This window comes from Ipomoea nil, unplaced genomic scaffold, assembly GCF_001879475.1.
Source record: "Ipomoea nil cultivar Tokyo-kokei standard unplaced genomic scaffold, Asagao_1.1 scaffold2701, whole genome shotgun sequence".
NCBI classification, from domain to species: Eukaryota; Viridiplantae; Streptophyta; class Magnoliopsida; order Solanales; family Convolvulaceae; genus Ipomoea; species Ipomoea nil.
Window position 1 is genome coordinate 1122667 of NW_017619129.1, and position 55378 is coordinate 1178044.

At 34.6% G+C, this 55378-nt stretch overlaps 2 protein-coding genes and 2 non-coding genes across 4 annotated transcripts; 1 reads left to right on the top strand and 3 right to left on the bottom strand.

The window, feature by feature from the left end:
- Positions 1-33276: 33276 nt before the first annotated feature.
- Positions 33277-34978, bottom strand: LOC109155423 (60S ribosomal protein L18-2). The gene is made up of 5 exons (XM_019303128.1): positions 34853-34978; positions 34690-34779; positions 34424-34552; positions 34140-34322; positions 33277-33594 (listed from the first exon to the last, which is right to left on the bottom strand). Exons 1-5 carry the CDS (start codon positions 34853-34855, stop codon positions 33436-33438), a joined length of 564 nt encoding a protein of 187 aa, XP_019158673.1. The 5' UTR covers positions 34856-34978; the 3' UTR covers positions 33277-33435.
- Positions 34979-45159: 10181 nt separating this feature from the next.
- TRNAI-UAU lies at positions 45160-45233 on the bottom strand. The gene has a single exon. It is a non-coding gene; the product is annotated as a tRNA-Ile (tRNA).
- A 198-nt stretch (positions 45234-45431) lies between these two features.
- Positions 45432-45505, bottom strand: TRNAI-UAU. The gene has a single exon. It is a non-coding gene; the product is annotated as a tRNA-Ile (tRNA).
- A 6160-nt stretch (positions 45506-51665) lies between these two features.
- On the top strand, positions 51666-55019 carry LOC109155402 (serine/threonine-protein phosphatase PP1). Its single transcript, XM_019303101.1, has 4 exons — positions 51666-52125; positions 52963-53522; positions 53990-54166; positions 54598-55019. The coding sequence occupies exons 1-4, from the start codon at positions 51930-51932 to the stop codon at positions 54619-54621; spliced, it is 957 nt and encodes a 318-aa protein (XP_019158646.1). The 5' UTR covers positions 51666-51929; the 3' UTR covers positions 54622-55019.
- The last annotated feature ends 359 nt before the right edge of the window (positions 55020-55378 follow it).

The following is a 55378-nucleotide window of genomic DNA, read 5'->3' on the forward strand; positions in this document are numbered from 1 at the left end:
ATTCAGAAACACATTAGCAAGTGATAAAAAAATAAAGAACCAACCAAGTACAATATATATACACACACACACACACACACACACACACACACACACACACATATATATATATATATATATATATATATATATATATATATAGAGAGAGAGAGAGAGAGAGAGAGTAAGGTTCAAGCTAAGTGTGACAATGTCCTTAGGTGCGGCGGTGCGACGTCATCAATAATTCAACAAATATACACCATCAACGTTAGGAAAATGCACCACAAAAACACACTCATTAGGTACGTGTCACTAAAAACACACCATTAGGTGTGAGTAAAAATACCATACAGTGTTTGAAAATACACCATTGGAGTGTAGTGAGTTATATGGTATATTTTTTTGTGTCTATTGTGAATTTTTTGATTTTTTTTTTTTTTTTACATTTCATTGTGGTGTGTTTCCCTTACATTATTAGTGTATTCTGAAATTCCGCCGCACCTAAGAATATCGCCGCATTTGAACTCTTTACTATATATATATATATATATATATATATATATATATATATATATATATATATATATATAGGGAAGCATTCACATGCAAACCCCCTTAAATACAAACTTGATGACAAAATATAGCCTTAGGATGTGTTTAGATGGATGGATAAGATGCAATGAGACTAATTAATTGAAGATTCTGAATTAGTGAATACAAGGGCAATAATGGGAAACCGTATACAATGTAATTAAGGAAAAGAGATATGATCGGCATATAATGCAAGAAATTAGGAGAGCAAGTACAGTACTAATAGAATACACATTAGTAACGCATCTCTAGTGTTCGAAAGTTCCCGGCCGTGCAATCATCCGATCGAAAGTCCTCCGGTCGTGCAATTATCCGCAGCAATCCCAGACACCATGGACGAGACTAACCCAAGAAATTGCGACCAAAACCCAGACTACATTGATGGTGAAAACCCAGGTACGTAAGTATTGTAAGTCTTTAATTTTGTTGACTTGTATGTAACCAATATTGCCGCATCCCCTTTTTGTGATTTGTATGTTCATAACTGTTTTTCGGGGGCAAAAGGAATGCGAATTACTGGGAGTCGAGTATTGTGAATCGAGTTAACACAAATCCGCATAAACCAGAACCGTAGGAGAAAGTTTTGAAAAGATTGTGCACACGGCTTGCGGCGTCTGTGCACCCAGCAATGTCTATGTACATTCTAGTAACAACAATTACTTGTTTAAACATCTGGTAATGGACCTCTGCCATTCATCATCTGACACCAAACTGTGCTAAGGCTATGCAAGTTAGATGCAATTAACGCGCGCTGAATGTGCTAAGGCTAAGGAAATTTGATTTAGATTTAATTACGCTTCATGCAATTTAGATCTCATTAACGCTACATGCACCTCCGTAGCTCCACCTGTGCACACACAGTAGGGTGACTGTACACACTCTTTCCGACCTGTCACGTGGGGATATTTGGAAGGGAATGTGTGCATTATTTTCATTTGTTTCTGATTACATTTTCTGTAATACTATCTGAAACACCAGTGACTTACGGAACAAATATCGTTAACGCAATAACCCTTTTGTTTGTATAGCTGAAGACCATAACGTAGAAGGACTAACAGAGTGTGACATGGTTGTATTACCAAAGGGAAAAAAACGGTGGTTCCCTATTTGTCACGATGAAAGCACACCCTATGTCGGCCAACAATTTCAAACAGTAGAAGAAGGAATAGAATTCTACCATGCATACGCAACCATTGCAGGGTTTGATATCAGACACACCACGGTGAGAAGGAACAGGGAAGGGAAAGTGACAATAAAACACATTGTATGTTCCCGAGAAGGATTCAATCCCAACACAAAGGATAAAACCGCAAGCACCGACATGGGAAGCAACACAGGAGTTAAAAAAAGACGACGGGTGTCTAACAGAGTCGGATGTAAAGCCAAGATCGTGATAACCAAGGGCAAAACCAAAGGTTACAAAGTCCATGCCATAGAGCTTCAACACACACACTGCCTATGTTCAGACATCGCAAGACCATTCTTGAAAATAAATAGAAAGCTCGACATTGGACACAAAATCAATAATCACACACGCCTACATGAAATTACTGGAAACCACGATTTTGGAAATTACGCAATGGTATTTAGATATGCATGCATACATATGAACAACTGTGTGCACATGGATTTTTATTTTTTCCCCAATTTCTGCAATCCCTTGGTTCTTATTCTTAGTTCGGTAGTAAATGTTTATGCCGTAATAAAATCACAAGATGAAGATAGAAACAAAATCATTACATAGGAATCCAAAGATGAAGAGAGAAAAAAAATTTTACCACTGTGAACACTAACACGTACATACCTACCCGAATAAGAATATATATTATAGTACCCGTGCACACATAAGAACACGTACATGCACCCAGCACCTGCTACATCTAGAGACAAAACTGAAAATAGTGCCACTTAGTTTGGATCACAGTACTAACCAACATACAGTGGGGCTAACTGACTAATAAAACAAAAAAATGGAAGCTATTTAAAGATCCCACAAGTCAAGGGTACACCGAGTATAGCTACCACAAAAACAAAAAAAATAGAACCTTAGAAAACCAAACACATGAAGGACGCCTATGAACAACTCGGGGTAGATGCCGCAAACTGATACGCCCGAGATATGTTCCTACCCTTGTGCAAGTTGAAATCAGAAGTTGCAATCTCCTTGATGTACTGTAACCTCAACTTCTGGAGCATTGAAGTGTCACCTTTAGAAAGGCCACATCTCCAACCCGACACACCCTGCCCCAAGTAAGTCTCCATGTGGCGCATCAGAAACACCCCACAGTCAACCTTATTCTGGCCATCACGCTACCCCATTTGCATACGCTTCGATTCTACTCGCCCACACATCACAGACCTCATAGGAGACATAGTTTTAAAGAATTCGGACAGCATGTCCATCTATAACACAAACCAACAAAAGAAAGGGAAAAACCAACTATAATTGGTAAAAGTGATAACATACCAAAAAAAAAAACCAAAGGAAAAACACAATAGTTGGTAAAAGTGAAAACATACCAAATCATCAGGACAGTCACCATATTTGAGATTCTTCTTAGACTGTAGGGTGGAATTATCAATGATCTCATATCGAAATTTCCGAAAATCCATGCATAGAAGGAAGTAATGATCATGTCGTAAAATGGGGAACATAAACTACAAGAAACAAAGAAATCATAACCCCATAAGTAACGGTACACCCATATGAAACACAAAACGTAAATATAACAAATCATAAAACATCAGCCACACACACAGGTTAACACGTGTGCACAAAAGAGACTAAACATGTGCACATAAATAAACTGCAGCACAAGATGATAGGAAAACAAGAGCATAACCTACATACCAAGTCAACTTTAGTAATGTCATCGTAGGGTGTCATCTCAAAGTCTAACATCAGTCTCTCCGCAAACCAAGCAATACGTTTGTCCCGATCGTCAGAGGTATCCACAACAGTATTAAGCTGCACACACAAAGTAATTGAATTTTAAAAAGCAACAAAGCGATTACACAAAACAATAAAATGTACAGACGTAAAGACTAACCGTGGCGAGTGTGGATACAAAAAAGCGGGAAGGCGCAGCTGAGTCCTTAAACCGCTCTCGTTTATTTAACAGGCAAGCCCACGCATCTACAACAGCAACAGAAACCAACGACCCAGGAACCAACGACAACAAGTCTGCCCACCGCGCAGACCTACCACTAACATCAAACAATATATCTTCCCTAAAACAAATAAGTGACAAAATGCAGACAAATCAGCAAACCATAACGACCTAACAAGGAGTGAAATAAAAGCCAACGAAACTCACAAGTTCCCATCAGCGGCACCCAACAACCACTTGCAAATTACAGCCTCTTCAGGAGTGTCCATGATGGGTAACACCAGAGTCGGTTCAGCTTCTCTCGCATCCACATCCAACCGCGACACCCCGCATGGAAAATGTATTGGCTGTCGAACAACTCGCGCAGAAGGTTTCAACGGGGCAGCACAAATAGGACCTTCAGACGGACAAGTAGTGGACTTCCCCACAGGTATATGTAGCTGCAAATAAACCCAGTTAGAAATGTAACACAGTTGATGTGCACACAGTGCCCCACCACAGTGCACACGGTGCACTCCTACTGTGAACAAGGTGCACTCCTACTGTGAACACGTGTGTGAATTAAACACACGGGTGCACATAACAGTAACACTGGGTGCACATAACAGTCACACCAGGTGCACGAATAACAAATCAACGTACAAAACACGAACTAAACCCACCTTGCACGGTGTAGCATATAAGACATCTTCACATAGGGGCTCCTCCGAATCCCCAAGGACAACACCACAAACAGGACCACCAACATGGCAATCCAAAACATTGGCATTAGCACCAGTAGCATCATGAGGACCACCCTAGGAAACACAAAATAAAACCATCCTCAATGGAACCCATCATGGAGACTAGGCACAGAATTGCAAAACAACTTCCAAGCAAACAAGTCAAACAGAACCATCAATGTAACCAATATCAAACCCCTCAATAATAATAAACAAAAACAAATCTGGACCACACAAACAACACATAGTGGGTGCACGGGGTACGAAGATTGACTTATAAAAAGCAAAGTAATCAACAAAACTGACCTCCACCTCAAACAAATGCCGGCAGTTGTCAACTGGACTCATATCTCGCACCACATTCTCAATATCAGGCCACCCATGATCACGGTAATCTTGTGAAATTCCAAGACTAAATGACAGCATATCATTTAATTCAGAGCGCTGTTGAACGGCACGAACAATCTCGTCTACCACTTGCAAACGACCAGGAACAGACCAAAAATCATCATCGAGTTGGGAAAATATCGGCTCACCAGGCACCCCACCATCGCGAGTAGAAGAGGACGAAGGGGTCGGCCTCATCCCAACAAGAAACTTTACGGCCTCAAAGACCTCTAGAAGCACCTGTCCATTGAAAGCACCCTCCGGTCCTTGCTTCACCAACTGGTGCAGACACGAAACTGACCTCGACAAATCCCGGGCATTTTCCAATACAACGTCTTCAAATGACTATTAAAACCACAAAAGAGGCAGTATTAAATACCATAGAAACACATATCCAAAAACAACCACCATAACAAAGAGTGAGAGCACACTAGGTACAATATGTGTGCACATCAAACAGCACAAACAGAAAAAACCAGCAGAAACAAAAAGAAATTTACCTTGGGACCATATTCAAGAAGGGGCGATGAACAATGATGTTCACCATCATCATCATTAGGCTCCGACGCATTCCCACCAACATCATCCTCCTGAGACACCCGTACCGGGGGCTCGATAACACCCAACCCAAACCCACCGCCACGAATCTCTGAGAACTCCCGTCGAAGGAGTAGTGGTGATGACCAACCAAGAAAAGCAGGAATACAACGAGGAACTTCCCTAGCAACATGCATAACCCGATCCACATATAATAACTGAAAAAGAAACGACATAAAATCAGACTACAATTTCTTAGATAAAAACCAGAAAACTAAAACAAATAACCCACACAACGAGTAACAAATAACAGGTATACCGTAATGAACTCGGCAGGACCAATAAAAAACTTATGTCGACCATCACGCCAAGCAACCTGTGTCTCAACCAGCATGTCAACCACAAGCTTGCACCAATTCAAGTCGCGTACGGATGACAAATCCTCAAAGTGGTGAAAATACATCTGATTGGCATATCCATTACACATACAAGAAACTAATGTGGTCAAGACCAAAACCAGAAAATGGCGCTTAAACCAAAGGCCACCATTTACTTTTTCAACCATCAACGCACTAATCTCCGAAGCAGTGACCATGTGCCTACCCTTTTTAAAGAAACTCCTCCATTTTTTCAATGTGTTGCTAATCTTGAGCCTATCCCGTCTAACCATATCATCAGGCCCGCGCGGAAAACCCAATACCAACTCCACATCCCCCTCATCCACCACCAACGTCCTTCCACCACCGAGATCAAACGCCCTTGCCTGGGGATCAAAATTATATAGCAACCACCGCAAAAGGCGCGATGGAACCTCTGCAACATTAAAATCCAGCAAAGCCCCAAAGCCAAGATCCCGAATGTCATCCTTCTGAAGACTACTTAAATCCTTTAATGCATTTACCAAAATTACAGACTGCGCCCTCATCCTTGCCCGAGGATACATAGCATCCTCCTCCGCAGTGAGTTCATACTCGGGGGCATCCCACAGAGGTTCTTGTTGCAACCTAGAAAGGAATGCGCGAGGAGGCGACACAAAGTCACTATCCTCATCAGAAATCCCAGAAGGCCCAGCATCTGAATGGGTGGCCTTTGATTTCTTAGCTGCACCAACAAAATAAAACAAAAATTACAACTAACCACTAGGCAAAACCATTCAAGAAACAAGACAAATAGAACAAAGTGAAAAGAAAATAAATACAATACCAATTATACACGAAATACACACATCGGCGCAAACCCTATGCACACCCCAATAATATAGTAGATGCACTTCCCAATAATATACTAGATGCACACCCCAAAACTGCAACAATGTAGGAATATGCCTATACAGACTAAGATGATTGGACATGACACTAAAAATATCTATCATATTAAATAGCGAGAAATACTATTTCACTTCACATATTAAATGCACCAAGCAAAACATATATCAAGTTATTCCCATCAATAAATCACTTGGCTTGTACAGAGTATTAACTAGTGCTTTAATTTTACACTTACATGTATTATGTATCCCTTACGTATGATATCACTTTTCTGATGTGATTATACTTTGACTCCAAATAATTGACAATTAAACAAACCTAATTTACAAGTGCACTACAAGATTTTTACAAAAAAATCTACACACCAAGTTTAAGAATGATGCTACAGTCTCATTATAATTTCACTCTTTAATATTTGCCTCTTTATGCAATAATATGATTGTTTTTATGATATTTGATTAATAACAATATCCATTTTTTTAGGGGGACAATTAATGGAGGCAATTTTCACAGTATTACTGCCATATTATATGCAATGACCATCTCTTCCATAGTATTAGGGGGATAATCATCACACAACCCATGAACAAACAAAAGGGAAATGCATTATTGCAGATGGCACACTGTGTTTACTATTAAAAAGAGAGCTTAGCCTGTAAATGTAACATCCAAATCAAAAACAACTTCTGGATTTAATTCAAATTAGCTCCTTAACATGCTTCATATTTTTGGTGATTTACATCCATGGAGTAAATGAAACACACACAAACCAAACCACCACTTCCCACCGCCCACCTCCCCCCCCCCCCCCCCCCCCCCCAACCGCACCACGTACTGCCAGCGTACAGAAAACCAAAAAAAAAAAAAAAAAAAAAAAAAAAAAAAAAGAACAAAACTCACACAGAAAATGAAAGACCAGAGGGCAAAACACCCACAAACCCATCAACCTAAGCAATTCCACATCAAAAAAATGGAGAAACAAAACCCTAGACCTAGAAATTGAGCCCAAATTGGGCATCCTATAAACTCCCAAACAAATGAAATGGACGACAATAGCTACGCAAATGCATACCAAGAGGTAAAAAAAACAAAGGCAAACAACGACACACAACAACTACGACAAATAAACAACAAAAACGAACGGAGATTAGAAAATTACCTCTTCCGAGTTGGCGGTCTTGTGGTCCCCGGCGCTTTCGCCCACTGCGGTCCCCACCCGAAATCATTCCACAAGGAGAAGACGAAGGAGAGTCGATGCCACGCGTTGCGAGAAGGAGACAGCGTCGGCAGCGCAAAAGAAGAAGAAGACAACGTGGGATACGGAGAAGGTGTTTGTTTAGAATAGAACACCCAATAGCGCGTCAGATCGTGAAGGAGTAGGACTTCTCATGCGAACAAAAATACTAAATTACCCCAACTTACTAATAAAAACCAGTCAGCCGAAATAAAAAAACCCCATGACAAGGATTAAAGCAAATATAAATCTCATCCATCTGTTACACATATCTAATGATCAACATTAGTCCTCAAGTTTTTATTTTAAGCACTGTTTTTATTTGAATAGATTCCTATATATATATATATATATATATATATATATATATATATATATATATATATATATATATATATATATATATTACAATTGGGCCTCAAATTTGACGGCACAATTGTAAAAAATAAAAATAAAAATTATTTACTTATATACATATACTAGTTTTTTACGCGCATTACGCGATTGAGATAATGCCCAATATTTTTTTAAATAAGTATTTTAAAGTATATCAATGCAAGATTATATTGGAATTGTTCATGCATAGATAATTGAATGTTAAATTTGTGTATTTAAATAGACAATTCTAAGTTTACAAATGCAAGATAATATAGTCAAGATTGATTATAGTTGTCAATAAAATAATTGTATAGGTATGGTTGAAACCAAATACAGGACATAAGGGAGAGAAAATAAAATTTTGGGCATAAATTATTAAATACTCCGTATATACTAATATTGAAGAGCTAACTACTGGTTGCCAAACAAAGACATTGCGAGATAGTTTCTCACTTCAATTTGTTGTGTGATTTGGATACTCTTTTTGTCAATAAATCTCCCAAGTAGTTAATATGATTGACTTAATTATATTTTTTATTTTTTTATTTTTTTAAAACAATTATTATTATTATTATTATTATTATTATTATTATTATTATTATTATTATTATTATTATTATTATTATTATTATTATTATTATTATTATTATTATTATTATTATTATTATTATTATTATTATTATATCATACCATTAGGTCATTTTACATGTTAATCTAAACAACTAATTTTTTCAAATATCTTTTTACCAACCATTGATATAATTCGCTGGTCAAATTCGCTAATATAATCCGCTAACGCTAACCGCTAACTGCTGATTGTCAAACAAGGATATTGCGAAGTTGTTCTCACTTCAATTTGTTGTGTGATTTGAATAGTCTCTTTGTCAACAAATCCTTCAAGTAATTAATATGATTAGCTTTATTAATTATATTTTTTTTTAATTTTTTCATGGTATTAATAAAATACTTGGTAAATAAATATATAGCATTATTTTGTATTATAACTTTGATATTTAATTAAAAAAAATAGTGCACAAAAAAAGGTAATAGACAATGTGTGAATATAATCAATTGATGAATTTGAATGTAAAGAATTTTTACAATGGAGAAATATAAAGACAATATAACTAATAAAATTATTTCTCTTAATTAATTTATTAATAATGAATTATTTTTTTAATAAAGACATTGTAGGGGCAATGTAGCAAATATAATCAATTGATGAATTTGAATATAAAGAATTTTTATATTGGAGAAAAATAAATACAATATAATTAATGAAATTATTTCTCTTATTTAATTTATTGATAATGAATAATTTTTTTTGAATAAAGGCATTGTAGACACATAATTCTAAATTAAAAAATGATATGTATTATTTTTTGTTGTAGCTACTAAATTATTATTTTTAATTATAATTTAATAAGAGTAAAATAGAGTACTAATTATGCCAACTTTGATTGGGATGAGGTTCGAACCTAAGACCTTTAAATTCTTATTAAAATCAATGAGTAAGTTAACGATGAACTAATAGAAATTAACGGAAAAGATAATATTTAACGGAAAAGTTAACGGAAAATCACATTCATTAAGGATAAATTAGGAAATCTTAAGGAAAAATTAAAATCTGATCAATCTGAGATATTCGTTTGATTAAAATATTTGACCGCCATTTTTTCTACCCATTATAGGCCTAACTCTCTTGGGCTCTTATTAGTATAGTAGATTATAGGCCTAACTCTCTTGGGCTCTTATTAGGATTGTAGATTATATGAGGATTTGCATACAACCTCACTAGCAATATTACAATAACAACGTAGCATGCATCATAATTATCTATTACTTTCTATTTTTCCTAATCCTTTTTAATTTTCTGTTCGGTAATCGGTATTTCTCTAATCTTATTTTTCCTAATTCATATTTCCTAATCTCTAATTTTCTAATCTCTTTTCTTGTAAAGTGATCGAGTTGCAGACACACTAGAGGGTCTGAAGGAGTGGTTCGAGTGGAGGTCGCCGGTTGGCTATATACTGTATACACAAGTTTTGAATTTTGAAGATTAAAGTTCTTCATCAGGTAATTATTAATTAAAACTTATGAACTTAATTGTACATATTATTCGGTTTATTTCACAATTATTATCTTGATAAATTATTTATTGATAGAGGTTGTAAATATTTATTTTTTTTTTAGAATTTTGTAATTATGTTTTCTAGAAAATATTCATATCGTTATACAATGGATTCCTTTGGAGTAGTGCAACGTATTTATACAATTAAACAACTATTATTTGTATATATGAAATACTTGAAAGGGGTCCTGTAAAAAGATGTTCATGGGTAATATATTTTGTTTATTTAATTCAGTAATTCAAAGTATATAAATGCAAGATAATATATGAGAGATTGATTATAATTGTCACTAAAATAAATGTTTACAATTTTGTAATAACGTTAGTCTAAATACTTAGTCATGATACACATACACATAAATATGATATAATGAACATGAATTATGTGCATTATGAATTCTGTGTATTATGTTAAGTGTTTATGTGTCATCAGCTATATAATACACAAAATTTATGTTCATAATGCACATTATTTATATTCATAATGTACAAAATTCATATTCATTATGTCGTGTGTTTATGTGTCTTCAGCTATATAATACACAGAATTCATGTTCATAATGCACTGAATTCATGTTTATTATATCGTGTTTATGTGTATGTGTATTATGTGTATTATGAACATGAATTCTGTGAATTATAAACATGAATTCTGTGTATTGGATCAGTGTCTACAGTGTACTATGGATCCTGGTCCACAATATAACGATTATAGTAGTTCCAAGACTGACCCAGTGTAGGTAAATTATTATATGGACCATGAATATTAGATACATTTTTAATATATTAAAAATATATTATTTTTATACTGAAGGTACATTATATAAAATAATGTGCTCTTAATATAATAAAAATGTACTTTACGTACATAAATAATGTATCCTTAGTATATTAAAAATATAATTTTTATTTATGGTCCAAACAATTGTGTAAACCATAGTCCATACAATAATAATTGATGTGGGTAATGGTAGGCCCAGACCCAGACCCATGCTTAGAGGGGCCTACCCTACTCCACCCCGCAAATTATGCCCTGGAAACGTGTTCACCGTGAATGGTGAACACAAGTCCAAACGACGTCGTTTTTATGCGAAAAAAAAAAAAAAATTTGCGGATGTGGAGTTAACGGCGTGCGTCTGATCAAATTATGAATTTTCTGTTATGAGATTATGAATGTAATGTAAATTCATAATCTCATAACAGAAAATTCATAATCGCATAAAAGTAAAATATTTATTAAATTATGAATTTTTTGTTATGAGATTATGAATGTATAAATGTAAATTCATAATCTCATAACAGAAAATTCATAATTTCATAACAGAAAATTCATAATTTCATAACAGAAAATTCATAATTTCATAACAGAAAATTCATAATCTCATAACAGAAAATTTATAATCTTATAACAGAAAATTCATAATCTCATGGTTCCAAAGTGAATGTGTAGGCATGGTTCCAAAGTGAATGTGCAGGCATGAATTCATAATTTATGAATGTCCGTGATTTCGGACAGGAATGTGTAGGCATGGTTCCAAAGTGAATGTGCAGGCATGAATTCATAATTTATGAATGTCCGAAATCATTGCTCACCTCAAATTAAAGTGAAACCGCGAAATGTGAAAATGAAGAAGAAAAGTCACGCAGTTAATTAAGAAAAAAAAATAAGAAAAAGATAACGGTGTACTAACACCGTTGGAACCATGGTGAACACGGTTCCATGGCATAACAATTGACTCCACCCAATTCTTTTTATATATATAGTATATACATATCAGTATATGTAAATAAAATACATATATATAGTTAGAAAGAATGAAGTGGCTTAGCTGGTATCAGTGCCGTTTTTTAGTTTTTTGTGGTCCCGTGCTCCTAAATAAATAAGGCCCTACGGTCTCTATCAAAAGTATAAGCGCAATATTTAAAATCAATATCGTTAAATATATGATTTTTATTTATATATGATTTTCAATATAAAGAAGAAAAATTCAAACAACTTTATTTATTATAAATAAAATTCTAATATAATGCAAATTAGAGATCTTTTATTTAAAAACAGATGTTCTTCTAGCATTCTTTGATGCAAATTCATCGATCAACTCTTCATAATCTACTTTATTCAAAAGATCATTTTCAATAGATATCATTGCTAATCCGTTAAGCCGTTCTTGTGACATTGTAGAGCGTAAGTAGGACTTCAACAATTTCAACTTGGAAAAACTTCTTTCTGCAGATGCAACAGTAACATGAATAGTTAATAAAATTCTTTATGCAATAACTGCATTATGATAACAATCAAACAATTTCAAATCTTTCAAAATTTCAATGGGTCCTAGTTTTTCATTAACATACAACTCTCTTCTTAGTTTTAACTCCACATACAACTCATCTCCATTAATATCTGAATGTCCATTATGCTTAAGAGAATTTTTAAGACGACTACAGGAAGACTTCAAACTCATATCATCTAAAGAACTTAACCTGTCAGAATTAAACAAGAAACCAAATATTTTCTCATACTCTTGAAATTGCTCAAACCTACTTTTAAGAGAAACAACAGCTTGATCAACAATGAAAAAAAAAAATTAGCTCTAAATGAATCTTCTGCAGATAATGAAACTTCTAATGATGCATTTGAATTTTCATCGAATTGTTTTTTTCTACGGATTTCATCTCTTAGGAAAAACGGGGTCTATATCCATTCTAATGCTCTTCTTTGTAATCATTGTAACTCTTCATTTTTTTTTTTTGTTTCTTACGTTTTTCATAGCCAGATTCATGTTTTCTAATGCCGGAAGCCATAATATGCAAATATGCAATTCACAGATTCAGCAATTGAAATCAAAGTTATTAAACAACAATATTCTAACAAAGAGGCAAGGAGCAATCACATTACACATATAACATATAAAATTAAAAATTTAAAGTTAAAAAGGATTGAAACAACCTGATTGAAAAGTCCTTATTTTTTGTTTATTGTCTTGGTCTGTTACTTGCCTTACTGCTTACTGTCGTCACGCCGACCAGCACAGTAGCACTCCCGCCTCTCCCCGTCTCTCGGTGGCCGGTGCGACCGGTAACACGCCAACACCGAGTACACCGCAACAGAATCTATAATATCTACAACAAGGCCTGCAAAAAGTGCCAAAACGCATACTAAATTTGATTAAATTTGATTACCAGTGACCAGAAGGGGCAGAAGGAAGAAGGCAAGAAGCCAGAACTCCAAAGTCCAGAGTCCAGAAAAGCGCAGAAGGCTCAACTTCTCAAATCTCACATAATTAAGATGATGAAGTGAGTGTATGTATGTGTAGCTTGCTGGCTTGCCGGCGTGATAACTGATAATGATATATATGATTCAAAAACAAAGATGCAAATAAGGAGGAAACGGGCAGGTTCAAAATTGAAGACTTCACCGCTACCAGTCTTCCCGATTCCGTATTTCCATGAATCCGTGCAGAATTGAGGACGTTGAAGAAGACTAGAAGAATAAGAAGAGTAGAAGACTAAGATGAAGTTCGTGGAGTGTGCAGCCTTTGCAGGAAACGCAGAAGTGTGGACGTCGAAGAAGACTAGAAGAGTAGAAGACTAAGATGAATTGAACTCTGATCTTATTCCTCTCAATCCTCTGCGGCCCTGCCAATCTTGAATAGGCAAAGAAGACAAAGAAACATCGGGAAACAACATTATTGATTGCTCAATTAATTCTTTCATAAATTTTAATTAACTTTGGAGAAAACTGATCGGTTTAATTGTAAAAAAAAAAATTCGTTTAATTAACGGAGAAAACTGATAGGTTTAATCCTCAGATTTTTTATTTTTTATTTTTAAACTTGTGAGGTATATATTAGGTATACTACTATACTGGGCCTCTAAAATTTGGGGGCCCTGTGCGGTAGCCCAACTTGCACAGCCCCAAATTCGGCCCTGGCTGGTATAATGCATGTGTCTTATAACAAATGTTATGGGGTTGATACCCATTGGTGGAAATTTTAAAATACTTTTCCCCATCACTCTATTAAATAAAAATTTCTTATAATTTTGAAATCTATTTATTGTTGAGTAATTTAATACATGTATTCATAACAAGTGTTATTTTGTGACCTTTTATAATGCCCCAACACTATTAAATAAAAATTGATTTGTGAAATTTATTTATAATTTTTAAATCTATTTATAATTGGGTAATTTAATATTTGTATTTATAACTAGTTTTATTTTGTGAACTTTTATAATGAGTTATGAATTGAAAACATTATTTAACATCATTAATTAATTTATATGAAATATATTTTGTGATTTAAATATTAATAAAAATATAAATGATAGTTTGTTATTATTATTATTATTATTATTATTATTATTATTATTATTATTATTATTATTATTATTATTATTATTATTATTATTATTAGGTCAATGCAGTATGAAGTTTCTATTATGTTTCATCTTATTCAAATTATTTTACTTTTCAAAAAAAAAAATATTTTAGAAAAACTTGAAATTGGTCTAACTAAAAGAAAATACTATTTATAAATATCATATCAACTAGTTTTTCACGTGCGTTGCGCGAATGGAATAATACTTAATGATTATTTTTAAATAAATATTTCAAAGTATATCAATGCAAGATTATAAAGAGATTTAAGTGTTTGAGCGGGAAGTTAAAGATGGAGATTTTATTTTTAATAATAGTATTGATTGATTGATTTAAATTTTAGGCATAAAAATACATGTTAAGTTCATATAGGGCCTTTTTTTTTTTTTTTTTTTTTGACATGCCTCAAGTCAATAAAATGATAGAACCAGGCCTGAGGCCTATTCCGTAAACAAAACGTGTTGTTATTGTTAAACATTAGGTTTGGGCGAGGTGATTAGTGCTTAATTATTGGGACCCTGAATCTACAACCCAACAAAGGGGCAAATAAAAAATTTCTTAGTCATTCCTAGATAAATTTTTGTTAAAATAAGTTGACTTTAAATTTCTATCATAGATGACATATTTTTGTCTACACAAAGCTTTTTGCCAATTCCTTAATTTTAAGATATAATTTTAAAGTTGTTAAGTAATAAGTGTAATGCGAGTCAAGTGGTATTCGTCTTAATTGTTTATTTGAAATTTGATTTGAAATGTGATATGAGGTTCATTGTTCAATTCCCTTACAGCATGTTTGGTTCACGGAATGAATTTGGATGGAATAGAAATACTATTCCACAAGGAATAGAATAGGTAAGGAATAGAATAAGAATTGTATTCTGTTGTTTGGTTGGCTGAAGGAATAGACTTGAGTAATTGTATTTCAGTGTTTGGTTGGTTAAAGGAATAGAAATGGAATAGGTTTTAAAGACATAAATACCCTTATACATAATAATAATAATAATAATAATAATAATAATAATAATAATGAATATGATTATGATATACTGAATGTTATATATATATATATATATATATATATATATATATATATATATATATATATATATATATATATATATATATATATATATATATATACATGTATATGCATGTGTGTGTGAGAGAGAGAATAACAACAACAACAATAATAATAATAATAATAATAATAATTATTATTATTATTATTATACAAATACATATTTATATTTATATTTATATTTTCACTTATCCTACATTGGTTGGAGAAGTAAGGAATGGAGCCTTGAGGCTCCTATAAAAGGAGCATTAAAGCTCCATAATTTCAATTGCAATGCTCATCCACTAAGCAAGCTTGCAATGCCCATCCGCTAAGCATGCAGATGGGCAGACTACTTAATTTAGGAGCCAAGGCTCCATAATTAAGGAGTCTTATACAGTTAATTTTTTTTATTTACATATATATATATATATATATATATATATATATATATATATATATATATATATATATATATATATATATATATACACACACACCCACACAAATAATTTATTTAAATATATATATTTATTGATAGATTGATAGATAAAAATTATAATTAATTAAATATATACATTTATATAATACATTATATTTATTAAATAAATATAAATATTATATAATGTGCAAAGGGTATTTTTGGTATTTCTGATATAAAAGCTATTCCCAAGGGCATGAGAATAGCTAATACCAAGGCCCCCCCTAGGAATGACTATTCCCCTTGCAAAGGTAATAGCTCATTCCTAGGCATGCTATTTCCATGACAAAATGATCCAACCAAACGATGGAATAGGTCTATTCCAAAGAATGTTATTCCATTCCTGACCTATTCCATGAACCAAACATGCCATTAAGGAACACTAAAACAGAACTTTTATAGTTTCCTTGCTCTTTGCGACTTTGCCTCTTCTCCTCCTTCATCGTTCCACCACCTTCTTTCGCCCTCAGTCCGCTCTTCTACTCCTTCGTCGTTTCGCAACTTGCTTTCGCCTTCAGTCAGCAGGTAAAACCCTCCTCCTGTTAAAAATCATCATTCAACACAGATTTGATTTTGGCATGTGTATTGGGTTATTTCGAACAGACGGGGTTTTTTGGAAAAAAATGTCTAGAGTTCAAAGACTAATTATCTGCAATAAACCAAATAAAACACTTGGTAATAAACCACCCATTGAACATAACTCACATTTCATTAGTTGTCTTCTCATTATTTTTTGTTTCAGCTACTGGAAGATGCTCTTTATCATTAAGATCAGCATCTTTAGAATGCATAGTGCTCTCTAGTCCATTTTCTTGTCATTTTTCTTTTGCTTTAATATAAAATTTGAAAATGTCAATTTTTAAAAATTACATATAAAAATAAATTTAAATGTTAAGATTTTACTTATCACTATTAGCTTTTTATAAGCATAAATACACAATTTTTTTTTTTTATATTTCTGTGCATTTTGATTTGTATGAAACCTTTCTTTATTTTAAATACAAATGAAAATTTCTACCGTTCTCTTTATGAGTTATTTTAAATTTAAATGAAAATTTCTACCGTTCTTTATTATAAGCATTCACTTTGTTGTTAACGTACCAATATGAATTATTTGTAATAGATGCACAGCCTTTAACAAACAAATGTGATAGAAAATCATATAATTATTAAATATTGCTTAGTAGATCGCATTGCTAACTTTTAAAGTATTCAATAAAACAAAACATGATTTTTACTTGAAATTGGACATAGAACCGAAAACATACATGGAGCATGCACTGGATAATGTTAAAGGTGATTAGATGGATGTATCTGCTAAAAATAAGGCGTTCTATATAAAGACCTTCTGCATAAAAAAGTTGATTTATTCATTTCTTGCCTTTAGTATTTATATTTTTTCTTTTCTGTAGATATTTCAATAACTTTGATGCTAACCATTGTAGATTAGGAATGACATTTGTAGTTATTTTCCCAAGAGGTCCTGCTTTACTCTTGTGCAACCTTGGACTGAATAGAAAGACCTGAGGTTGAGCTTGAGGGCGGTTATATGTATTCTGATATCATGCTACTTTTTATTAGATAATACTTTTTTTCATCTATTTAGTTTATTATTATTTTTAATTGTGTAGATCGTTGTTAGGGAGCATAGCAAGTGTCTTCCAGTACCAGGGAGATTTTAATCTAACAGGATCTAATATCTTTGTGGTGAAAATAAGAAATTGCATTCAATTAAAGATAGGAATGATTGTGAAAGAAAACCCAAAAAAGTGGATTAAGATAAACATTTTCTGTGTTTGTGTGATTCATCAAAAATTATAGAAAACTGGTTGATTAATCATTAGCATCAACTTCATAGTTTTAATGATTTGAAATTATTACTTAAACGTATGAAGACTATGCCTAAGAAAGCATTCTTGATTGATGGGTGAGAAATCAAAATCCTTATTTATTTATTTATTTATTTTTTAAATTTTTGACTTAAAAGTTTAATTGTTATTGTTATTATTATTTTTTTCATGTATGATTCAATGTAAATACCGAAGATGCACCCTATTTTCTATGCAGAAGAGAAAAGATATTTTCTATTTGACTTTGTATCCAAAAACATGTTACGTAATGAAGTTGTTAGGCATTATAAATGGTAGAAATATATTTACCATGGTGTCAGAGCTCCAAGTTTGAAAGAAAAATATGGAGTCCTTCAATTAACATGGTATCAGAGCATAATGGAATTCTTCATTTAACATGGTATCAGAGCATATCTGAATCACTGTGCATTATAGCACAGTTGAGTAACCCGAGCTCAATCTTAGAAAATCAAATGTGATAAAAAATCATATAATTATTGAATATTACTTGGTAGATCGCATTGCTAACTTTTAAAGTCTTCAATAAAACAAAACATGACTTCTACTTGAAATTGGACATAGAACCGAAAACATACATGGAGTGTGCACTGGATAATGTTAAATGTAATAAAGATTGATGTATCTTCTAAAAATAAGGCATTCTAAAGACATTCTGAATAAAAAGTTAATTTCTTCATCTATTGCCTTTAGTATTTAGATTCTTTATTTTCCGTAGATTTTTCAACAACTTTGATGCTAACTATTACAGAATAGGAATGACATTTGTGGTTATTTTCCCAAGAGGTCCTGCTTTACTCTTGTGCGACCTTGGACTGAAGAGAAAGACGTGCAAGAGGTTGAACTTGAGAACTGGTTATATGTATGCTGATATAATGTTACTTTTTATAAGATAATACTTGTTTTTCATATATTTTGTTTATTATTATTTTTTTTAATTGTGTATATCGTTGTTAGGGAACATAGCAAGTTTTTTCCGGTAACAAGGAGATTTTAATCTAACAGGATCTAATATCTTTGTGGTGAAAATAATAAATTGCATTTAATTGAAGATAGAAATACTTTGTGATAGAAAACCCAAAAAAAAATAGTTTAAGATAAACATTTTCTGTGTTTGTGTGATGCATAAAAAAGTATTGAAAACTGGTTGATTAATCATAAGCATCAACTTCATAGTTCTAATGATTTGAAATTATTGCTTAAAAGTATGAAGACTGTGCCCAAGAAATCGTTCTTGACTAATGGGTGAGAAATCAAAATCCTTATTCATTTATTTTTTTAAAAAATTTTTTGACTTAAAAGTTTAATTGTTGTTATTGTTATTATTATTCTTTTTCCGGTATGATTCAATGTAAATACCGAAGATGCACTCTATTTTATATTCGAAAGAGAAAAGATGTTTTATATTTGACTTTGTATCCAAAAATATGTTTATTCTCTAATTATTGTTCGCTTGAAACTAATTATATAATGAAGTTGTTAGGCATTATAAATGGTAGAAATATATTTACCATGCTGTCAGAGCTACAGGTTTGAAAGAAAAATATGGAGTCCTTCATATAACATGGTATCAGAGCATAATGGAGTTCTTCATTTAACATGATATCAGAACATATTTGTCGTTATCATATCAATATGACTTATTTGTATTAGATGCACAGCCTTTGAAAAAAAATATATGATATAAAACTATATAATTATTTAATATTGTTTGGTAGATCCCATTGCTACTTCTAAAGTCTTTCATAAAACAAAACAAGGATTTTCTAAAGACATATATTGAGCATGCACTGGATAATGTTTAAGGTTATAAGATGGATGTATCTGCTAAAAATAAGACATTCTATATAAGGACCTTCTGCATAAATAGTTGATTTTTTCATTTCTTCCCTTTAGTTTTTACATTCTTTTTTTTTTCGTAGATGTTTCAACAACTTTGATGCTAACCATTGCAGATTAGGAATAACATTTTGTGGTTATTTTCCTAAGAGGTCCTCCTTTACTCTGCAACCTTGGACTAAAGAGAATGACGTGCAAGGGGTTGAGCTTGAGGGCAGGTTATATTTGTGCTGATATAATGCTACTTTTTATAAGATAATACTTGTTTTTCATCTATTTAGTTTATTGTTTTTTTTTTAATTGTGTAGATCGTTGTTAGGGAGCATTGCAAGTGTCTTCCGGTACCAGGGAGTTTTTAATCTAACAGGATCTAATATCTTTGTGGTGGAAAATGTGTAATTGCATTCAATTGAAGATAGGAATGCCTGTGATAAAAAATTCAAAAAAAAGTTGATGAAGATAAACATTTTCTATATTTGTGTGATGCATCAAAAATTATTGAAAACTGGTTGATTAATCATAAGCATCAACTTTAAAGTTCTAATGATTTGAAATTATTGCTTAAAAGTATGAAGACTGTACCCAAGAAAACGTTCTTGCTTGATGGGTGAGTAATCAAAATCCTTATTTATTTATTTTAAATGTTTGACTTAAAAGTTTAATCGTTGTTATTGTTATTATTATTCTTTTTCAAATATGATTAAATACCGACGATGCACCTTATTTTCTATTCGCATTGAAAAATGTTTTTTATTTAACTTTGTATTCAAAAACATGTTTTTTTCTCTAATTATGTAATTAAGTTGTTAGGCATTATAAATGGTAGAAATATATTTACCATGGTGTCAGAGCTCCATGTTTGAAAGAAAAATATGGAGTCCTTCATTTAACATGGTATCAGAGCATAATGGAGTTCTTCATTTAACATGGTATCAGAGCATATCTGATTCACTGTGCATTATAGCCCCCAATTGAGTGACCTGAGCTCAATTCTAGTTTATAACATAAGCATTTGATTTGTTGTTATCATACCAATATGACTTATTTGTAATAGATGCATAGCCTTTGACAAACAAATGTGATATACAACCCTATAATTTTTTAAGATATTCTTTATAGCATTTGCAGTGAAACCAGCCACCCTCATGTTATTTTGCAGTGTCTGACACAAAATCTATGCCTAATTCTTTGTAAGGTACTTTCACAAGCTTGTATGAGACCCTTTTGCTTGTTTGACATTAGTGTGTACTCACTCTGTACTAAGGGACCAAGCTTCAAGTCTTTCTTTAGAAACTGTAGAAACCAAGTCCAAGAGTCTTTGTTCTCACCTTCTACAACTGCATAAGCAATTGGGAATAAACTTTCATTTGCATCTATTTCAACTGCTGTCAACAATTGTCCTCCAGTTTTACACTTCAAGTGACACCCATCTAGGCCAATGATTTTCCTACCGTGCTTAAATTCTTCCCTTATATCTTCCCAACAGATATACATCCTTAAAAATCTCTCTTTTCCATTTTCTAACAGGTCACTCACCTTCACTTCACAAGTACCGTTTGGATTAGTTCTTTTTATTTCCAAACAATAGCTCCAAATCTTATTGAAGTAATCTTCTGCTTCATGTTTAATTTCACCTTTTGCTTTCACTAAAGCCCTCCATGCTTGCTTCTTACTCAGAATGTAATGGTCATCAGTTAGGACTTTTTCTAAAAAGAAATTAGTTTTCCATTCCAAATTTCCTCTAATTTGCTGTTTCCATCTCTTAGCAACAACAGAGGAATTGACCATTGAATTATTCTGAGTCCTTACACAGCCATCATGTTTGTCCTTCACCACAGTTACCCTCCAACATTTATCATCTTTATTAAACCTAAGGGTAACCTGCCAAGGACAGCTTTCATGCTTGCACTTCACCACACCTCTAACTTTGTCATTTTTGTGATATTTCATTTCCTTCCCCTCCTTGATTGCATAATTTGTTATAGCTTCTCTAAACTCCCCTTTATCTTTAAAGGCCAGTCCCAATTCAAATTTAGGACAAGTATGTTCAGATTCTTTCAAAAACATTTGACATTTGATCCCTAAACCCTCACCATCACTGCCTACCATGTACCCTTCATCAGAGTAGTTGACAATATCATCTACTGGTGGCGGTTGTATGGGTTGTGGGAGTTGGGGTCGTACATGACCTAAGCCTCCAAACTCTGCAGTAATATCTATATTTTTGACAAATTCTTCATCATCATACACACTTATATCCTTTAACTCATCTGAATTGTATTCCCCATCAGTACCATCCCATTCATCTCCACTGCCACCCCACTCAGACCCACTGCCATCATACTCCTCTTCATTTGCACTGCCAACATCTACATCATCACCAAACCCTCCTTTTACCATCAAGATTTTTAAGACCTTAGGACTACAACATTGGTTAAGTAAATTCCAAACATCAAAGTCTTTAACCAATTCTTGCAACCGCATTTCTGTGACCATGAAGTACCTCAAACTATCATCCATTGCATAACCAATCTCCCCTACCTTCTCCTTTAAACAAATTAACCCCCACTCATCTTCTACCATATCATTAAATACACTAACACTGCCTCCTAAATATTTAGCTGGTAAATCTTGACGTATCATTCCTCTATTTCTTAGTTTAAGAGTAAAAATCCCTGAAATCAATGATTCAAATTTCCAATGCACTTTAGACAACATATAATGGTCCACTGTAATGCATACAACATGGAAGTCCATTTTACACTACTTTACAGTAAATGCTTTAGGAAAAAAAAAAAAACAACAACAACAACAATGGTCCCCAACATATGCATAATCAGACAAACATTGGTCCACACACCATTTTCAACCACAAAAAGGTCCCCACATGTACCTATACTAAGCACAATATACAACAGACAACACAGAAATTATATACTAAACAACACAACACAGACATTCAGACCCCACATGTACCATTTCGTTCTCCTACACCATAAAAACAAGTCAGGGAACCAAACTTACCTGCTGGAGCAGAGTTGCGACCAATGCTAGCTTGCTTCCCTCTCGATTCCATCAATGTTCTTCGTTCGTTCTCTCCCAAGCTTCTCAGCGACTGCGATTATGATTTAAGATGGGGAAATTTGGGGATTTTCATTACCTAGCTTGTTTCCTTCCCTCGAGATTCTTCTTTCTCTGCGATTAGGGTTGGGCAAATGTGGGGATTTTAGAGAATAAAATGGGTATTTGAGTATTTCTCGTATAAGATGGGTATTTTTTTATTTTATTTCACGTATTAAAGAGTACAAATACGCATAGTAAGTAAAAGTACCAATATGCCCTTGAAATTGACGCTGACTTAACCACCCATTGACGGAAGGACCTCAATTGGAAAAAATTTAATAGACGGGTGGTTAAATTGTCCAAATTAAAAGACGGGGACCAAATCTGGAAAATCATCATACTCGGGGGACCATTGCTGGAATTAACTTAATTTTTTAATATTGCTTGGTAGATTGCATTGCTACTTCTAAAGTCTTCGATAAAACAAAACATGGCATTTACTTGAAATTGGAAATAGAACCAAAAATATACATGGAGCGTGCACTGGTAATGTTAAAGGTAATAAGATGGATGTATCTGCTAAAAATAAGGCATTCTATATAAAGATCTTCTACATAAAGTTTATTTCTTCATTTCTTGCCTTTAGTATTTAGATTATTTCTTTTTTCGCAGATATTTCAATAACTTTGATGCTAACCATTGCAGATTAGGAATGACATGTTGTGATTATTTTCCTAAAAGGTCCTGCTTTACTCTTGTGCGACCTTGGACTCAAGAGGAAGACGTCCAAAAGGTTGAGCTTGAGGGCATGTTATATGTATGTTGATATAATGCTACTTTTTATAAGATAATACTTGTTTTTCATATATTTAGTTTAATGTTTTTTTAAAAAAATTGTGTAGATCGTTGTTAGGGAGTATAGCAAGTGTCTTCTATTACCAGGGAGATTTTAATCTAACAGGATCTAATATCTTTATGGTGGAAAGAAGTAATTACATTCAATTGAAGAAAGGAATGCCTGTGATAGAGAATCCCAAAAAAAAAAAAAAAAAAAATGGATGAACATAAACATTTTCTATGCTTGTGTGATGCATCAAAAGTTAATGAAAACTGGTTGATTAATCATAAACATCAACTTCATAGTTCTAATGATTTAAAATTATTGCTTAAAAGTATGAACACTGTGCCCAAGAAAACGTTCTTGATTGATTGGTGAGTAATCAAAATTATTATTTATTTATTTGTTTATTTTTTAAATGTTTGACTTAAAAGTTTAACTGTTGTTATTGTTATTATTATTCTTTTTCAGGTATGATTCAATGGAAATGCTGAGGATGCAACATATTTTCTATTCGGAAGAGAAAAGATGTTTTCTATTTGACTTTGTATCCAAAAACATGTTTGTTCTCTAATAATTGTTTGCTTGAAACTAGTTACGTAATAAAGTTGTTAGGCATTATAAATGGAAGGAATATATTACCATGGTATCAGAGCTCCAGGTTTGAAGGAAAAATATGGAGTTTTTCATTTAACATGGTATCAGAGCATTATAGAGTTTTTCATTTCACATGGTATCAAAGCATATTTGATTCACTGTGCATTATACCCCAATTGAGTGACCCGAGCTCAATTTTAATTTATAACATAAGCATTCGCTTTGTTGCTTCCGATCATTTTCCTTGTTTTGAAAGGGTAAGTGGTGTTTGAATCCAACGAATTCTTTAATTTGATAATTTATAAATTCTAATATTTAGGTAATTGCTGGCTACAAAAAAAATTCAGGAATTAACGTATAAATTTAATGGTCGTACAATTCAAGTAATATATGCGAAGCATTTTCAGCAATTTATTGAAAGGGAATTGGAGGTAGTCTACTAGTCTTTGACTATTACATTTTTGTTTCCTGTTTTCACGTGAATACATATTTGATTTTTAAACTGTTATGTTTTATATATATATATATATATATATATATATATATATATATATATATATATATATATATATATATATTATATTTAGTTCTTGTCATGGTTGTGGTTCAATTTGTCCAAATTTTCATAAATATTGAACTATAAAAATGATTTTAAAATTGTTGATAAAAGGGCATGTTGAAATTGAAACTTGCCAAACATGTACTCCGTAATTATTAATTGCAGTTTGCGTTGTTTATTTATTTTTTTAAAGATCATTTTTTAACTTCTGTTGGGTATTACTAAAGATACGTGTCAAATTACATATTTTTCAACTATTGAGGCTTACAAGTCTGCCGTTAATAATTTGATAACTTATGGTAAAGCTTTTACAAGTTCAAAAGATAAATTTGAAAATGCTGCTAAAATTTCAAAGTATGCATTTAAAGAAGCAACTAGAAATATGGAGGTAGCAAAGTATAATTCAAATATAAAAAGGGAAAATATTATAAGGATATGATATTTTTTATTTCAAATTCATTTGAGGTAGTCCTATATTTTATTTTTATTAGCTAGCTAGGCAATCACATATACTTATAAAATATTTATTTTTTAACAACATTTTATTTATCATTTTCATCAAATTGGGATGGTTGGCAGAGGCATAGAAGAGAAAACTTTCCGTTATGATAAAAAAAATTAAAAAAAAAAATGTATACTATGTGATGGTTGTTGGAAAAAGATAAAGTCGGCATAATGAGACTAGAGTCTGTACGCCTCTCTTTAGCACAATATTATTATAAAACGACTAATAGTTTATTATTAAAAGTATATGACGTGAGCAATATACTTAATGGATATATATATATAGACACACTAGATCTCTGGATGAAGAATAAAGATTTGTTCGATAACAAATTGAACTCCAATAGATTTTCAAAGAAAAAGATTGAACTCCAACAAATTTCTTTAACCATTCAAGTATTACCCATATATGTAATATATTTTATAAGATGATATTGTTTTTCATCTATTTAGTCTATTGTTTTTTTTTAATTGTGTAGATCATTTTTAGTGAGCATAGCAAGTGTCCTCCGTTAAACTAGTTACGTAATGAAGTTATTAGGCATTATAAATGATAAGAATATATTTACCATGGTATCAGAGCTCGAGGTTTGAAAGAAAAATATGGAGTTCTTCATTTAATATGATATCAGAGCATATTTGATTCACTGTGCATTATAACCCAATTAAGTGACTCGAGCCTAATCTTAATTTATAACATAAGCATTCGGTTTATTGTTATCATACCAATATGACTTATTTGTAATAGATTCACAGCTTTTGACAAACAAATGTAATATAAAATCATATAATTATTGAATATTGTTTGGTAGATCGCATTGCTAACTTCTAAAGTCTTCCATAAATGATAAAATAAAATATGACTTTTATTTGAAATTGGACATAGAACCAAAAACATACATGGAGTGTGCATTGGATAATGCTAAAGGTGATAAGATGGATATATCTGCTAAAAATAAGGTATTCTATATAAAGACATTATGCATAAAAAGTTGATTTCTTCATTTCTTGCATTTAGTATTTAGATTCTTTCTTTTCTGTTGATATTTCAACAACTTTAATGCTAACCATTGCAGATTAGGAATGACATTTGTGGTTATTTTTCCAAGAGGTCTTGCTTTACTCTTGTGCCACCTTGGACTGTAGAGAAAGACATGCGAGAGGTTGAGCTTGAGGGCGGGTTATATGTATGATGATATAATACTACTTTTTGTGTGCAATTGAATTATGGCAGTATATAATATTATTTTTATTTCTTTTTTCTCTCTCCCATGCATGCAGGAGGAACCCCGGCCAGAATTTAAGAAAGGTCTTGAATCTCTAAAAAAATTTGTGCTAAAACACGTTGAGGATCAAGTTCTTCTAACGACAATTAAAGAATCTGATTTTGTTAGAGCATTTCAATGTTTTCTTGACAGTATCAATGATGATAATGTTGTTCTCATAATTAAGTCTTCATGGGAGGTTAGTGTCACTTTACATGTTAGACCCCTAATCCGAGTAGATCTTGTTAGAAAATAATATTTTTATGTCTCAAATCTATGAAGAATTGGTCTCTCGCAATTGCCCTAGTCGTTTGCAACCTTGCGTCATGCTCCTACACGTTCCTCCGGGTTTTGCTCTTATTGTTTGCTTGCCGTTTTTGTCTCTTAGTTCTAGTGTATAAATATGTTCAATATTTGCCTTGTAATTTGTACTAATCAATATCAATTCACTTTGAATTCATTTCATTCCTTCATTATCTTACACGTAGCATATATATTATATTCATTATTCTAATACTCCTTGATTTATAATATATATATATATATATATATATATATATATATATATATATATATATATATATATATATATATATATACATTCTCTTTATTCCTATTTAATTTGTCATTTATATATTTTTCCTATTATTTAACTTCTATAATTCTCAATTTTCGATTATTCGCTTCCGCATTATTCCGATATATTCCTAACAAGTGGTATTAAAGCCAAGTTTAATTGGGAGTTATTTTCAAAGATGTCGACTGTTACCAAGTTCGATATCGAGAAGTTCGACGGAAAAATTAGCTTTTCTATCTGGAAGATTCAGATGGAAGACGTTCTAACCCAGAACGGTTTGAAGAAAGCGCTAGCTGGGAAGAAGAAGAAACCGGCTGCAATGACAGATGAAGATTCGGACAACAAGGCACGTTCAACCATTCAACTGTATCTGTCTAAAGAGGTTCTACGTGATGTGGTAAGTGAGAAAACTACGTCAGATTTATGGTCCGAGCTGGAGTCGCTTTATATGGCCAAATCTCTGGCAAACAAGCTGCGCATGTACACAATCCGTATGACAGAAGGTAATAGTAGTGATGTTCGTGCTGTTTTATTACTTGTCTCACTCGCTAAATCGTACAAGCATTTCAAAGAAATTATGTTGTATGGTAATAGTAGTGATACCCTTACTTTTGACAATGTTAAGTCAAACCTATTGTCCAAAGAAAAGTTTGACTTTGAAATTAAGTCTGAGGACAAAGGTGAAGGCTTGACTGTAAGGGGTCGTTCACTTGAAACAGAGAGTAGCAATAAAAAATCTAGATCCAAGTCCAAAGGACGTAAGTCCAACAAATCCTGTAAGTACTGCAAGAAGCAGGGTCACGATGTGACTGAATGCTTCAAGTTGAAAAACAAGCAAGACAGAGAAAAGAAGTCTGCTGAAGCTAGTGTTGTTGAAAGTGATTTAGAAGGTGATGTTATGTTATCTGTTAGCTCCGCTGACAAACGGAGCAAAACTGAGTGGATTCTGGACTCTGGTTGTACATTCCACATGTGTCCTCACAAAGACTGGTTCGTCTCTCTGGAACCGGTTGATGGTGGAGTTGTCTTGATGGGTAATGATACCCAATGCAAGGTTAGTGGAATTGGAAGTGTTCAGATTTAAACTCATGATAATGTTGTCAGGACTCTTACCAATGTTCGGTATATTCTTGATTTGAAACGCAATCTGATATCCTTGGGCACCTTGGAATCTCTGGGGTGCAAGTACATAGCTGAAGGTGGAGTTCTGAAAGTCATAAAAGGCTCTCTTGTTCTCATGAGAGCTTCTCGATCTGGAAGCTTGTACGTGTTGCATGGCAGTACTGTGACAGGTTCAGTAGCGGTATCCTCATCGATGTCTGATGCAGATCTCACTCAACTATGGCATATGCGTCTGGGGCATATGAGTGTGAAAGGCATGCATCTCCTGAGCAAGAAAGATCTCCTTGGTGATTCAGGTACGGGTAAATTACAATTTTGTGAGCATTGTGTTTTTGGGAAACAAAAGAGGGTTAGTTTCTCTACTGCTACACACTGTACCAAAGATGTATTGGAATATATACATTCCGATTTATGGGGACCGACTAAATTCCAGTCTATGGGAGGCTGTAGATATTTCATGTCTATTATTGATGACTTTTCTCGTAAGGTCTGGGTCTATTTCTTGAAACACAAAAATCAAGCTTTTCCTTTTTTCAAAAAGTGGAAAATACTTGTTGAGACTCAGACAGGGAAAAAGGTCAAGAAGCTCAGGACAGACAATGGCCTGGAATTCTGTGAGTCAGATTTCAATGACTTCTGTGCCGGCAAATGGAATCGCCAGGCACAAGACCTTGCCTGGTAAATCCCAGCAAAATGGTGTTGCCGAACGTCTAAATGGGACATTATTGGAAAGAGCTCGTTGTATGCTCTCTAATGCTGGGTTATGGAAACGGCGTGATTTTTGGGCCGAGGCCGTTTCTACTGCTTGCTATTTGGTGAATAGATCTCCACACTCATCCCTTGATTTCAAAATTCCAGAGGAAGTTTGGTCAGGTAATCCTGTTGACTACTCTATCTTAAGAGTTTTTGGATGTCCTGCTTATGCTCATTCCAGTACGGGTAAATTAAACCCGAGAGCTGTCAAATGCATTTTCCTTGGTTATGCCTCTGAGTCAAAAGGGTATCGTCTATGGTCTCCTGATTCTCAGAAAATCATTCTGAGTCGAGATATCACTTTTGACGAAAATGCACTACTTTCTTCTGGAAAAGATTCCAGTACAGGTGAGACGCATAGTACTGATGATAAGGTGGAGTTTGAGTTCAGGCCTAATGATAATATTACTACCACTAATGGTAATACTAAAGATGATGCATCTACAAGTACCGCACCTCTCGTCGAGCCACAGCGAGAGTACTCTATTGCCCAAGATCGGCCTAGGAGGACAATTAAAAAACCTGCTAGGTACGCTAGTAACGATGAAACCCACTTGGTTGCTTATGCTCTTTCAGTTGCACAGGAGGTTGATGGTGATCCATCATGCTATTCTGAAGCTATTTCCTGTGCCAACTCATCCAAGTGGTTGGTTGCTATGCAAGAAGAGATGGAAAGTCTCCATAAGAATGAGACTTGGGAGCTGGTAGAATTGCCGAAAGGTAAACGCCTATTGAGTTGTAAATGGATTTACAAAAAGAAAGAAGGCATTCCTGGAGTTGAGAAAGCACGGTGGAAGGCACGGTTAGTTGTTCGAGGTTTTGATCAACGTGAAGGTATTGACTTTAATGAGATATTTTCTCCAGTTGTTCGTCATACTTCTATACGTGTTCTACTTGCTTTTGTTGCTCTTTTTGATATCGAGTTGGAGCAACTTGATGTAAAGACTGCTTTCCTACATGGAGAGCTTGATGAAGAACTTTACATGTACCAACCTGAGGGATTTGAAGTTCCTGGGAAGGAACATTGTGTCTGCCGTCTATAAAAGTCTCTTTATGGGCTAAAGCAAGCTCCAAGGCAATGGTATAAGCGGTTTGATGCGTGTATGTTGGGGCAAGGATTATCAAGAAGCCAGTATGATAGCTGTGTCTATTTTAAAGAATTTTCTAATGGATCTTTTGTCTATTTGCTTCTTTATGTTGATGATATGCTCATTGCTTCCCCTGATATGTCTCTGGTTTTGACTTGAAGTCTCAACTAAGCAATGAGTTTGAGATGAAAGACCTTGGTACAGCAAAGAAGATTCTTGGCATGGAGATACACAGGGATCGTCAAGCGGGTAAACTTTATCTATCCCAGAAAAAGTATGTTGAGAAGGTGCTTGATCGATTCAATATGTCCAATTGTAAACCTGTGTGTACTCCACTTGGTGCACATTTTAAGGTATCCTCTGTTTCATGCCCAAAGTCTGATGCTGATGTGGCTTATATGTCAAAAGTTCCTTACTCTAGTGTTGTTGGAAGTCTTATGTATACTATGGTATGCACTAGACCTGATTTGGCTCATGCTGTAAGTGTTGTGAGTCGTTACATGCATAACCCTGGTAAGGAACATTGGAACGCCGCTAAATGGATTCTACGGTACCTAAAGGGTACTTTGTCTTTGGTCTTGGTTTTTGATCGAAATTCTTCTGCATCTACTGACATTGTGGGCTTTGTAGATTCTGATTATGGTGGTGATCTTGACAGATGTCGATCGCTTTCCATTTATATTTTCACTCTTTGTAATTGTGCTATCAGTTGGAAAGCTACGCTTCAGTCTATTGCTGCGTTATCTACGACTGAGGCGGAATATATTGCAGCCACAGAGGGTGTCAAAGAAGCTACTTGGCTACGAGGTTTGGTTATGGAACTTGGTGTTTCGCAAGGTCAGGCCGTTGTGTTCTCAGATAGTCAAAGTGCTATCCATCTCACCAAGAATGATACATACCATGCCAAAACCAAACACATTGATGTCAGATATCATTTTATTCGAGATGTTATAATTGCAAGAGATATCACCGTTCAGAAGATTCATACATTGGAGAATCCAGCAGATATGCTCACCAAGCCTCTACCTATTACTAAGTTCAAACAATGCTTGAATTTAGTTGGTTGTTCCAGTTGTTAATTCTCACATTGAATTTGATCCAAGGTGGAGATTGTTAGAAAATAATATTTTTATGTCTCAAATCTATGAAGAATTGGTCTCTCGCAATTGCCCGCGTCGTTTGCAACCTTGCGTCATGCTCCTACACGTTCCTCCGGGTTTTGCTCTCATTGTTTGCTTGCCGTTTTTGTCTCTTAGTTCTAGTGTATAAATATGTTCAATATTTGCCTTGTAATTTGTACTAATCAATATCAATTCACTTTGAATTCATTTCATTCCTTCATTATCTTACACGTAGCATATATATTATATTCATTATTCTAATACTCCTTGATTTAATATATATATATATATATATATATATATATATATATATATATATATTCTCTTTATTCCTATTTAATTTGTTATTTATATATTTTTCTTATTATTTAACTTCTATAATTCTCAATTTTCGATTATTCGTTTCCGCATTATTTCGATATATTCCTAACAGATCTAATTCTCGTTATTGGCCTATGAGAGGATGGATCTAATTCTCGTTATTGGCCTATGAGAGACTGACTGGATCTAATTCTCGTTATTGGCCTATGAGAGACTAAATTTGAATGAGTGGTTTTGTTCTTTCCAACGGTGAGGAGAAGCAGGACATGAGATGAGAGAGAGCGTTTGGTAAAAGAGATTTTATATCAATTCCAGTGTGCTCAATCATTTAAAGTGTTCGCTTAAACATTTAAAACCTTAGTTTAAATGTTGGGTTATTTCCTTTAATTTCCAGTGTACATCCTTGGCTTTTTTATTTGAGACTTTGGCTCTTTTATTAAAATACTTTGGCTTAAACGTTATCATCAGCTCACGTAGACTTTGATTGATTAATTCCTTAGGTTAAAATTTATTTGTTATCATCAGCTCACGTATACTTATTGATTAATTCCTTAGCTTATTGAAATTTATTTGTCCTCAATGAGATGCGAAGTTGTCAGCGTATCTAATTTGATTCCTTAACTTAAAATTGAAACTTTAGCTCAATTTTTAATCCCTAGCTTAATTGAAACCTTAGCTAATTGTTGCAATCCTTAGCTCATCTTGACTTCATTTGCTCACAGTTTCAAACCTTAACTCATTTTTAACTCCTTAGCTTGGTTTTTCAACGAATTTCCTTCAACAGCTTGAACTTTATTTGCTTCAAATTTCTTCCCTTGCCTGACTGAAAATATTTTTCTTCGACTAATTTTCTTGAATTCGTAAAATAAAAGTTATACGAAACAAAATAAAATAGGGGTCTATAATTTACACTTTTGACTCATCAAAATCTATATACAATTATTCCTTAAAGATTAGATCCCTTGTGCACACATGAAAACTAAAAATCATTCCTATCAACTTAATTTACCAAACATATTTTTATAAACTAGTCGACTCCACTAACTCAATCAGCTAACAACTACAGCATATTTACCAAATACCTATGTATATTTTCAAATTCTACTCCCATACATTGAACGGTAAATAATTAATGACATACAAAAGGTAAGAAAAAAATCCCCTATAAAACATTAATTTTTCTTTTTGCAACTAGGGAAAACACCAACACATACTCTATTGACATAAATTATCATTCTAAATTAATTATCTATAATAATATGTAAAGATGTTTGATGATTTATATCAACATTTGAATCTGATGCAACTTAGAGTTGCATCTTATCATGTTTCAAGAATTGTAATACTATTAACTATTTAAGTTATTTGTTCCTTTGTTGTAGGGGAATGTAACATTATTCCTATTATCACCCATACACTTAACACTACTACTTGGGTGCAAATGTTCAATGGTCATTTGTCATAAACAATAGCATAAAGATAAAGCAAACTCCAAAACGCAAATGGTGTTAACTAAGACATTAATGGAGAAACCTTCCATTTAAAGTTAAAAGTACCAGCGGCAAAACCAAAACAGTACTGAAACTCGTAACTGCATACTACAGTCTTGCAAAATTTGAATACCACAACACAAATGATACTTCCCATTGTCAAGTATGAAAATGAACTTAAACCTTGTATCCTCTGCTATTTCTCTTGCCTCTTGCCCTCTCAAACTTTCTTCCCTTGGCGCGCACATATGGCTTGGTGTGACTGTGTGGAACACCAGGAGCTGGACCAAAGTGCTTAACTGCTTCACGCGAATTCTTTGGACCTCTGAGCAGAACCTGTCAATGTCCAACAAAAAAGGCACCCAAATCAGACCATGATCTTAGTAGATGCAACCAAAAAAAAAAAAACGAGAAGATGTTTCACTCGTTAAAATCTAAAATCAGTGAAAATCGAACATGATTCACAAGACACATTTAGACATTAATCACACCCTTGTCTGATTATTTAGAAGGAATAGAGCATGTAAGTGTATTTTGGGATACAGCCATAAAAGATAGTGGGCATTAATGGGATGGTAAGGGTCTTTGCCAAAGATCTTAAATGTTAATTAGAAGACATTATAATTCTAAAGGCATTAAAAAAAACAAATTTTGACAAGAATACTTATATTAATCACCATAAACTCAAATTCTAATCACTCCATCTCACTCTAATTTACTGCAGAAACTATCAAACCCAGTGAATCTAGATATTTCCTCAATATAAAATTATCACAACATTAAACAAGCATTTTCAATAATTCAACAATGCTACAGATGTTAATGTCAAAGAGAAAATTACAATAACATAAGCCGACAGTTACAGGTATCAAATTATTTACCGTGTTCTGTCCCAAAGGAGCCCGAAGAGCAAGCTGATCAAACGTCAAGCATTCACCACCAGCCTTCTCAATCCTAGCCCTTGCGGTTTTGGTGAACCTCAGAGCACAGACCTTCAATGCTGGGACCTCGTAGGCTCTCACATCATCCGTGATAGTACCCACCAGGACAGCAATCTTGTCCTCCTATAGACACAAACCAAAACATAACAAAATCAATAAACCTGAAAGCCAACCACCAATTGCGTACATTGGCACACCCAAATATGAGCACACAAAGGGAATACCTTTCCAGACGTGAAAGAGATCAGCCTTGAGAGAGACAGTGGAGGCTTGTTGGTCTTGCTCATAAACAGACGCTTCAGAATCACAGCGTTGAACTTGCTTCCGGTCCTCCTCACCAAAAATCGGTAAAGCTGTGCCAAATAAACCAATACTTCAGGCACAAATACAAAAACACAAACAAATACACAAATATGCGTGTGCGTTTGAGATACACATAAACATAAGACAAAAATGCATAGATATATGAGAAAGAGAGGTCGAATAGGACCTTCACGAGAAGCTTCAAGTAAACATCGTCGGACTTGGGAGCTGTGCGCTTCGTCTGCTTGCTCTTACCTCCGGCTTTCAGATCGATACCCTACAGCGATGAAAATCAATGTCAGAACACAGCTTAAAGGGGAGAAATAGAGGCGACTGAGATGAAGGATTACCATGGTGGAGCGCCGCTGGAGTGGTGGCTTCGGGGAAAGGGGGAGGGGGAATGGGGAGAGCGACTGGGGATGATCGGCTCTGCTATACTTACACCGAAAATGAGACGAAACTAGGGTTTTTAGAGTGTGATTTTAATAGGTTTTTTATCCCATAGTGGACCGGCCCATCAGCCCATATAAAATAAAACGTACGAGTCCTAATACGCACAAGGAGAGGGAAAACTCGCAGACGTTATGCCATGGAACCGTGTTCACCATTCATGGCGAACACGGTTCCAACGGTGTTAGTGCATCGTTATCTTCTTTTTTTTTTTTAATTAATTACGTGACTGCCTACACATTCACTTTGGAATCATGCCTACACATTCACTTTGGAACCATGAGATTATGAATTTTCTGTTATGAGATTATGAATTTTCAATTATGAGATTATGAATTTTCTGTTATGCGATTATGAATTTTCTGTTATGAGATTATGAATTTTCATTACATTCATAATTTCGGAGTTTCGGACATTCATAAATTATGAATTCATGCATGCACATTCACTTTGGAACCATGCCTACATATTCCCGTCCGAAATCACGGACATTCATAAATTATGAATCCATGCCTGCACATTCACTTTGGAACCATGAGATTATGAATTTTCTGTTATAAGATTATGAATTTTCTGTTATGAGATTATGAATTTTCAGTTGTGAGATTATGAATTTTCTGTTATGCGATTATGAATTTTCTGTTATGCGATTATGAATTTTCATAAAATTCATAATCTCATAACAGAAAATTCATAATTTGATCAGTAACGCGCCGTTAACTCCACATCCGCGATTTTTTTTTTTGGCCTAAAAACGACGTCGTTTTGACTTGTGTTCACCATTCTCGGTGAACACGATTCCACGGCATAATTTGCAGAAAACTCGAAAGACCAATAGTTATCCTGTGCAACCCCCATGCATGGTGCATACGATTGCAAAAGGACATCGTTTTGACTAAAAATGTGCGTTCAATTTTTTAAAAAAATATCAGTTTTGATTTCTCTCAACAGTATTATTGTGGATATATAGTTATAAATTTGTGGATATATAGATATAAATTTATGGATATTTAGTTCATTCATTGTGGATATTTAATTCATTCATTCTGGATTTTGTGTTATTCATTCACTGTGGATATATAGTTATGAATTTGTGGATATATAATTTAAATTATGCACAAAAAAAATGCTATTACTGGGAATCGAACCTGAATTTTTTTTTAAAAGTGAGACGCGCGTTTTTAGTCAAAACGACGTCGTTTTTGCAACCGTGTGCACCATGCATGGTACACACGGTTGCACAGCATAATTTGCGTCGAAAGACCTAAACAGGACTGTTATGTCATGGACCTATGTCCACTTTGGATACGAGTCCAATACGATGCCATTTTGCAATTCGAGAATAATGGTGTCGCCAGGGACGGAGTCAAAGGGGGGCAGGGACACTTTCCCCCATCACCCCACCCTCACCCCATATATAATCTTTGTATGTATATATGTATATATGTATATATAATATAGGTTTTAGTATTAGTAAAAAAAAAAAAGAAAATTATTAAATGTTAATAAGAAATGAGTTAGATTAGTTGGTAGAGCACATATTTAGTAATAGGATAAGTCTTGGGTTGGAATCCTTCCTTATTGCGACATGTGTATATATATAACATTTTTTTATATTAATAGTGAGATGCGTAATTTATAATGTGTTTTCTATTTAAAGTATTTTATCAAATTAATTATGTTTCATATTTTGTTATGAATATTGTTAAATAATTTTTTGATGTGTTTTATTTTTTGCACATATCCAACAATATTTACAACTATATTTCTTAGGTAATGATTATTAAAAAAAAAAAAAGACTTAGGTAATTTTTTTATTTTTTTATTATCTCTTTTGTTTTAATGTTTCGCTTTTACTGGAAAAAATTTCTGAATCCGTCTCTACTTCTTCGCCCCCCTCAACCGAATTTCGGGCTCCGTCCCTGGGTGTCGTTAATAGCATCGTTTTCCCTCCACCAATCGAATTTTTTAAAATAAAATTTGTCAAAAGAATTCAGTGACGTAAAAAATTGTGAATATAGAGTTCTGCAGTTGTGAATATGGAGTTTAAGAATTATGAATATAGAGTTCAAAAATTATGAATATAGAATTCTATAATTATGAACATAGAGTTCAATAATTATGAATATAGAGTACAAAAATTATGAACATAGAGTTCAGTAATTATGAACATAGATTTCTAGGGTTCAAAAATTATGAACATAAAGTTCTATAATTATGAATATAGAGTTCTGTAATTGTGAATATAGTGCTCAATAATTGTGAATATGGAGTTCAAAAATTATGAACATAGAGTTCTATAATTATGAACATATAATTCAGTAATAATGAACATAGACTTCCTGAAGACAAACGTCATTAACGGTGAAAGAAGGTAATTTTTTAATTGATACGGTATCATTTTTCACCAAAATGACGTTGTTTTGAAACTGTATCCGCAACATAGTTTGCCAGCATAACGATTAACGAAATAGTTGGGCTTGTAGACTTGTTTCAATTGTTAGGTACGTTGGAATTGTATATAGAGATGATTTTTTTTTTTTTTTGAGTTAATTCTATTTTTTTGTTTTAGATTTATTGGTGGTAATTCATTTTTAGTTCTTTTTTAAAAAATATTCTTTTTTGGTCTTAGTATTATTGCTTGGCACGGGTTTTAACTCAATGGTTTAGTAGGTAGTATTTGGGAGAAGAAACTAAGGTTTGAACCTCAGTGGCAGCAGTGTGAGAATTATGCTCAAAGTGGACAGATCCCTTGTGAGTACCAGCATCTAACCCTATCTGCTGAGCCATTGAGTCTCCGTGATTTACGTCCTTCTAAATGCTTTGTCGGGCCGGAGTATAAGGGGTCCTTGGGTTTGGGAGTAGTTATGTTGTGCAACCGTGTCAGTTGCAAAAACGACGTCGTTTTGACGTCCAACTTTAAAAAAAAAAAAAAAAAAAACAGTTTCGATTGACGTTAACGGCGTTATGTTGTGTATAATTTGAACTATACATCCATAACTTCATAACTATACATCCAGAATTGCATAACAACTACACATCTATAACTTCATAACTATACATTCATAATGTGAAATTATAAAATTATGAACATATGTTTATGTAACTATCGGCAATCGAAAATGATTTTTTTAAAAGTAAAACGACGCCGTTTTTGCATCCGTGTGCACCATGCATGATGCACAGCATAATTTGCCTGGGTTTGGGAATTCGATCAACCTTTTGGGAGAAGTATTATTGTGGCATGACCACTTGTTTATCCTCAATCAACAAAACTGTTTATAAATTCAATAAAATATAAGGACATTTGAGTCTTCAATTATGATATATTTCAAAAAAAAAAATATATATATATATAGCGGACAATCCACTTTGCATAAAAACATATCGACTTTGTTGACGGCGAACCAAAAAATAATCATGCCACAATAATACTAAAATCAAAAAGAAATATTATAAAATAGAAATACTAAAAATAAACTGTGACCTATAAATTTATTACCCAAAATGAAATTAACTCTTTTTTTTAGATTAATAGGAGGAACCAGAGATCCAAATTAGCATTTTGCTCAAAACTCAAAAGGACATTCCTCAATCTAGCCGCGCCCAATTTATCCTCTGCTATATCTTGGGCAACTGGACACACCAAACACCCCTCTATTTGGATAGCCAACTTTGTCAATGAGTCCTCACGATATGATTCTGTTCGCGGTAAACATGATTAATCATAATCTCCTTTGATTTGATTAATCATAATCTCCTAATTCTTCTTAAAAGGTTAAATCTCCAATCTCAATGGAGCAAATTATGCTATGCAACTGTGTGCACTATGTGCACTATGCACACGGTTACAAAAATGACGTCGTTTTGAGAGGTTGCTCCCACATTACTACCGATGAGACTTGATCTCTGATCATTCTTTTCAAACTTAACCCCTGTAACCAATTATGCTGCTCATGCGAGCATAATCTCCTAATTCATATTCAGCCATTCCTTGCAGCATCTAATAATGTTTTAAATATGAATGACAATTTCGATCCGCTCCATGGATGTCCATCTCGCATGGATCAGATTTTTTTGAGTGATGATGGTGATGAGTTGCGCAAATTATGCCCTGGAAACGTGTTCACCGTGAATGGTGAACACAAGTCCAAACGACGTCGTTTTTACGTAAAAAAAAAATAAAAATCGCGAATGTGGAGTTAACGGCGCGCGTTTGATCAAATTATGAATTTTCTGTTATGAGATTATGAATGTAATGAAAATTCATAATCTCATAACAGAAAATTCATAATCGCATAAAAGTAAAATATTTATTAAATTATGAATATTCTGTTATGAGATTATGAATGTAATGTAGATTCATAATCTCATAACAGAAAATTCATAATTTCATAACAGAAAATTCATAATTTCATAACAGAAAATTCATAATTTCATAACAGAAAATTCATAATCTCATAACAGAAAATTCATAATCTCATAACTGAAAATTCATAATCTTATAACAGAAAATTCATAATCTCATGGTTCCAAAGTGAATGTGTAGGCATGGTTCCAAAGTGAATGTGCAGGCATGGATTCATAATTTATGAATGTCCGTGATTTCGGACGGGCATGGTTCCAAAGTGAATGTGCAGGCATGAATTCATAATTTATGAATGTCCAAAATCATTGCTCACCTCAAATTAGAGTGAAACCGCGAAATGTGAAAATGAATAAGAAAAGTCACGCAATTAATTAAGAAAAAAAAAAGAAAAAAAAAAAAAAGATAACGGTTTACTAACACCGTTGGAACCGTGTTCACCATGAATGGTGAACACGGTTCCATGGCATAACGATTGGATGAGTTGAGAGTGGGTCTTAAAAATTTAAACTTACAGCGAATCAAGTTGAATTTGGATCCATATATATATATATATATATATATATATATATATATATATATATATATATATATATAATAGTAAAATAAGTACTAATATGTAGTTTATTATAAAAATTTCTATAATTTTTTTGAACTTTTTACTATTTATATTTATAAACTGCTAAGTTTATTTATATAAAATTACAATTTAGTTATAATATTTGAATATTTATATTATTTTATGTTTTAGTATAACTAATGAATTTTATTATTTTTTATTGTGTGACATAATTTAAATATTATTTTTAAATATTTAATAAGATAATAATTGGTAGATACTCATACTTTCATAGTAAACCCGGTGAGACGAGCTGAGGTGCGTTTTGAAAAGCCCACTGGATACGGGGTAAAGAGCGAAACAAACCAATGAAAGCATATTTGAGTCCAACAGGAATTTGGATGTTCTAAAGTTTATTTATTTTCGAGTGTACCCAGAATTTCTATCGTCGTACATAGTGATTAATTTCTTCATTGAATTGTAAGCACTTCTTTTGAATATGACAGCTAACCTGAAGATTTAAGGCTAACCCTTGACTTTTGGTTAAGGATGGATGAGTTCCTTCAATTCCATTCAATCACACCCCAGGTTAAGATACTTTAGAGTTTATAAATGCAAGTATTCCAGTCCATTCTCTACCGAAGGTTGAAAGTGTCAAATCTAATCATGTTACAAGTATCATGGTGGTTAAGGTGAATAGTGTCTAAGACGTTAGTTAAATTCTTGGAGTAATGTAGTATCATCTCATGGAACATCATGTTGGGTTCATATATTATAAATGGTGTTGAATGATACAAAGGGACACTTAAGAACATGGTGAAGAGTACGATTCTTCGTTATACCTATCTATAGTTATTCTAGGGAAGAGCATTCAAAATTGCAGCTTATAAGCTTAATAGAATTCCAAAGTTCGACCCGCACGGGCTTAGCTCAATGGTTTGGAGATGGATTATCATAATTTATATCTTTACGGATGGGATTGGGGATGGATTATCATAATTTACATCTTGACGGATGGGATTGGGGATGGATTATCATAATTTACATCTTGACGGATGGGATTGGGGATTCAAACTTTGGGGAAAGAGTTTTGAATATGCTGGAAACCTACTCTTTTAGTTGGAAGATGTCTAGTCAAATTAAAGGCCTTATAACTTATAAGCCAAAGGAAATAATTGGACTCAATAAAGATAAGTTATTACTTCGTATTTTGATGAATATTCGATATGGTTCAAGAGCTACAAGTTTTATAGTCTCACAACTAAGTCCCAATCGACTAAAGAATTGAGAAGTGTAGTTTCAGTTGATTACACTGTACTTCGATTAGTGATCATTGATAGAGGGACATTAATGTGTGAAACATGATTCGAATTATAAATAAAAAGTATATTATTTGTATATATATTTTTGGATCAGAGGGAAGGGGAACACCCGAAAAGAAACAATTACATGTCAACTTGGTGCCACATGGGATGCCAAACTTGTCTTCTTCAACTAAGTGCATGATTCCATCTGGGGCTTGGTCTAATATAATGGTGCCTCTTTGCTCGTTTGGAGTTTTGGCCAAAGAGTCAGCTGCACAAATTTGGTCCCTGGCGATGAACGCTATGTGCCATGCGTCGATGCCCTCAAGTTCTCGTCTGCATTTATTCATAATGTAGTCGGAGATATTGCCCATGGTAGAACCTCGAGTGATTGCCTCAACAATTCTCTTGGAATCACTCTCAAAACAAGTCTGTGTGCTACCTAACGTTTTGGCCAATTGTATGCCAAACAAAAGAGCCCATGCTTCTACAGTTTTAGCTGTGCAGTCCCCTATTCAATGTACAAAGCCTTTTAACTAGGTTCCCTGGTCGTTCCTGCGATCTCGTCGCATTTAGCAAATCTGGTGATGGGTTGTGGCTGCCATCTACGTTTATTTTGATCCATCCTAGGGGAGGTCTTGACCATCTGATTAGTTTCCATCTTCTGCCAATGTTTTGAACAACTGCCTTATTTGCCATTCTCAAAGGCTTCATTTATCTCAAAAGCTTGTATGTGAATCCAGTAGATCTTCTGGCCTATATCCGTTACCTTACCATTAAACACCCTTTCATTCCTCCACTTCCAAAGCCACCAGGTTGCCACAGCAAAGAGTGCTCCCTAATTGGGCTGCTGGTTGCCTTTGGAGAACCCACATACTCCTTCATCAAACCATGACTCAAAAGTTCTATGTTGGGTCTTTTAGATCATACTTGGGAGGACGACTTCCCATACCATTTTGGCTTCCGGGCAGGTTTGAAGACTGTGCTCAGTAGTTTTTTCCTCGTAATCACATGTTTTACATTTGCTGCAGTTAGTAAACCCACATTTCTTTCTATTTATGTTTGACATTAAACGATCACGTCTGGCCAACCAGAGGAAAGTATGGATTCTGCTAGGCACCTTTAGCTTCCATATATTGCTCCATGTTCTTGGCCCGTTCACCTCTGGTGTGTTCGTTATCAACTCGTAGGCTGAGTTTACTGTGAAAGGGCCGACATTGTTTCTGCCCCAACTGATGGCATCCTCACAATCGCAGTTAAATCTAGTTGGTTTTGTGGAAGTAGATGATCAAATTTAGCCCACTTCCAACCTACTGATGCATCCCCCCAATAATCTGCTACCTTTTGCATAGAGATCTGGCAGATGAAGATTGACTGAGATACATTCGACTAAAGGGCAATGCCCTACCCAAGCATCTAACTAGAAAAGTGTGATTTTTCCATTTCTAACCAATTTCTTGGTGCCCATCGCAAGGATTGATACGGTTTTGAGAACTCCCTTCCAAGCATTTGACATGCCATGCTTTGGTTGCCATGAGGAAGGGTCTGGGCTCTGAATTGAGTATTTGGTTTTCATTATCCTAATCCATTGACTATCTTCACCCGTTAGTAGCCTCCAGCCAAGTTTGGCTAGAAGGGCAGAGTTCATGTCTTCTAATCTGCGAATTCCAAGAGCACCTTGTTCCTTGCCTTTTGTGACAGAATTCCACGCTACTAGGTTACACTTCCTTTCCCCTTCCACACTACCCCATAGGAAGTCCCGAATCAGTCTCTCAATATGGTTAATGACCCCTACTGGGAGGATGGTTATCTGTATGGTATAAAGTGGAATGGACATAAGTACGGACTGAGCCAAAGTTCTTCTCCCAACAAAAGACAATGTCTTCATTTTCCATCCCGATAATCTGCCTTGAATCCTGTTGATTAGGCCATCAAAAGTTTCTTTCTTCATTCTGTCGTGTTGGGAGGGCACGCCTAGATATTTTCCCAGGTCGGTTGTTCTAGGGATTCCGAGTAGATCTGATATGGCCTTTTGGTTGGCTTCTTGTGTATTTTTAGAGAAGAAAAGGGAAGACTTATGATAGTTTACCCGTTGTCCTGACTATCCACAGAAGCTCTCTAAGCATTGTTTGATGATATTAGCTTGTTGTATTAAAGCATCCCCAAACAGGATCATATCATCTGCAAAACAGTAGGTGTGATAAGACAGGGTTATTCCTAGTGATCTTGATTCCTTTCCAAACCCTGGAAGAAAGTTTGCTATTAATTAAATGACTTAGATGCATACACGAGACATCCAACAGAGGATAGATTGGCTTAGACGCTCTAGACACAAGACAAACAACAGAGGATAGATTGGTTTAAACGCACAATAGAGGAGATATTGGATCTCCCTGCCGAATGCCTTTGCTAGGCTTGAACCAACTGGATTGTTGGCTATCGACAAAATTTAACAAATTATTGTGTGGACCATGAATATCAGGTACATTTTTAATATATTAAAAGTACATTATTTTTGTACTGAAGGTACATTATATAAAGTAATGTACCCTTAGTATATTAAAAATGTACTTTCAAAAAATGTACCATACGTACATAAATAATGTACCCTTAGTATATTAAAAATGTACTTTTTATTTATGGTCCACACAATTGTGTGGACCATGGTCCATGCAATAATGATTGCAAAATTCCAAGACAACCTGTCATATGCCTTTTCAAGGTCCACTTTTAGGATCATCCATCCCATTAAGCCTCTTTTAATTGAGCTCAAAACTTCTCATTAAGCCTCTTTTAATTGAGCTCAAAATTTCTTGGAAAGCCAACATGTTAATTCCAAGGCAACCTCATATGCTTTTTCAAGGTCCACTTTTAGGATCATCTAGCCCATTAAGCCTTGGAAAGAAAGCCAACCTATCATATGCCTTTTCAAGGTCCACTTTTAGGATCATCTAGCCCATTAAGCCTCGGAAAGAAAGCCAGTCTGTCATATGCCTTTTTAAGGTCTACTTTTAGGATCGTCCAGCCCATTAAGGCTCTTTTCATTAAGCTCATGCCTTTTCAAGGTCCACTTTTAAGATCATCCAGCCCATTAAGGCTCTTTTCATTGAGCTCATGCCTTTCAAGGTCCATTTTTAGGATCATCCAGCCCAGATCATCTAGCCCATATGCCTTTTCAAGGTCCACTTTAAGATCATCCAGCCCATTAAGCCTGGAAAGCCAACATGTCCTTTTCAAGGTCCACTTTTAGGATCATCTAGCCCGCATTGAGCTCATGCCTTTCAAGGTCCATTTTTAGGATCATCTAGCCCCGCATTGAACTCATGCCTTTCAAGGTCCATTTTTAGGATCATCCAGCCCAGATCATCTAGCCCCGCTAGCCCCGCATTGAGCTCATGCCTTTCAAGGTCCATTTTTAGGATCATCCAGCCCCGCATCAAGCTCATGCCTTTCAAGGTCCATTTTTAGGATCATCCAGCCCAGATCATCTCATCTAGCCCATATGCCTTTTCAAGGTCCACTTTAGGATCATCCAGCCCATTGAGCTCATGCCTTTCAAGGTCCATTTTAAGGATCATCCAGCCCAGATGCCTTTTCAAGGTCCACTTTAGGATCATCCAGCCCATTAAGCTTGGAATGCCAACACTTTTAGGATCATCCAGCCCGCCTCTTTTCATTGAGCTCAAAACTTCTTGGAAAGCCAACATGTCTATGTCTTGGCCCACTTTAGGATCATCCAGCCCATTGAGTTCATGCCTTTCAAGGTCCATTTTAAGGATCATCCAGCCCAGATGCCTTTTCAAGGTCCACTTTAGGATCATCCAGCCCATTAAGCTTGGAATGCCAACACTTTTAGGATCATCCAGCCCGCCTCTTTTCATTGAGCTCAAAACTTCTTGGAAAGCCAACATGTCTATGTCTTGGCCCACTTCATTAGTTAGTTTGTGTAGAGAAATATATTTTGAAAATTAATAGTAATGGTCTCAACGGGGCTCGAACCCACAACCTTCGACTCATAAGACCAACACTCTAACCAACTGAGCTACGGGACCATTTTGGCTATTATTTTAACAAATTCCATATTTTTGATGTGCTCAAAATAAAATAAAATTACAGTGTATCTAAAATGAAACTGTAGTTGAATTATAATGATAATTTAGTTGTGTTGTAATGAAACTATAGTGTCTCTAAAATGCAATTATATTTAACTAGCGATGTGTGGAAAAATATATTTTGAAAATTGATAATAATGGTCTTAGCGGGGCTTGAACTCGCGACCTTCAACTCATAAGACCAACACTCTAACCAACTGAGCTATGAGACCACTTTTGCCATTATATTTAACAAATTCCATATTTATGATGTGCTCAGAATAAAATGAAACTATAGTTGAATTATAATGATACTTTAGTTGTGCTGTAATGAAACTATAGTGTATCTAAAATAAAAACTGAATAACATGTCGGTGCTGGACCCTCACCGCGAGTTGGGCTCGGTTCGACCCGCACCGACCTCGTACCCGCACTCTCCCGAAATCTTCGCTTACCGAGGTCCGTTAAGGACAGCTTGCACAGGCGCCCTTACGTTATTTGCACCCCGACCTACTCGGGTCGAGACCGACCTACCGACCTAGTTCCAGTAGCATTATGTAAGGCCTTTAGGAATATCAGAGCACGTGGCCAAACCCCCTTGGGCCCCGGCCTGAACCCGTGCATGTGTTCCACGTGCCGTGCATACAGCGAGACCAGAACCTGTTTCCTCCATTTCCCTATAAATACCGCATTTATTGCTTTGGGGAGGGGCGGGGGGACTTTTGGCTATTTATATACACTGATTTTTAGCTCGGGAGCCTCGGACCCACTGTCAATTACCCCGAGCTCCAGCACTTAAACCAACGAGCTGACTAGGCAAAGGATTCGAGCCCAGAACCAACCCTTGAACTGTATTCGTAGTTAATACTATTAGTATATACTACATCATTTGGCGCCGACTGTGGGGAATCCTAGGGCAACTTTAGCCCGAGGCTGTCGGGGCGGTGACGAATCCCTTGTCAATGCCCATACCTGCAAACCAAGCAAAGAGAAGTTAGTAGCAGTCGGTAGGCATGATCGGGCAAACTTAAAACCCTTTTGGAAAAAAATTGTTTTTACAATCGTAGAGATTTTGGACCTTTAATGCTCGGGCCAAGTACTAGTAGCGGGATCGCGATCGTGAAGGCTATACGCTCAGATCAAGAATGTACTTTTCCTCGAGGTCGTACCTTAGAGCCTGGAGCTGAGCCACCGTGTACTCCTTAGACGACTGGAAGATACGGTAGTCGTAGAATTCCGAGGAGATCTTCGCCGCAGCATTAGTCGAGGCCTGGGTCATACCCGAGGCATTGGCAACTTCCAAATGAACTTGATCGAGAGGATCCGATCTTTCCATTCCTTGTTATTATCTAGGAGGTGGGTAATGCTGCAATTGTGCCCTCGAGACTATACCATCAACCCCCCCCCCCCCCCCCCTCGTGTTTGGATGGGAGGGACCGGATAGAAAAAAGGTAGTTGAAAAGCTCGATCGATCACGGGGGACCGTGTCGAGCACAGATCTGTGAGAAACAAGCTAAGATCCGATGGGCGTTCGAGCTGATTTGCCAAGAAGGACCTCGTAGTATTGGAAGAAGGAAAGAAAGAAAGTAGAGAATGATAACGTCAACAAGGCCTTTAGAGAGTTGAGATGAATCCCGAGCCAATCCCCTTTACTATGCTGGATGAAGTTACACGAGGAACGACGGGTGTCAAAACGAACCCGGTTGGTCAGAAGAGAAGAAACCTCTTCAACCTCAGCACGAGTAAGTAAGCAAAAGTGCTATCGCACAACCTCATTGTTAAGAAAGATTTGTTTCCCACTCGAAATGGTGGGAGCATGGGTTGAGGAAGAAGGATCAACGCCAGAAGGACCGACCGGAACGATCGTGGAGGAAGGATCGACCAGAAGGGTCATGATGATATAGGAAAGAGAATAGGGAGATGGGGAAGGATAGAGAGCAAAGAGTACAGCTCAGGGCAATTTCCCACGCCTAGAGGGCCCGACTTCCTCTTCTTAGGAGGGGAGGGAGGGGGGGGGGGGGGGGGGGTCGCTGGCCGTCTTCAGCGTCGATTGCTCAGGATGACTCTACTAAATCCCCGGGAACGCGTCGATCTCCCGGATGGTTGAGTCATCAGTGGAAACTGTGAAGGAGCCAACACCGACCTCATCGTCATAGTCTCGGCCTGAGATGTAATAGTAACATAATGAATATGACATTATCATTTAATGTAATTGTAAGTTAATTTTATAAATTAGAAAGCATATCAATGTGTGTGTCATTTAAATATTTTATTAGAGTTTTTTAATGATATATTTTTATTCATTCATTTTAGAGTTAATTTCAACGGAGGTCCTTTATTTTTAGTGACAATTCCAAATTTAGTCCCAAACTATCATTTTTGTCATTTAACACCCTAGACTATCATATTTTGAACACTTTTCATCCTTCCAATGACTTTTTCCATTTTAGACAAGAGTATTTTTGTCTCTTCAATTTTTAAATTATTTTTCCAACAAGTTAATTCCAGCAGAGGTCCCTTGAATTTTGTAACAATCCCAAATTTTGTCAAAGACAATTGCTTTTGCCATTTAACAACCCATACTATCATATTTTGGACACTTTTGGTCCATCTGATGTCTTTTTCAGGTGAAATTCTATTCTAAGCAAGGGCGTTTTTGTTTCTTCAATTTTCTGTGCCAGTTTTTTTTTTCTTTCGATTTTCGTCTCTTCAGCAGTTGATTGTACCATATATCCTTCACACAGTTCTTGTCTTCATCTCCTTCAACTCGACCCTAAATCATCCTTCGTCAATGGTGAAATCAAGTACGTCAGGATCTCCGGGTGAGAGAAAATCATTTTGCAATGTAATTGGAAATCTCAATATGTCGCCACTCGGTCGGCTTCAGTGTGACCACTATTGTTTTATTCCATGATTTTGTGAATCATCTACTATAGCTATAAAGGAAAAAAATGAAAAAAAAAGTCTCTTCTTTGTCATCAGAAAATACCATTTTCTAAAATAGGATTTCATCGAAAAAAATTATCAAAAAGACCAAAAGCGTCCAAAATATGATAGTCTGAGTACTAAATACCAAAAACAATTATTTGTGACTAAATTTAGAAATGCCACCAAAGACAAGAGACCTTCGCTGGAATTAACTCATTAGGAAAAAAAATTGAAAAGACAAAAATACCATTGCCTAAAATAGGATTTCACCGAAAAAGTCATCAAAATGGCCAAAAGTGTCCAAATATGATAGTATGGGGCGTTAAATGGCAGAAATGATAGTTTGAGATCAAATTTGAAATTACCACCGAAGACAAGTGACATCCGGTGGAATTAACTCTTAATTTTATTTGTAAAAAAAAGAGGGAAAAATTAAGTTAAAAAGAATTTAGGTATAAATTTCTAATTTATTAAAATTTAAAATAAAAATAAAAATTATTTTAAAAATTTCTCAATCACTCATTTTTCAACCAATCAAAATGAGTTTACAAAACTCATACAATAAATGCTTTTAACTATTATTAATTAGTTAAGGGTCTCTTTGAAAACCTAAAACATAAATCATTTTTCAAATTTTCAGTGTTTGACAAGAGGAACAATTAGAGTCAATGCATTATGATCAAAGGGAAAACAAGGCTAATTTTCTTAAAATGATTTTTTTTTTTTTTTTTGGAGGAAGTCATTTTATGGTTTAACTTGCGCAACCTTCTCCATCTCCTTCGATGACGATTTCTAGATGAAAACCTACACAGTTTTCCGATAGAAACCAGACCAGATTAACTGGTTTCTGGTTTCGGAAATCATTTTTTTATAATTAATATGAAACCATTGTTAATTAATTAATTTATAAATAACACCGCTTTTTTTTTTTTAAATACAATTCTGTTCATTTTCTGAAAAATAAACGAAACACATCAAAACAGTTTTTTAACATATAACCAAACATTGGAAAGGAAAATGTTTTATAAAGAATGACTCATTTTCCATAAAATATTTTTCAAAAGTCAATTTTCTAATTTTTAAACACACCGTAAGATTAAAGTGGTGTATTGTGAATAAAGTTATGACTAGCATAAGGAAATCGAAATTATATGATTTGAAACATTACTAAATCCATAAGTTTTTTTTTTTTTTTTTTTGGGTAGGGAGAGAGGGATTAACCCAAGAAACTAATAGATGTCTGTAGGATAGGCCATCCTGGCTCTATCCTGGACAAGATAATTCTAATGCTTTTCGGGGGCTCATGATATTCAATCGAGTAACATCTTCTTCGGTAAGTGTCTTTAGCCAATCAGTCGGCCACCTCATTCATATCTCGGGACGTATGGTTGATGGTGATTTCCTAGTCTTTATTGATCCACTCCTTGCCCATTTCCACAATGCATGCGCACGGACCAATTGGCTATGAGGGCAAATTATGTTGTGCATCCGTGTGCACCATGCATGGTGCACACGGATGCAAAAATGACGTCGTTTTACTTAAATAACAAAACATTTTCAATTGCCGTTAGTTACGTAAGCATATGTTCATAATTTTATAATTTCACATTCTGGATTTATAGTTATGAAATTATGGATGTGTAGTTATGTAATTCTGGATTTTTAGTTATGAAGTTATGGATGCGTAATTATGCATGCAATTCTGAATGTATAGTTATGAAGTTATAATTTCACATTCTGAATGTATAGTTATGAAGTTATGGATGTGTAGTTATGCCTGCAACTCTGAATGTATAGTTATGAAGTTATGGATGTGTAGTTATGCATGCAACTCTGAATGTATAGTTATGAAGTTATGAATGTGTAGTTATGCAATTCTGGATTTATAGTTATGAAGTTATAGATGTGTAGTTATGCAATTCTGGATGTATAGTTATGAAGTTATGAATGTGTAGTTATGCAATTCTGGATTTATAGTTATGAAGTTATGGATGTGTAGTTATGCAATTCTGGATGTATAGTTATGAAGTTATGGATGTGTAGTTATGCAATTCTGATTTTTTTTTTTTTTAAAGTCGGACGTCAAAACGACGTCTTTTTTTGCAACCGTGTGCACCATGCATGGTGCACACGGTTACACAGCATAACGCTCCGGCTCTGAGTCTTTAGTAAGCCAGTCCACTAGTTGTTGCGAGTCACTAAATCCATAAGTTTATCATCTCTCAAACAATCATCATGAATTTTATATACTCATAAATTCAGGTACATTTATACTCATTTTTTCATATAAAATGCATGCCAAACACTTTTATGAATACTTAGTAACTTTTATTGGTCAATTAATTTAAGAATTAATTGAAACTTGATTTGAATTCAAAAAGAATAATTGTATTCTTTTTGAAAAAAATAATTTGAGCACATATTTGATTATTTGACTCTTTTGATAATTTAAACTCAATGAATACGTATTATATATATATATATATATATATATATATATATATATATATATATGAAAATGATAGTTTTATATCAAAAGAAGGACATTAAGCATCAACTAATAGTTTCATAGTTAGATCATTCGATCAAGAAATATTCATATTATATTTGATTAAAAGTTTAAAACTTATTGAATCATCAAAAGAAGATGAGCAAACAAACGAACCCATGTCTAATTGTCTATGCTTAATATATACTTTAGCTATTTAATGAAAAATAAAATAGTAGACTAGTAGTCCGTATAATTTTGATTAATAAGTTATTTAATAAATTAAAAGTTGATAAAACAAAATTTTTTTTTTTTTTTGTGAATAAAAATAAAATATCATTTTTTTGGGAGAAAAAATAAAATATCATTGGGAAAATGGTCAAATAGGCCATCGAACTTTAGCTTAAAAGTCAATTAGGCCCCTAAACTTTTTAAAGGTGCAATTACACCCATCAACAATTCATTTAGGTGCAATGAAGTCCAAAAACAAGTTAATGACCTGCTATCACAGGTCATTAGGGTTCAGGCCACCTTCCGGCGAATTTTTTGACAAAAAAATGTGACCAGCAATCGACTCAGATTTGCCAAAAATTTCGACGGTCACTTCTTTTGTCGAAAATTTCGCTGGTCACTTTTTTTTTTTTTTTTTGCCGAAAAATTCGTCGGAATGTGATCTGAACCCTAATGACTTGTGATAGCAGGTCATTAATTTGTTTTTAGGTTTCATTGCACTTAAATGAATTGTTGATGGGTGCAATTGCACCTTTAAAAAGTTTAGAGGCCTAATTGACTTTTAAGCTAAAGTTTGAGGGCCTATTTGACCCTTTTCCCAATATCATTTGATTGTTCAAAAATTTGATTGATGCAATAATTGTTGGCATGAGGATATTGAAGAAAACGCGGTTTTGCGAGTGAAGGCAATCGTGCGCCACCGCGCTTTTGAGTCAACTCCCTTAAATCCCCCCTCGCTTGCCCCATTTTTTCTTTAATTTGAAGCTTTCAACCGTAGAGAGAGATTCTATGTCCAATATCTCTGATGATAGTTTGCGTATATAGAGAGAGAAACCAGAGAAAGAAAGCGAAACAAACAATGATGGATAACATTCCCTACTGATCTTTATCTCCATCCACAAAAAAAAAAACACTGTCATATCCGCATCTCGGAAAATCTTGGCCCTGCCAGGAATTCGGCTTTCAAAATCATAAGTATTAGATTAAGATTTTTTAATTGGGAAGAACCGATGAGTATGATGACAATAGAGGGTGTCATGGACACAGGGGTATTGGATGATATCATAAGGAGGCTATTGGAAGGCAAGGGAGGGAAACAGGTTCAGCTCTCCGAGGCTGAGATCAGGCAGCTTTGCGTCAACGCTCGCCAAATCTTTCTTTCTGAGCCTGCTCTCCTTCAGATACGTGCCCCCGTCAGGATCTGCGGTATGTGTTTCTCGTTTTCTATGTTTGGATAATTGGATGTGTGTCTAGATATTTGATTTGTATGCTTAAAGGGACTGAAATGAACATAAGAATAAGGGTGCAGATTATCTGTTTGTGAAATTGATGGTATTGGCCAAAGGCTAATTCTTTTCATCTTTTGTGAGTTTGGTGTATGGGATTGAGGAAATTTGAAATTTTTGCTGGGTAGGTTATGTAGGAGCAAATATTACATAATTGATATAGACCTTTATTTGAATCAATTTAGAGTTTGGGTTGACAGTAAACAAGTTTCTGTATGGATTGCGTTTTTTACTTCTTACCCATTGGTTTATTGATAATCATGAGATTTACAAAATAAGATTTAGACCAGTTCTGGTGTCTCCAATATGCATATAATCAAAGATATGTCAAGAGTTGGGTTATTGTAATCATTTACAATCAGATCTCTGCTACACTAAGATACAAAAAAGTCTTCTATGATATATATTCATTCATTCTTCTTGTTGGGGAAGAGTGGGTTTATTTTATTTTTCTTGGGGTTCAAAGTGGATGGGTAGAGCCAAATACCTTGTGGTTTGATGGCATCACTATTTCTTTCCATAAGGAAGGTCTCAGGTTCCGAGTCCAATCCCAATAAGGGTCGGCATAATTTGTTGAACAGATACTATAGATAGGTTAGAGTGTACTCAAAAAAAAAAAAAATGGATGGCAGATTTATTTGGTATTGTAACAATAGTTATGGTCATTCCAACTGTTTGCTATAAATTAATTCCGGGGCTTTGCTGTGCCAAAATATCTGCTTAATTTTTCTTTTCCCCCCATAACAATATTCTGCAGGTGACATACATGGCCAATACCAAGACCTGTTAAGGCTTTTTGAATATGGTGGGTATCCTCCTGCTGCAAACTATCTTTTTCTTGGGGACTATGTTGATCGAGGCAAGCAGAGTTTGGAGACAATATGTTTACTTCTGGCTTATAAAATACGATATCCTGACAGAATGTTCCTTCTTAGAGGGAACCACGAGGATGCTAAAATCAACAGGATTTATGGGTTTTATGATGAATGCAAAAGGAGATTCAATGTCCGGCTTTGGAAGATATTTACAGAGTGCTTTAATTGTTTGCCTGTTACTGCACTTATAGATGAAAAGATCCTTTGCATGCATGGAGGGCTTTCCCCAGAGCTAAATAGTTTGGACCAAATAACAGAAATTGAACGGCCCACGGACATTCCAGATAATGGTTTGCTATGTGATTTGCTTTGGTCTGATCCTGATCCTAGAATAAAGGGTTGGTCAGAGAGTGATCGAGGTGTTTCGTGTACTTTTGGGGCTGATGCTGTTGCAGAGTTTTTGGGGAAAAATGATTTAGACCTCATTTGCCGAGGCCATCAGGTATACCATGAAAAGACCTGACTACTTTATGTCCTGTAAAATTACAAGTCCTGCTTCCAGAAATGACTCCTGAATCCCAACCCCCTCTCCCTTGCCCCCACCCTAAAAATTAAAGAAATATAGGAAGATGAATCTCTGCAGAGTGGTAATGGCCTAGTTGGTCATATTAGAATGATCTATTGATTTTTGGTAATTCTATTGCCCAAATTTAGGAAATAATTAGACTACCATGTTTGCCTTAAGAATTTAAGCATGTCCTTTTGGTTGTTTTTAAGCCCTACATTTTAGAAGATGATACCAATATGGTTGTTTTCTCCTTTTCCAATTTTCCCTACAAGCTAGCATTGAGGTAGATGCTAGGTTGCGTCAGTTTGTTAGTTAAACCTCAAAGCCACTGAGAAATTATTTTTGGTGAAGCATAGTTTTATTTGGAATGAATGTAATACGATCCTATACCTGTATTGCAGGTGGTAGAAGATGGATATGAGTTCTTTGCAAAGCGAAGGCTTGTAACATTATTTTCAGCTCCAAATTACGGTGGAGAGTTTGACAATGTAGGTGCTCTATTAAGTGTTGATGAGCAACTAGTATGTTCTTTTGAAATATTAAAGCCAGCATCAACCCCGAAGTTGCCCCTTAAGAAGGTACGCTGACATAAACAATTCAACAAACTCCATTCTTTCTTCTCATTGCGAATGCCTCTCTTGTCACTTCTTTTTTCTAATAATAGAGTTAATACTTAATAGCCGATTTGGTCCCTCGACTATTAAGATTTCACCACTTTGGTCATCGACTTTCAAACTTGCTCAATTTCATTCCTAACTATGCAATTGTTAACCAAAATGGTCCTCGGTCAGGACTATTTGGGTTTGGACCAAGGACATTTTTAGGTAAAAATTGCATAATTGAGGATGAAATTGAGCAAGTTTTGAAGTCGAGGATCAAAGTGGTGAAATCCTAATAGTCCAAATCGGGTATTAACTCTCTAATAATGTTTCTATTGAGTTTTATCTCTAAGAATGTTGATTATTGTTAGATAAATAAAGCTCATTGTTTTCATGTTCAACACAAACAGCCCCCAAAGATTGGAGGATCCTGAAATGTTGACGGTGGTGTATATGGAGAAATGACAGAGTAAATAGGGATTACACCAGCATCATTCTTGATTTTATGTGTCGGTTTGCAAGCTTTCTGCCGAGGGCCCTGTTCTACGCGGGCATGGTGGATTCGAACCCTTGTTTGTTATTGAAACTTGTTGATAGCTTACCACTTGGAGACCATATTATGTTAAGGAAACTATCTGTATATTGGCAGCATGAGATATCTTCTGATAATTTAAAATTTACCTGGTTAATTGACTTCACTTGACACCCTTCATTTGTTCACTGTTTTTTTGTAATTAGCATTGAAATCTTAAATTTCTGATATGATATTTCTTTAGTTTATTTTGTAATTTGTAGTTATGATAATGCATTGCTTAAATTTGCTGTGTTCAAAGGGGCTACTGCAACGTAGAATGAGTTTAAGGAAAGTTGAAAGGACCAACAGCAGCTGTTTATAAGTCTCTATGTTTGTAGTTAAAGTCTTCAAGACAATAATATAATAATGGATAGTAAAATAGGAGTTTTAGTTCAGTTTCGTTTTGGTCTTGAAAGTTTCAACTATTTCAATTTAGTCATTTTTTATTTCAAATTTGGTTATCAACCAAACATTTCTGCCAAACTGGACAAGATTTTGGCAACGCAGACCCACTTCATTAAAATAGATATCTTTTGGAAGGAAATATGATATAACCCATTTCAGTCCATTTTTGGTGGATGAGAAATGCACCTTATGCACAGTCAATAAGACTAATC

What these genes read in the sequence shown, in the direction of transcription:
- LOC109155402 (XM_019303101.1), top strand. Translation starts at nt 51,930, where the DNA reads ATGAGTATGATGACAATAGAGGGTGTCATGGACACAGGGGTATTGGAT. An exon ending in TGCCCCCGTCAGGATCTGCG is followed by an intron (nt 52,126 to 52,962) that starts GTATGTGTTTCT and finishes AATATTCTGCAG; the next exon opens with GTGACATACATGGCCAATAC. An exon ending in TCATTTGCCGAGGCCATCAG is followed by an intron (nt 53,523 to 53,989) that starts GTATACCATGAA and finishes CCTGTATTGCAG; the next exon opens with GTGGTAGAAGATGGATATGA.
- LOC109155423 (XM_019303128.1), bottom strand. An exon ending in ACTTGAAGCTTCTCGTGAAG is followed by an intron (nt 34,553 to 34,689) that starts GTCCTATTCGAC and finishes TATTTGGCACAG; the next exon opens with CTTTACCGATTTTTGGTGAG. An exon ending in TCTCTTTCACGTCTGGAAAG is followed by an intron (nt 34,323 to 34,423) that starts GTATTCCCTTTG and finishes TTGTGTCTATAG; the next exon opens with GAGGACAAGATTGCTGTCCT.